General features: G+C 45.6%; 6 protein-coding genes across 11 annotated transcripts; 3 read left to right on the forward strand and 3 right to left on the reverse strand.

The window, feature by feature from the left end:
- Positions 1 to 2,970: 2,970 nt before the first annotated feature.
- LOC127299635 (histone deacetylase 10, chloroplastic) lies at positions 2,971 to 8,210 on the reverse strand. Its single transcript, XM_051329630.2, has 8 exons — positions 7,795 to 8,210; positions 6,833 to 6,907; positions 6,337 to 6,438; positions 6,103 to 6,174; positions 4,206 to 4,262; positions 3,837 to 4,088; positions 3,578 to 3,759; positions 2,971 to 3,404 (listed from the first exon to the last, which is right to left on the reverse strand). The coding sequence occupies exons 1-8, from the start codon at positions 8,026 to 8,028 to the stop codon at positions 3,104 to 3,106; spliced, it is 1,275 nt and encodes a 424-aa protein (XP_051185590.2). The 5' UTR covers positions 8,029 to 8,210; the 3' UTR covers positions 2,971 to 3,103.
- Positions 8,211 to 9,625: 1,415 nt separating this feature from the next.
- LOC127299639 (heat stress transcription factor A-5) lies at positions 9,626 to 11,232 on the forward strand. Its single transcript, XM_051329638.2, has one exon. The coding sequence runs from the start codon at positions 9,641 to 9,643 to the stop codon at positions 11,036 to 11,038; it is 1,398 nt and encodes a 465-aa protein (XP_051185598.1). The 5' UTR covers positions 9,626 to 9,640; the 3' UTR covers positions 11,039 to 11,232.
- Positions 11,233 to 11,768: 536 nt separating this feature from the next.
- Positions 11,769 to 14,769, reverse strand: LOC127299638 (putative pentatricopeptide repeat-containing protein At5g52630). Its single transcript, XM_051329637.2, has 2 exons — positions 14,530 to 14,769; positions 11,769 to 14,251 (listed from the first exon to the last, which is right to left on the reverse strand). Exons 1-2 carry the CDS (start codon positions 14,635 to 14,637, stop codon positions 12,050 to 12,052), a joined length of 2,310 nt encoding a protein of 769 aa, XP_051185597.1. The 5' UTR covers positions 14,638 to 14,769; the 3' UTR covers positions 11,769 to 12,049.
- Positions 14,770 to 14,872: 103 nt separating this feature from the next.
- Positions 14,873 to 17,702, forward strand: LOC127299640 (uncharacterized). 6 transcript variants are annotated; one of them, XR_011744881.1, is made up of 4 exons: positions 14,873 to 15,043; positions 16,328 to 16,475; positions 17,264 to 17,328; positions 17,483 to 17,527. XR_011744881.1 is itself a non-coding variant. In XM_051329641.2 (3 exons), the coding sequence occupies exons 1-2, from the start codon at positions 14,958 to 14,960 to the stop codon at positions 16,431 to 16,433; spliced, it is 192 nt and encodes a 63-aa protein (XP_051185601.1). In that variant the 5' UTR covers positions 14,873 to 14,957; the 3' UTR covers positions 16,434 to 16,475; positions 17,264 to 17,569. The 6 variants fall into 6 exon arrangements, 3 of the variants coding, with proteins under 3 accessions (XP_051185601.1, XP_051185600.1, XP_051185599.1); XR_007850521.2 differs by having other exon boundaries at positions 14,874 to 15,043; positions 17,283 to 17,328; positions 17,483 to 17,559; XR_011744880.1 differs by having other exon boundaries at positions 14,874 to 15,043; positions 17,283 to 17,328; positions 17,426 to 17,491.
- Positions 17,703 to 18,746: 1,044 nt separating this feature from the next.
- Positions 18,747 to 19,684, reverse strand: LOC139831015 (uncharacterized). Its single transcript, XM_071819936.1, has one exon. The coding sequence runs from the start codon at positions 19,518 to 19,520 to the stop codon at positions 19,035 to 19,037; it is 486 nt and encodes a 161-aa protein (XP_071676037.1). The 5' UTR covers positions 19,521 to 19,684; the 3' UTR covers positions 18,747 to 19,034.
- A 44,499-nt stretch (positions 19,685 to 64,183) lies between these two features.
- On the forward strand, positions 64,184 to 65,299 carry LOC127303490 (F-box protein KIB4-like). Its single transcript, XM_051334216.1, has one exon. It carries the CDS (start codon positions 64,184 to 64,186, stop codon positions 65,297 to 65,299), a length of 1,116 nt encoding a protein of 371 aa, XP_051190176.1.
- Positions 65,300 to 71,225: the final 5,926 nt, after the last annotated feature.

Below are 71,225 nucleotides of genomic sequence, written 5' to 3' on the forward strand. Positions count from 1 at the left end.
CGCAAAAGAATTGCAAAATACATACGTTTCTGAGCATGTCAGAACCGTAGACTAAAACCTCTCCCGTAAGCAAAACATGATAAAGCACCGGAACGCCAAGGTGTTATATCTTTACAAATGTAAACTAGATTATTGACTCTAGTGCAAGTGGGAGACTGTTGGAGATATGCCCAAGAGGCAATAATAAAATGGTTATTATAATATATCTTTGTGTTTATGATAATGTTTGCATACCATGCTATAATTGTATTAACCGAAACATTGATACATGTGTGTTATGTAAACAACAAGGAGTCCCTAGTAAGCCTCTTGTATAACTAGCTTGTTGATTAATAGATGATCATAGTTTCATGATCATGAACATTGGATGTTATTAATAACAAGGTTATGTCATTGTGTGAATGATGTAATGGACACACCCAATTAAGCGTAGCATAAGATCACGTCATTAAGTTCATTTGCTATAAGCTTTCGATACATAGTTACCTAGTCATTCGACCATGAGATCATATAAATCACTTATGCCGGAAGGGTACTTTGATTACATCAAACGCCACTACGTAAATGGGTGGTTATAAAGGTGGGATTAGGTATTCGGAAAGTATGAGTTGAGGCATATGGATCAACAGTGGGATTTGTCCATCCCGATGACGGATAGATATACTCTGGGCCCTCTCGGTGGAATGTCGTCTAATTAGCTTGCAAGCATATGAATGGTTCATAAGAGATGACATATCACGGTACGAGTAAAGAGTACTTGTCAGGAGACGAGGTTGAACGAGGTATAGAGATACCGATGATCAAACCTCGGACAAGTAAAATATCGCGTGACAAAGGGAATCGGTATCGTATGTAAATGGTTCAATCGATCACTAAGTCATCGTTGAATATGTGGGAGCTATTATGGATCTCCAGGTCCCGCTATTAGTTATTGATCGGAGAGGAGTCTCGATCATGTCCGCATAGTTCTCGAACCGTAGGGTGACACACTTAAGGTTTGATGTCGTTTTAAGTAGATATGGAATATGGAATGGAGCTCGAATGTTGTTCGGAGTCACATCACGAGGAGGTTCGGAATGGTCCGGAGAATAAGATTCATATATGGGAAGTCATTTTCCGGGGTTCGGAAAAAGTCCGGTGTTTTGACCGGAGCTTCTAGAAGGTTCTGGAAGGACCGGAATAGTCCGGAATATTATGGAAGGTTCCGGAAGTGTCCGGGACGACCCGGGATGTCTAAGGAAGTCCGGAGGGTTCCATAATAGGTGCAACCACGTTGCCTTAAGGGAAAAGGAGTCTTTCCTTAATGCAATTTCGGAATTGGCAAAAGAGTCCGAGTAGGACTAGGTTTTCGGAACCGGAAACCTATCGGAACTCAGTCAAACTTGGGGGCAGGTTTTTGGACGACCCAAGGGGCTTGGCCACCTATTTAAAGAGGCCAAGGGGCACCCCAAGGGCACCACAAGTCGCAGCCCTAGCTCCCCAAGTCGCAGCACCACCCTGCGCCCAAACCCTAGCTACTCCCTCCTCTAACTTCTTCTCCCGCGGCGCTTGCGGCGAAGCCCTGCCGGAGATCTCCACCACCACCGTCACCACGCCGTCGTGATGGCGGGATTCCGAGGAGGATCTACTACATCCGCTGCCCGCTGGAACGGGGAGGAGGACGTCGTCTTCATCAACACCGTACGTGTGACCGAGTATGGAGGTGCTGCCCGATTGTGGCACCGTCAAGTTCTTCTACGCGCTTTTGCAAGCGGTCAAGATCTTCTACGCGCTTTTGCAAGCGGCAAGTGATCGACTACATCCACCACGAGATCTAATCTCGTTAGGCTTTGGAAATCTTCGAGGGTTAGTCTCATGATCTTCTCGTTGCTACCGTCTACTAGATTAGATCTTGGCTTGTGTTTTCGTTCTTGCGGTAGGAAATTTTTTTGTTTTCTATGCTACGAATCCCTTCACATTTTCCATATATTAATACTGAGAGATACCAATTATACGCGGTCTCTAGAAGAATACAATAACCGAATAGCAATACGGATGCACACAACAAAAAATAGAACAAAAAGAGAAAAAAAAAGACCGTAGCGGGAAACAGTGCACAATTGTTGTCACTGCCTGATCAAAGATCTTATGTTTTCACCATAAAGATAGTCTCCGCTCTCAAAACAATTTCTTCAACACCCAAAACACAAAGAAAGTCTCTCAACAACGCAGCCAGGGACGACGAGCTGCAGAACCATCCCCCCGAGGCCGCTGCCCCGAATCCCACTCTGAATCCCCCGAGACCGCTGTAATTCTTTTTCTTGAAGGCAGCCAACCGGCCGAAGATTGCCGCCGCCGATCCGGTGCCTCCTCCACGCGCGCAGCACGAGAGGAGAGCCTGCCACCGCACACAGCTTCACCGGCTATGTCCGCACACACGCGCCAGCGGCGGCAGGGAGGAGGGAGGATGGGGGAAGGGGAGGTCGGGAGGCGGCAGCTAGGTTTGCTGCCCAAGTTGCCCGACCTCCAACATGTAATTCTAAAGTTAATGGGTAAAATTTACAGAGTTCAAGGCTAAATAATAAACTTGAGCAATACTTTTGACCGTTAAGGAATGGACTTGTTTCCTGATAAAACGAATATTTTTAAGGTGCCATGTGAATCATAAGAAAATTTGGCCATGTGCATAGACAATCACAAATAGTGGCCTGACCGTTCTTTAAACTGCCATAGAACCTCATTGCTTCAATAACAAATAAATATACTGCCTAACCTCACGTAATTGAGTATATGATCATAATAAATTAATTATTACACACATATGCACACTTTACACACACAACTCTATCTAGGATCCGCAGAAATACATACAGATGTATGCCTAGAATACAGAGTTCTGTCTTCTGTGTGTGTATGATCAGGTCAAAACATGCATTCCACAACAATTAGCCAAGTCTAAATGACTGAAATTTATTTAAACCTGTGATCTAAAAACAAATGACCAGAAAGCAGAACTTCCAAATATATATACACACTACACCAGGAGACGCAGTACGTAAGCAGCTAGCGGTGGCGTCTTCAGTCTTCACTTCTTCAGCTCATCCCCCGATCTCCGACGCATACTCTAGAGCGAATGGAGATGCCTGACTTTCTCAATCGCCTCCTTGATCCTCCGCGTTGGCTCCTCATACAGTACTGCTGGGTCATCGAACTGTGCCGCCAGGCTGGGCTCATCGAGAAACGCTCGGAAGGTGTCGGCGACAGAGCTCGAGAGAGACTGCAGGTTGTACCCGCCTTCCAGGAAGAAGACACAACGGCCACCACAGAGCTCCCTGGCTAGCTCCTTGATGCTCGACGCCAGCATGTAGAAAGTGCCCGTCGTGAATTGCAGCCCAGCTAGAGGGTCCAGCACGTGTGCGTCGTAGCTGAAAAAGGGATGGACGAACTTTGTGTATTTGTTGAACTTCAATGTAGATAATAATACTATGAAGCATATTCAGATTGATAAGCTACCAGTTATTTGCAGAACTCTGAAGAATTTTAACTTTTCCTTTTCAGCATGTTTCAGTTCTATGAGTAATGAGGTTTGTGAACTCACCCAGCTGAAACGAGGATGATATCGGGCTTGAACCGCTGCGCTGATGGAGCAATGACCTCATCAAACGCACACCTCATCGAATAATCACCTGAACCACCGGGCAGTGGCAGGTTCAGTGTTGTCCCTTCACCACTGCCCTGACCAATTAGGTTCATCTTGCCAGTACCGGGATAGCTTCCTAGCTGCACACACCAAATTTAGATGATTATATGGTAGGATAAATTTAGCAACAAGTACGTAAGATGATAGTATTATAGACCTGATGTGTTGAGAGGAAGAAAATGTCTGGATCGTCATAAAAGGCATCACACGTACCATTGCCATGGTGAACGTCAAAATCTATAATCATTACTCGCTTTAATCCATGTTGATGCTGAGCATACCTTGCAGCAACCGCAATGTTCCCAAAGACACAAAAGCCCATGGGACCTTCAGGAACAGCATGATGTCCTGGTGGCCTTACTAGTGCAAATCCAAGGGGTGGACTTGGACCCAGCTTTGATGCTGCAACCTAGGAAAACATACAACATTCTCGGGAAACGAGCACTGCAAAGGAAAATTTACTAAATCGTGAAATAACAAACATGCCAAAACCACCAAGGAAATCAATTGGAAGAAAATTAGTTACCACTGAATCAACCAATGTAATTCCAGCACCAGCTGAAAGAAGTGATTCTTGGAAAGTCTACATAAATAGAACAAAATTATTTTGAGAAAGAACAGGGAGTATCTAAATTTTGATGATTATAATTGTACACAACAACAGTTAAAGTAAAGTACGAACCATCCTCCGGGTCAAAGAAAAGTATGAACTACGCCCCAGTCAAATAAAAGTATGAACTAACCTTGAGTAGTAGTTCAAACAATCCTATCACAAGAAGTCATTCTCTTATTAAGATTGCACTCAACAATATCTTTTTTTTTTCCGAGAAAACGCAAAGGACCTTTGCGTTTCATTTCATTGAAAAGATAGGAAATCGTTTACATCCTCCTAGGAGGCAGTTTACAGGTTGGGAAACCAGAAAATCAGTGCACATCCCAACTGGGAGGGAGGACAACACGTAAACCCTGGGCACCTGCCCTAGCCCAGATGCATAGCTCCTCCTTGATGTTCTGCAGCAGTAGCGGCATGGAGGGCTGGGCTCCTTCGAAGACGCTGGCGTTTCTGTGCTTCCAAACCATCCACGGGATGAGCAGGGCCGTCGATGCCAGGCCTTTGCGAAGTGGCATTGGCGTTTCCTGACGAGCCCGGCGCCACCAATCCATCAGGGTGGGTTCATGTTCTGGAGCCCTGGTGGTCATCCTGACCCAAGCAAGCACCTTGTGCCAAAACCTGCCGGGCGAAGGGGCAGTGGAGCATGAGGTGTTGCATGGATTCGGGTGCCTGGTCGCAGAGGAGGCATCGGGGGTGATGGGGCAGACCGTGTCGTGCCAGGCGCTCCCCAGTCCAACATCTGTCGAGGTTTGCAAGCCAGTGGAAGAACTTAACCTTCGGCGGCGCCCATGTCTTCCAAACTAACTTCCAGGAGCAACAAGATGTGGATCCGTGGAAGGTTGCGAGGTAGCATGAGCTGGCTGTGTAGGTGCCAGAGGCGTTCCACTTCCAAAGGAGCTGGTCTGGCATGGCGCTGAGTGTGGTGCCTTGGATCGCTTGCCAAATTAGCAGGTACTGCCCGATCTCATGGATGCCGAGCAGCCCTTGAATGTCCCTGGCCCAGCAGTTCTCGAGCAGGCCGTCGGCCACTGTCCTGGTTTTGCGACGTCGCTTGGGGACGCAAGCATAGAGGTGCGGCGCAAGCTCTTTGACAGCCTTGCCAGATATCCATCGGTCCTCCCAGAATAAAGCGCGCTGCCCGTCCCCAATGCACATGGTGGTGGAGGCGAAGAACAGCGCGTGCACTCAACAATATCACCAATCATAACTTTATTATCTGATCCATTTTGTTTACAAAACAGGGGGCAGAAACCAGGCTCCATTGCATAAACTCAACTCCGTTCATTGTAATACATAATATGGCAATATATGTTATAGCGGTTGAACTTTGTTCATCCTAAATCCTACAGTTTGTTTCAAAAGGCAACGAAAGGTGTCTGAGCTGCTAGGCATCACTCTTAGGGTCAGCATGCAAATTTAGCTTTTTCTTACATCATAAGCACGAATTCCTCAAGACTTCAACTAATCACCAGGTCACCAAATAAATACTCCCTCCGATCCAAATTAATTGACTCAACTTTGTCTAGATATAAATGTACCTAGACATGTTTGTTGTCTAGATGCATCTATATCAAGACAAACTTGAGTCAATTAATATGAACTAGAGGCAATACCAAACTTTCCTTAATTTAATAAGAAATGAATCACGCATCAATTAGCCAAACCATTGTTATAAGAGAACTGGAAATAGAAGGTTTATAATGCAATTCGTAAGTAAATCGTTCTGCAGTGCATTCATGAAACAGTGAAGTGCACAAAAGACTGACTCTGAAGGTATTAGGAAAAAGAGTACAGAGGCACAGAGCATTACAGTGTGCGTAGCATATGTTGGTCCAGTTCCTTCGATGAATATCAAACCTTCATCCGAAGCCCTACTCATAGCCTGCAATAATGACCCTTTACTGATGTACTTTTAAAAGCTGATTTGGTACATCCATTTAAAAGACTTTCAATCTTTTAGTTGGAAGAAGGTAATGCAGATCAGAAGATGTGTTCTTCATCCCTTCAAAGTATGACCACAAAAAAAGAGCTTGATGAAAACTACCTTTTCTAGTCCAGTAATGTATGTTCTTGAATGAACTCTCGCAACATCATCAAGTGAAGCAGGGTAGAAATTTTGAATTTCAAGAACCTGCGAACCGCGATGCTGGATAGAAAACAAATAAGATGTCATATACTCCTAGTTATGAAATACTGTTAGAACATTGATCTTTTCAGTGAGATGTGATACAGATGAGACTATTAGCAAGAGATATCCAAAGTGTATTCAGATTTTATCGAAAAAACTTAAATTACACGTTGTTATTTTCGTTTATCTATCTATTAATTCCAGTTTTGAAATGCAAGAACATGCCATTACATGTTCCAGAAAAAGAACATGCCACTTTTAACTGAAGTGTACTCAGAGAAGTTAGAAGTTAAGGGCAAAAAATAAACTAGTTAAAACCTTAAATACAATAATATAAAAAAGTATAAGAGGGGTTGTTTGAGGAAAAAAAAATTAAGAGGGCAAAAGTGTTCCTGCAATTCTCCTTACTTACCTTGGGCGTAAGCTCCAATTTTTCAAGAGCATCAACTATTGCCGGCACTCTTTTGTTTGATTCTGGATGTGATTCCTAAATATCATTTTACATGATGTATTAGAATATAAATCCGAAAATACAACTATCATGGCTTTGCTATGCTACATCCTTTCATTTACAGGACTTACACTTTGCACACAGAACTAATACAGTAAGACTAGATAGCATGATATCTGTATAATATAGTTCAACAGTAACTCATTTCTGTAATAGAGTGAAGTTGCAAGTAAATACTTGGATCAGGATCTACAAACAAAAGATAAATATCTATTCTATTTGAAGTCTATAATCATTATTCTCCCTCAATTTGATCAAAATTTACTATTTTCTATTACCATGCATTTATATATTCGATGGCTTGATCACATAAAGGCATAGTAGAACTAATTTAATAACTGAGTGTTTTTCAGCAATTTGTAATCAAGTTTTTGTGCCCTGAAATCCTGATCCACCTCTCAAAAAAAATCCTGATCCACAGGCGGTAGACCACATGAAGATGACAAAGGATAAAACATGTTGCTTTACCTACATATTATTCACACTTATTTCTCTGAACAAAGTAAAACATACTCTTAAATGTCATTAGGATACATGCAAAAAAGATTCAAGTGAACTGTATGTTGTTTTTTCGATCAGTAGTAAGCTTTTAGTTACAAACATGTATGCTAAATTTCACTATTTGATTGCTGAATACATGAGAAGATCATCATACTTGTGAACTGTTTAGACAGAAGGCACAACGTGCCCGGCTTTAAATTAATAAAGCCCACGGCAAGACGGTAACAAGGCTATGATGCTAAACTAGGCTTACAACAACAAAACACAGGCAAACGCTGCTCTAGAGAAGTAACAAGGTCATACTTGTGAACTGGATGCAAAAGCTGCTCTAGAGAAGATACAGAGGATTGGAAGTAGCATACCTTGTTATGACCCATTGCAGGAGATGCACAGTAGAGAACACGGGCATCGCGAAGCAAACTATCCGGCAAAGCAAAATCCTTCCGAGCACCAACTCCATCAGAGACGGAGGTTCCACTGCCATTTGCTGCGCACTGCGCAGAGCAACCCCCATTCAGGTTCTGGTTTCTCCCAGCTGTTTGCATTAAAGGGCGATGAGTTCCGAAGACACGGTAGTGCCTGAGAAAAGGAACCATCCTTCCTGAAAAAGAAGTAGCAGGCCCCTACACATGTCAAATTTATTACTGCTATTGCATTCTCTGGGCTAACTGGTGAAGGGGTTGATCAGCAACAGAAGCATGCAAAAAAACTCCGGTAAAGTGGAGGTCAAAGTACACGTGGGCATTTTCACAAGCAGGTGGTAGGAAAACGAGGATTTGAGGAAGGAATGGCTGTAGCAACATGACAGGCGATGAAGGCAAGTGGGTTTACTGACCTACCTCCAAGAATCGGAACGGGTGGTATCCGCAGCCGCTCCATCACATGCCTCGAAGCCCTCTCTCCTCTTATCCTCCCCTGAACAAGCGAAGGGAGCCGGAAAACCACAAGTTTTCACCCAAATCTTCTTCTTCTCGCTGTCCGTTTTTTTTTTTTTGAGAAACCTCTCGCTGTCTTCTGAAGCCTCGTCTCTGCTGCGCAAAGTCCAAGCGCGTAACGGGCCAGGTATAGCCCAAGCCCACTATGGCTAGGTGAAGTTTGCCCAGCTGATCGTCACCTACCTTCTCTCGTCTCCTACCTTTGTCTCTTTGAGCTCTCCTCCACCTGCTGCCTCCTTCCCCCCCCCCCCAAATCTCGATCTAGTCTAGTCCTTTGATCCAGTCTCGCGCCCGGAGTTATCCGTGGCAGGGGGAGTCTTACAAACCGGTCACCGCCGCCGGTAGCAGTCTTTTCGCGGTCCGTGTCGAAACCCCAACACCGGGCAAGGAGCCGTTCAAGGAGGCGTGCGGCACCCAGACCTGCCACTCCAAGAACCTCTTCGATTCCAAGAAGTAGGAGCCTTATTCTCTTTCTTGGTTCTTGTAATTGATTCGAGGAATTTATGGATAATCCTGGATTGCAACTGGACTGGGGATGGGTGGGGGGTTTGGAGAATTCGTTTGCGATGCTTGAGCATGTCCCAGTTGGGTAGACCTAGGGAAGCATTTGAGATAGACCTAGCAGTTAGTGGGACTTAGAATGATAAGATTCCATGTATCACTTCTGAATAGACAGCATCTCCATCCTATACCTTCAGCAAAAAGTGGATATTGATGCTTCACATCTTGCAGGTGCCCAGATGGCCACCATAAATTTTGCAGCATTTTCTCTTGCTTACATATTCTTAGGAGCCACCGCATGTACGCGAGTGAAACTATTAATGATGTATTCTCAGAGAACTGTTAGTCTAGGCTGCGTAGTAAAATAGTGGCATGGTATGTCATTGTGGTCAACTGTGCTGCTCTTCTATGGTATACTCTTATATGCTTAGCATATTTGGAATAAACTCTCCCATGTACATTTTGACTGTCCCCGAGGTTTCTTTTATTATTGTATTCACTGCATATGTAGATAATGCATTAAACTCTGCCATGCTTCTCTTGAGTCTTGACTTTCAAGCATTACACGAATACAATATATATAATGCTAATCTGTTGCTAGGATACTAGGTGTGAATTCTGTTTTTATTGGTTACATTGGTTATTCTTGCATGATATTAATAGCTAACATGGCTTGATGACACTTTTGGTAGGGAACAAGCAACACCTTGAGCCCCAAGCTGCGAAACCAAAAAGTTGGCAGTGAAGTCTGCGACACTCTCCATCGCATTGCATGGAAGTCTCTGGTGGGGCCGGCGGCGGAGGAGGAGGTGGTGGAGGCGGCGGACCGGCGCCGTTCCTGTTGAAGACGTACGAGATGGTGGACGACCCATCGACGGACGTGGTGGTGTCGTGGAGCGATACGTCGGACGCGAGCTTCGTGGTCTGGAATTCACCGGAGTTTGCTGCACGGCTGCTGCCTACCTACTTCAAGCACAGCAATTTCTCCAGCTTCATCCGCCAGCTCAACACCTACGGATTCCGTAAAGTAGACCCTGAGCGATGGGAGTTCGCTAACGAATACTTTGTCAAGGGGCAGAAGCACCTGCTGAAGAATATCTACAGGCGAAAGCCAATCCACAGCCACAGCCATCAACCCGGTGCGCTGCCTGATAATGAGCGTGCATTCTTTGAGGATGAGATTGATCGGCTTGCACGGGAGAAAGCAAACCTCCAGGCTGAACTCTGGAAATTCAAGCAGCAGCAGTCTGGAACAATGTTCCAGATTGAAGATCTTGAGCAACGAGTGCTTGATATGGAGCAGCGGCAGGGCAGGATGATTGCCTTCCTGCAGCAGGCTAGCAAGAACCCTCACTTTGTTCAGAAGCTTGTTAAGATGGCAGAGGCATCCTCAATCTTCTCAGATGCTTTCCACAAGAAAAGAAGGTTATCTGGCTTAGATCACGCCACTGGGGCCACCGAAGCTACTAGTTTTTATGATGACCATAGCACCACTTCCAAGCAAGAAATGGGCAACCTGTTGAATCAGCACTTCTCCGATAAGCTTAAGTTGGGGCTTTGTCCCACAATGACAGAGAATAATCTCATTACTCTCAGTGCTCAAAGTTCGCACGAAGATAACGGTAGCCCTCATGGCAAGCATTCAGGGTGCAATAGAATGGGGACAGAAGACCTTCCGCTGGTGCCACAAACGATGGAACTCTCTGATACTGGGACTTCCATCTGTCCCACCAAGGATGCTTGCTTTACGCCAGCTGTGAACGACGAAGGGCTCTTCCCGTGCCACCTGAGTCTTACTCTCGCATCATGCTCGATGGGTGTCGACAGAAGCCAAGTATCCAATGCAGGTGTGAGCACCACCGCTGATGAAGGAAGTGAAAACCCACTGGAGGCCACCAAGGATGGTAATCAGAACTCATCAGCTGATGTTGGTACAGCGGACCCGATGACGCCACGAGGGGATGCGCAAGTTGCCACTGAGCTGGCTCCTGCAGCTCCCCCTGTCGTGGTGAATGACAAGTTCTGGGAACAGTTCCTGACCGAGAGGCCGGGCTGCTGTGAGACAGAAGACGCAAGCTCTGGCCCAAGGAGTGATCCTCCAATGGACAAGGGGCAAACAGAGGGCAACAGGAAGGATGGCAGAGAAGACCTGGAACAGCTGAAACTCTGATTTTACTTCTAGCGCTACCAATTCCGCAGCAGTGATATATTATACACATACAGGCATACTATTGTAAGATGTTAGGATCAGGAAGGTGCTGTGTAATCAGAATTAAGTGAATTATTGGGTGTGTGTGTGATTACACACAACATGGAACGTCTGTACATATTTATAAGGAAAATGTAATAGTGTGGTTGATGGTATGATGCCCTCTGGTTGTACACATTATGCTGATCATATTGGTGAGTATGTGCAATACTACCTTTATAATGCATAGTGTAGTCGCATAAAACAAAGGTCTGCAGTGGCAAAAGTATTGTCAAACTAAAGGACTAAATCATTGCATATCTCAAGGCTCGCTAGCTTCATTACCAAATAATAGTGTTATTCCTGCTTGCTATTTTTCTTCAGGTGTTCGAAAATTCCTCAGTCACTTCTGTCTTGTTGTGAGCAACGTGAGTACAAATCAACACATTCTGGTTCTTTGTCTTGGTTACTGAAGAACATTTCAAAGTGATGTGGTCAGGCCACTATGTTTTCCTGTAACCGTTTTAATAAGGGTAAGATCTATTTTATGAGTTACCATGCTTATTTTACAGTGACCAAACTTTATTTTAAACTTATATGGGTGTGTAGAAACTGAATGTGTGGATTAAATGTTCGAAGCATATTATATGGCAGCCATTTGTTATTTCAAACTTTTACTGTAGTATCTGGAAAATGTGTTACAAAAACGGAGGGAGTATGACAGGTGCTACCATTTACAAGTTACACATATATTCAGTCTCCTACTTTTGAAAGTATGTGAGCATATCTCGAAAATCTGATCGAGTTTATGGTCATACTCATATGTCACCCATGCCGACTGAACAAGACTTGATTTGATACAAAAATCTACAAAAGTCACAAAATATTGATCAACTTGGTACCTTGCATCAAGCAAGTCCTGTGTAAGTTGATCCTGTTTCCAGAGCAAAAAATTTGAGTTCTTGGAGTAGGGTGGGTGTGAGATCTCTGACATCACAAGAGTGCACCAAAATCCCCACATGAGCACCGACCATCCTTAAACTTGTGGAGCCGTTTACTGTCCCGGACAACAATCTCTCTGTTTGCAAGCAATGAGAAGAATTTAATAGAGCTGTGGCAGTCCCTACACATTGTTATGTTCTTTGTGACACGGACTGTCGCACCAGGAGGAGTTTCGAGCAGCCCCAGTGCAACAGCTAACCTCTCACTATGGTGCTTTAGTGAAGAACCTGCAGCAGGCTTGTCATCATCCTGGCTGTCAGATAACTCAGCATTCTGGTATGGTTCATACCCAACAGCCTGTGCTTTTTCCAGCAAATTCTCCAATAGTTGATACAGCTCGGTAGCTCGAGGGTGAGTTCTGTCCTCAGCTCTGAAGAAATGCACCTTGTCTCTGATTGTAATCCAGCTACGATCTCTAAGAACCCCGACATCTTCGTGTTTGATCAGTTTCCGCACTCTTGCCACATCCCGCCATCTACTTGTCGAAATGTACATGTTCAAAAGCAATACATAGGTTTCAATTACTTTTGGCTTGAGCTCAAGGAGCCTATCAGCAGCGTAGAAAGCAAGTTCCATGTTCCCATGACTCCGACATCCAGCTACCAAACTGGACCAGATGGCTTCGTTCGGCTCGAAACCTGTTCTTTCAATGAATGAAAATGCATCATCCAACCGGCCCAACCGCACAAACATGTCAACCATGCATCCATAATGGTCCACAAGAGGCTCTATATGATACACATTCTGCATCATGTCGAAGTAGCGCTCAGCTTCCTTGACTAAACCCGCATAACTACAGGCTGATAGTACACTTACAAATGTGATTTCATTTGGTTTAGCGCCAGCTAATATCATGTCCTCAAAGAGTTGTAACGCATCTTGCGATCGTCCATGCTGCGAGTAGCCAGAAATCATAGAGGTCCATGTGACAAGTGTGCGTGTCGGCATTTCGACAAAGGCTTTGGTTGCATATTCGATGCATCCACACTTGCTATACATGTTTACCAGTGCGCTGTTTACAACAACATCTGACAAAGAGCCAGTCTTTATCGTGTGTGCATGGATTTGCTCACCCTGCTCCAAGGCCATCATGGCACTGCAGACTGATAGGATACTTGAGAAGGTGAACAAATCTGGCTTCGTTGCAGACCTCACGAGATCACGGAAAAGTTTGAGTGCCAGGAACCCTCTTGAGCGAGCATGGAGATCATCCTTTGCTGAGTCCATGATTTGCGCATATCCCGCTATCATAGCGTTCCATGTGATAATACTGCTGTCCTCCATCTCCTTAAACAACCGCATAGCCTCATCCGTTTCACCCTTCCTGAGATAGAGGTACATTGTGGAGTTCTTCACTGGAAGATTCGCTTCACATCCAATCTTAACGCAGAAAGCTTGGACTTGCTTGCCCAGGTTCATATCTAGCTTTGCACCGCACAGGCTCATGACACTCGTTAACGTATACTCATTTGGCATCACTCCTTCCTCGAGCATGTCGAGAAACAAACGGAATCCAAGCTCTATGCGGTTCTCATCTTCGGCGCAGGCAGATATCATCGTCGTCCATGTGATCACATTCTTATCCGGGATCCTCTTGAAGGCCTTCATGCCAGATTCTAAGTCTCCAGACTTGGTATACAATCTACAAAGTGAATTTCCCATGCTTGTGATCGTATCAGTCTCATACTTGATGGCGTAGCCATGAACCTGCTTGCCCACATCAATGTCGTGTGCGGCAGAGCACGCGTTCAGCATGCCGCCTAGCGTGTAATGCGACGGGTACCTTCCCAGCTCAAGCATCTCAACAAACACATGCAGCGCCAGTACCGGTTCAGAATTCAGAGTGTAGCCTGTTATAAGTGCTGTCCACGTGACGACATTCTTCTCGGGCATTTCATCGAACAGGCTGCGCGCATCCTGGCTCGCCCCGCATCGCATGTACACATTCACCAGGGATGTTGCCACGAACATATCCGCATTAGTTCCACTCTTCACCATGTGCGCGTGGAGCGCCTTGGCGGTGCTGAGGCTGCCAGTTTTGATGCAGTGGTGCAACAGAGGCACGTACATCGCTGACTGCACCGTCTGGGCGTCTTTCAGCATGCTCATTGCTTCCTCGGCATCTAGAGGCCGAGGGGGACTCTCCGATCTGCCATTGTCCAGCCCCTGGGTGCTCCTTTGGTAAGAACTGCCCTGGGAATATGCAATTTTGAAAAGAAGATGGTAAGATAATCATCGTTCACTTACATTCCCTGATTACAGAGCTATAATTTTTTTTTGGGTAGAAAGACCCTGGGGTTGAATCTTTTAGTACTGAAAAAGCAATAAAAAAAAATATCGATTCTTGATAAGGTATTACGACCTGAGCAGGTGCGGAGCTAACAAGAATGCAAGAAAGAAGCTACGAAGAGCCCTGCTGAAGCAGACAGCCATTTTTCATAGTGGAGAGAAAACAGAGACGAGTTAGTCACCTTGTCTAAGCCGACAGAGCTCGGCAGTGGCTTGCGGGAGGCCACAGCGACGACGGCCGGGATTGCAGTGGCGGCGCCGGAGACGGCGACGAAGGGGATGGATGTCATTGGCGGGCCGGGGGTGGGTCAGAAAGGTGCAAGGGGGAACGGGAGAGGGCCACCACCATCACTCCCAGAGCTAGCTTAGCCTGCGGAGCGGATAAGTTTTCAGCCGACCTTCTTCCTCTCGACCTCCGATTTCTCGGTCGTCTCTGCTGCGCCGCGTGATGGGCCGGATATAGCCCAAGCCCACTATGGCCGGGTAAGTGGGCCGACCTAAACCGACAGAATCGCCCGTCTTCTAGAAAGCGCTCACCGCCGCCGTGTCAAAACCCCAACGCCGGCGTCTCTCTCTTGGCCCTGATCCGACCAGCCGCGGGGGGTAGGAGATGGCGCAGCCGAGCAAGGAGCCGTGCAAGAAGGAGGCGTGCGACATCCAGGCCTGCCTCTCCAAGAATCTCTTCGATTCCAAGAAGTACGGCTTCGGTTTCCTTTTCTTGGTTCCTGTAATTGCTTCTACGAATTCGTGGATAGTTCTGAACTGCAGCTGGGGGATGGGGGATTCGGAGCGAGGCCGATGCTTGAACATGTCCTAGGATTGGGGACACCTAGGCTAGCGTTTCAGATAGACCTAGCTTTTGTGGGATTTAGGGGCCATTGTGACCTCATGGTATGGTGGTACTTGATGGATTCGCTCTGCGGCGTCGTTGTTGCCAGCAGCTATGCTCGGCTGCAGTGTCGAAGCTAAGGTCTCATCGATGATCATGGCAGCAAGGTGTTGCTTCCTTCCCACGAATGTTTTAGTTGGGATGTGGACTTCAAGGAAGCTGTATTTATGTTCCTTGTTTTGTGTGGTTGTTCTGATTGCATCACTTGTTAATTGACCATAACCAAAAATTGGGATGATAAGAGTCCATGTAGTACTGCTTCTGAATAGCCAGCATCTGCATCCTGTACCTTCAGAAAAATGTGGGTATTGATGAGGTGCCCGGATGGCCTAGCCCTTTACTTCTAGTCAATGAGCTATTCAACCATGAATTGCAGTCTTTTCTCCTGGCTAGCATTGATGTATTATCAGGGAACCTTTAGTATATGGGCTGCATAATAAATAGTGGTATATTATGCCATTGTGGTGAACCCTGTTGCTATTCTATGGTATATGCATAAGTGCGTAACATTGATTTTTTTTCCTCCAATGTACATTTGGACTGCCCATGAGGTTTCTTTCATTAATGTCTTCACTGTATTACCTAGATCATGCATCAAAATCTGAGAATGTTTTTTTGTTTGCCAGATTTCCAAAGGAATACATTCGTATCACATTGCCTCTCTTAAGTATTGACTTTCAAGCATTACACAAGTACAACGTTTAACATATCAATCTGTTGCTAGGACAATTAAGTGGCACTGAATTCTGTTTTTATTGGTTACATCGGTTAGTCTTGCATGACTACCATGGCTTGCCAACAGTTTGTTACGGAAGCAATGCAAAAAGTAGCTTGTTTGCAACAAAGTTATTGGTTCTGACAACTCCCATTTGGGGCATACTCTCAATTTGCCAGGAAAAAAAGATGTTTGTGCTTTGTTTGTTGCCACATACCAACTTTTAGCATTTTGGGGAACTTTGCTTACGGATTGGGAAAGTTAATCATGTCAAGTAGTATTGTTAAACTAAAGGAGTAAATCATTATGTATATTAAGGCTCTTCGGCTTCATTACTGAATAATAGTGATATTCATGCTTGCTATTTTTTCTTCAGGTGTTTGAAAGTTATTCAGTCACTTCAGTCTTGTTGTGACCAGTGCGAGTACAAATCAACACATTGTGGTTCTTTGACTGGGTTACTGAAGAACATAACAAAGTGATGTAACATGACCGCCATGTTTTTCTGTAGCCATTTAATCAAGGTAAGATTATTTCTACAAGTTACATACCAAAGTTTTTGTACAGTTACCAAACTTCATTGATGTTCTGTAGTTCCCTGTTCCATTTAAGGTCGATTGTTGTAATTAAGGCTTTCTATCTGAATAAATTATCCTTATTCCCCTTGCACCAAAAATCCAGGTGTTAAGAAAGCTTGTTAGTAGTTGCATAATAGATGGTACTGCACTTTGATTGTATATTTTGGTTATTCAGCTTTCTTTTCTACAGTGTACATTTCTGTTTTCTGTCACTGTGTACTAGCCTACTAGGTATATTGTAAATATATTAGATCGACTATAATAAACTAAGAATAATATTTTTTCATCTGTCCATATCCAAATGTAAAATGCATTAGTTGTCGTCTTTGGCATCCAAAATTCCAAATACAGGCCAGTACTGTATGTGTTCTTGAGAAACCTCTTTGGCATCCAAATACAGGCCAGTACTGTATGTGTTCTTGAGAAACCAAAGATTATTGATGCATGTATGGATGAACTATAAACATGCACCAGAAAAGAAATATAACCATGACGGAAAATGTGGCACTGTCGGCATAAATTAAATTGTTGCATGAATACAGTACATGATCATAAGTACTTGGTCAGATTCACAAGTAGAATAAGACTCTTACCAGGTCTATTCTGATACTGTAGATAAGCATTACACCTACTTGCACTGGGCTAACTGTTATGTACAACATTTTGTGCTGATTGTGCTGCTGCCATAGAGTTCTGTTTCAGTTAAACGCTGAATAAGTTTTTTTTTTTGACAGATGATCTTTGCATTTACAGGTCATTGTAGGTTACTAGGTTTGCTCAGTTTCTCTTATTCATCATGGTACAGTACAATCTGGATGCTTCAATTTACTTTGCTTAGTGGATCATGTTGACCACAGCATACCATATTGAGTTTTTGATGTTGGTGCTATTATGAGAGGAAGTCACATGGGACTGGTTGATTGGCTGAATTATTATGTTATTCCTACTTGCAGCATCACTGAGGGAGAAAAAAATACTGCAACCATTCTCAACCTGCAGAATGATGCTCTGGTTGCTGAGTTGTTCGGTACTGAGATTTGTCAACAGATAGACATTTCTATAAGATGGATACTGATACACCATATGCCTGTAATACCCTTCATAGTTATTATGCTCATGTTCACATGTAATCCCATGTTTCCTTTCAGAAAAATAATTAGCCACTGGTGTTCATGTACATTTGTCTACATGTGTGATACAGGGAAAATGTTCAGAGTGTAATTGTAATTTTCACACTGCATGTTCTAGGTAACAAGGAATAACAAGCTTGGTAAAAAAAATATGTACCTCTTCCTAATATATTATGCAGTTAGGAACTTAGGATGTAGATATGCTTTTAAACAGAAAATAACGTGTCAGATCATATAATGTCATTGTTCCATTGCTTAGCATTTGTGGCTAGTCTCCGCTTATTGGTTAGTATATTCTCGTTAAGGAATTCAGAACTTTGCCATGACTATCTACTACCAATATTCAACAACCTTAGTGGGTCTTATCTTCTGTGATGCGATACCTACCAAGCAAGTGTAGATCGGTACGCTATGCAATGACACCTCAAGCTGACATGTACATTACATTCTGTACAACTATTTTTTGCTGTCCAACTGGGAGCTGGACCGACCAGTTCGTTGGTGTGTCATCTCCATGGGCATGTCTTAATTCTCTGCTTATCTTCCATAGATGCCATAATTCGATTAGCATTAATATCTGCAGAAGAGGGGTCGGTTTATATGCGGCCAAACCTTTGTAATGATAATAAGATCACAATATTGTATTTCCATTATTCTTCAAAAAATAAATATCATATTTCCGTTAAATCTGGATTTTGTTCTTTACAATGAACTTGTACATCTATTAAACTACTAGCAGGCTGAAGGTGCTGCACTTTGAATTTGTTGAAGGAAATTCCCTGACATAATATACTCATTAGTTCTGTGAGTTCTTTCTTAGTTTAGTCACCATGTCAAGTCAGAGAGATCACTTGATTCTGTCACGATGATTCCACTGAGGCACTAAGCTGTTAGTGGGTAATCATGACCGTCATTTGAGCTTGAGGACCGATATCCGCATGATGGTTGCTGCACGATGGTTGCTGCACTAAAGAGGAGACAATAAACTATATGGGCAACCTTTCGAAGGAACTTTCTAATTGTTCTGAATCTTGAAATGATTATGAATTTAGCCTAAGTATTTAATCTGAAAAAGAACTAGCAAAAGTACAGAACCATAATAATTTCAGTATGCTCTGAACTTCTGATGTGGCTGCTCAGGCAGACCCCAAGTACAATTATCCATAATAACCAGAATTGAGCTGAATGGAGCAGAACAAGTTTCTGAAGAGCCACATAGAAAGGAAAAAGGAAAATCAAGTGAGAGAAACAAGAAGATCCATTCATCACACAAAAAAACATAGTGAGAGAAAGATGTATTGATCGACCGATATATACACCTGATATCGATTTATCAAGCATGCACCCTATATAATTCTTGCATCCAAGATGTTGATCAGATCCTTGAGGTGGTGGCGCTGGACTTGCGGCGCCCCAAGAAGAGCTTCTTGAGCAGCTTGAGCATCATCAGCAGGCTCAGCCTCCTGCGCCGGACCACGCTGCATCCGGAGGCAGCCACCACATGCCGGGATAGTGTGCCGTCGCCGGCGAGCCACGCCTCACTCGCCCACTCCTTGCTCAGCGGGCATGGCGGCGCCGCGCGGGAGAGCTCCTCGTTGAAGTCCTCCCACAGCATGTCCATCTTGTGCTCCTCCACGACGGTGAACCTCTCCGAGCGTGCTCCCAGGTATTCGCCGTTGCTGGCTTTTCCGACGTGCTCGACGGCCGAGAAGCACCTACGGTGGTGGTCGTGCGCCGTTACTGCATCCCCAGCGATCGGGAGGACGAACCACGGCGGTGTGGAGGCGAAGTGAGGGAAAGGGAGCTTCTTGGAGCCGCACTGCTCTGGTGGGATGCTAGGGAATGTGAAGTCTTCCACCATGGCGTATTTGTTTGTGTATGATGAAGTCTCTCTGTGTCTAAGTCTGTATGATGTATATGTGGAATTGCTAATGGAGGTTGCAACTTCTTATCTACCTCTTCCAATGCCTAGAGAGAGAAACACGGGAGAGAGAGAGTATGGTCTATGGTGGTTTCTTTATCTCTGAAGCTCAAGTGATGGTTGGCGAATGGGACTATGGGAGTACTATAGTTTGGTGGTTGGCTTGATTCGAATTGGCTTGATTAGCTTGGCCTATCAGGAAACGCCAATCAGTCAGGAAGCACTAAGACAAAAGGACCTACCAATTAATTGTTAATGTTTAGTTGCAACATTCCAAGGTCATGACATACAGCTAGAGTTCAAGAGCTCAAGATCACATTGAAAATTATTGGGCCCTGGAGAATGTCCAATTCAGACATGAACAGCGCCTAAACATAATAATCTTAGCCGAAAACTCGTAGTTAACCAATCAGGCATGTGTAGGTGTGCTTCTCTTTTGCTGTTAAAGTAAATCAAGTGGAGTGTTGGTTAGGGTAATGGGTGATTATGTGGGAAACAGAGCCACGTAAGCTGGAGTCCATAGAGCATAAACTGGAGTAGTGATGTCGGGAATAGTGATGTTTTTTTGAATGGTATTGGAGGGAGCGAGCATAGAAGTATTTAGAAGGGGACATACAGGACAGTGTTTCGCGGCTCGTGCTATGTGGCTTTCTGCTAAAAGTCTCGTCTATTTGGATTTGACAACGACGATGCTCATCGTCGATTTTGTGCAGACAATATGCGATCGCCTGCCGTGCTCACTTTTCGTGCCATTAGAGCATCGGTCCTCTAAATAGGCGTCGGCAGGGTATCGGCATTGCCGTATAAAGGGCGTCGGCAAAGCATTCTCTATTCGGAGATATTGTTTCCACTCCGGCGCCTCCATACGGCAGCCCCAATAGAAATTTAAATTTGAAATGACATTTAAAAACCGAAAATCATACAAATATTGATTAGTTTTATACAAAAGTGATTCGAATTTAAACTAAAAACTTAAAAAAAAACTAACGGTGGCGTGCGTCGAAGGCGCTGAAGTCGAGTTTGTTGGGGTCGTTGCCGTCGTCGTCGCTGGACGAGCTGAAGGACCATTCGTCGTCGTCCTCCTCCTCCTTTGGCGCTGGCGGCTCGGAAGGTCCGTCGAGGTCAACGAAGTTGGCGCCGTGGTCCCTGGCGAACCACACCGCCGCCTGCCGCGGTCAATCATCATTTGTCGGTAGTCCTCCTCGACGGAGCGGCCGACGATGAAGTTTTGCCCGGGGAATTCCTCCGGGTCATCGCCGCCACGGAGGGCCGCTTGCGCCTCCGCCTCCATCTCCCACCATTGCCTCTTCGCCGGCGGAAGTGGTGTGGGGGTGTCCTCCTCCTTGATGCGGCGGCGTTGGGCCGACCCCGTCGTTCGACGGGCCGGAGCCAAAGACGCGCGCCTCGCCCCGTCGTCGATGACGACCCCACCCGAAGGAGGCGCGTGTGCGGCCGAGCGCGCGCGGTCGCCGGTGATAGACGACCCGGTGCGCGAGCTCCTAGACGCCGTCATCCATGCCGGCAGCCTCTGTAGAGGCGGCGCCACCGGCGCCATGCACCCCGCCTGCGGGTAGTACAGCGGGATGCGTGGTGGGTCACCGTGGACGCACTGGCGGTAGCCGTACTGCCGCAGCGTGGCGTCGACGTCGCGGCCGATCCACCGGGCACGGCGGCCAACATTGTTGAAGCGGCCGTTCGCGCGGCCGCCCGCCCGCGCGAGCTCGATGGCGCGCTCCTCTTCGAATCGCCGCGGCCACGCTGGGTTGTTGAGCGCGTTCGACGGCAGGCTCCTCTGCGCCGACGTCATATGCGTCCGCCGCTCGGTGATGAGGGCGCACAGCTCCGGTCCTGCCGGTAGCGGCGGTGGCACAACGAGCTGGCGTTGGAGATGTGCCACCCGTGCGGCAGCTTTGTACTGTACTGGCACGGGGATGCGCTACCAGTACAGTACATCCGCTGACATAGGCATCCCCAATGGGCCTGCCAAAGATGGTACCCGGGGTTTACTGAAGGCCCAGGACTCGAAGAATAAGAAGATTCGGAAGCCCATTTAGTGTTAAGGAAAGATAGATTGTATTAGGAAACATAGAGACTTGTAATCTTACGGGTTGGATATGAAACCTTCTCGAACTTTGTAACTTGTGTATTACGAAACCCTCGGCTCCACCCTCTATATAAGGGGGAGTCGAGGGACAAAGAAAGGATCGAATCTATTGTCAACAGAACCCTAGTTTTTTACAATCAGCGAGTACTTTTCGGCTGAAACCTTCGAGATCTACTTGCCCTCTACTTCCAGCAAAACCCTAGTCTACAACCTGTAGGCATTGACAAATTAATCCTTTGTCAATTGGCGCCGTCTGTGGGAATTAGAGGTTGCAAGGAACTGATCTCGATGGCACGTCCAGAATCGTCGACTTCGTCGGTGGCTAGCAATGCGATGGATCGAGGTAAACGGGAAAAAACTGATCTAGTCGATTTTATTCCTCACCCGCCCTCCCGTGTGGATGCATGTGCCTATCTGGAGGAGCCCATCGTCATGACGTTCGGAGAATTCCGATTTGGCGTCAACAAAGAAGGATCCTATCGTCTCGAAGTTCCGATCTCGTCGGAATTTTCAGCGATCGATTTTGGCTTTTCATCGAGTGATGAGGAGTTTTCGTCGCCACGCTTCATCGACACCAAGGCAAGCGGAAAGCTCGCCAAGATCTTCAGCGACACATCTTTCGAGTCGTCTGCGGACTCCTTTATAAGCAGCGATTCCGACAGCGTCGACAGCTTCAACTTCATCGACAAATCTGCTGCCATCGGAAAGGTGTTCACCAATCTCTATGATGGTGTCACCAATCCTGACAAAAATCAATACTCAAAATATCATCAAATATGTGCAATTGAAGAGGCAAGTCGAGCAGAACCAGAGACGTCAGAGGCTTTCGATGATTTGGGAAATCCATACGTCGATCCCGCTGATCTCAGAAGAGGCCTTGGCACTAAATATGTTGGGTCTTCACCTCGCGACAGAGTTCAACTCCCGCAAGCAGCGTGGGATAGGGCCGCAAGAGCCATGGATGGTTCAGAACCAATGACTACCACTGCTACTGCACAAGAATTATAAGCCTATCAATATAGACTTGCTCGTGTGAGTAGGGAGCTGGAAAAAGAGACATCATCCCTGAATAGAAGAAAAGAGGCAGCCTCCGCGTCAAGCAGGCGTCGAGCAGAGCTCAGTCGACAATCAGGAACTTCGGCAGACAGTCACAGAGAAGCTAGGAGGAGGGCCATATCTCGGCTGCAAAATATACCTGAAACAGAGAGAGGCAACATAATTCAAAACCTCGACATGTCCTTCATGTCAATTGATACAAGGGGGAATATCATCCCAAAAACACCAGAAGCTGGATACATGGCAATGCAAGCTTATATCCTTGCGTCTAGACCACCCCCTGGGGATCCGAGAGAAGCATTGTTTAATATGGCAATGGTTGGAGTTGGAGTTATGGGAACAGCGTTTGCGGCTACACCTCCCGAAGAAACTCCAAGAAAAAATAGTCCACGACCCACGACAGCAGTGGAAGATCCCCCAAGGACAAGTGGAGCAAGAGATACGACAGCACAAGCAAGGGTGGACAGAGCGCGACAAGAAAGAAGAGAACATCGGCAGTCACCAGAAGTCGCCGATGAAGATATGTGCGGGTTACCATGCTTTATGAGAAGAGTTCGAAAAACTTGAGTCCCGAAAGGGTTTAAGTTACCCGAAAATTTCAAGAAATTCGACGGTTTACAAGATCCCGAGGATTGGCTCGTTGATTACCTTGAGATGGTAAAGTTGGTAGGCGGAACCAGAGCAACAGCCATGCAAAGCATACAAGTACACTTGAGCGGTGCCGTGCGATCTTGGATAAAGAAGCTTCCCCCAGGTTCCATCGACAGCTGGGATAGTTTCGAGGATATCTTCGTAAAGAACTTTCGATCCACCTGCAAAAAACCCACGTCATTGGAAGAGCTAAGAGCGTGCAGGCAGACACACGAAGAATCGATGAGAAAATATATACAGAGGTGGAACATTATTAAAAACTCGGCAGAGGATATATCTGACGAGAGAGCAATAGACGCGTTCGTGGCAGGAATTCGACGAGGAGATTTCGTCGAGGACTTAGGGAGAACCAACCCTAAGACAATATCAGCACTGATGGAGATAGCAAACAAGTGGGCAGATGGAGAAGACGCGATATACAACAAGCGACATAGGTCGCAGAGGAGGACCGCGGTCGAAATTTTCAAAATAGAAGGCGATTTTTTCGCCAGTCTTACAATAATGATGCTCCTGGCCACATATCGGCTGGTTTCCGAGGAAATCCTGCGGGAAATAGTCGAGATGATTACCAAAGGAGTAATGAGCAGCAAAGCGACTCGAGAGGTGATTTCCGTGGAAACAGGCAAAATAGCGGACCAAGGTTCCAAAGACCTTATGTGTCTCCCGAAGAAATGATGAACGGGCCCTGTCAGATGCATTTCTATCTCGACAATAATGGAAAGAGACAGTCAGGTCATCTCCAGAAAGATTTTCGCAATTTCCAAGCAATGTTGCGAGCCGCAGGGATAGCCAATGCACAAGCAATGAATAGAAACCCCCAGGGGCCAAGGAGTGAGATTCACCTCCCGCCTCCTCCCGCAATTACGGACGAAAATCGGCACCAGCTCAGAATAGCGGCAGCACCACATCCACCTCCATATGTCGACCCCAACTCCAATGGTGCGGTCTCGATGATTCAGAAAGCTAGGCCATCTAACAGGGCGCAGAAGGTAATCTCGCGGCAAGTGTTCATGGCAGAAAAGATGCCTCCACCAACAGTTGAGTACCTAAATTGGTCGGGGCAAGACATTGGCTTCACAATTGCGGATCATCCACAGCAAGTTCCTCAACCAGGACAATCTGCACTCATCTTACCCGCAGTAATTGCTGGCTTTGACGTGTCGAGAGTTTTTATAGATGGTGGCAGCAGTTTAAACCTTATGTATGCAGATACATTGAGGAAGATGAACATATCCCTGGCAAACCTAAAACCAACTGATACACGTTTCCATGGGATCACACCAGAAAAGCCAAGTTATCCGCTGGGCAAGATCAATCTCGACGTTCAGTTTGGGACCCGAGAGAACTACAGGATAGAGAATCTGGGGTTTGAAGTTGTGGATTTCCCGTCGCAATATCACGCTTTGTTAGGACGTCCAGCATATGTCAGGTTTATGGCGGTACCTCATTACACGTATTTGTTATGGAGGTTGCCTGGACCCAAGGGACCAATCACAATAATGGGAAGTTTTGCACTAGCTGATAAGTGCGACAAGGATTTTCATCGACTGTCAGAAACTTTTGGGATGCAAGCAGAATATATGGCGCCAAGGCTCACTGATTATGATGTGCTGCCAGATGCAGGGAGGTCACTCAAGGAACCAACCTTCAATACTGCCAAGGATTCAAAAGAGGTGCAGATCCACCCGACAGACCCAAAGAAAACGACATCCATTGCAGCAAACATGGATCTCGCATAGGAAAGCGCGCTCGTCGAGTTCCTCCGTGAGCACTGGAAAATCTTCGCATGGTGTCCAGCTGACATGCCAGGAGTACCCAGGGAACTTGCCGAGCACCACCTCAACTTGGATCCTCTCGCGAGACCAATCAAACAACCTTTGCGGCGTTTTTCGGAACCAAACCACAAAGCTAGAGAATCGAATCCAAGGCAAAGGCGAGAACAATAAAAGGATTTCTTCCTTTTCAGAGGAATTGCAGGTCTTATTAATCCTCTATTCGGCACAAGAAAAAGGCTTGCTATCAGAAATAGATCGACTCAAAGATGCTGGTTTTATTAAAGAGATATCTACAGAAGCCACGTGGGTAGCTAACCCAGTGATGGTGCCGAAGAAAAACACGAAAGTCCTTCGCATGTGTGTCGACTTTACGTGTCTCAATAAACACTGTCCTAAGGATCACTTTCCCCTCCCAAGGATCGATCAAATCATTGACTCCACGGCAGGATGTGAACGTCTTTCCTTCTTGGACGCGTACTCTGTTCTAACCAGATCAGATTAAAAGAAGATGATGAAGCAAAGACAGCGTTCATAACACCTTACGGCGTGTTCTGTTATAGAACAATGCCCTTTGGTTTGAAAAACGCGGGAGCAACATATCAGCGGATGATGCAGAAGTGCCTCGCGACACAGATTGGAAAAAACGTACAAGTTTATATTGATGATGTCGTGATAACATCGAAAAAGGGGACAACACTGATCGAAGATTTGAAAGAAACCTTCGACAACCTCGACAAGTTCTGCCTTAAACTAAACCCGACAAAGTGCTCTTTTGGTGTTCCTGCGGGAGAACTTCTCGGGTTCCTAGTATCAGCAAGAGGGATTGAAGCCAATCCGGAAAAAATACAGGCCATCGTAACAATGAGGAAGCCGACAAAGTTGAAAGAAATACAACAGCTGACAGGGCGAGTTGCAGCTTTAAGCAGATTCGTCACCAGGCTAGGAGAAAAAGCGCTGCCGTTCTATGCGTTGATCAAACAAGGAGAGAAATTTCAATGGAACGAGGAAGCAGATAGGGCTTTCGAGAATCTCAAGCGCACAATTTCGACACCACCAATCTTGGTGGCGCCTAAAGAGAAGGAACCCCTCCTGTTATACATTGCAGCCACGCCTCAAGTGGTTAGCACGGCCCTGGTAGTAGAAAGGGAGGAAGAAGGAAAGCTCCACGGAGTACAGCGGCCAGTATATTTTATCAGTGAAGTATTGTCGCCCTCAAAACAGCGGTACCCCCAATACCAGAAGTTGGCATATGGAGTATTTACGACAGCAAGAAAATTGCGACACTATTTTTCGGCGCACCCGATAATAGTGGTCAATGAAGCTCCTCTGTCAAATATACTAAACAATCCAGAAGCTACGGGCCGTGTCTCCCTTTGGGGAATCGAGCTTTCCCCTCGGGACATCACGTATGAAAAAAGAAAAGAAATAAAGTCACAAATCCTACCAGATTTCATTGCAGAGTGGATGGAGCTACAAAACACGGGGCCTCCAGATTTATCGAGAACCTGGACTATGAACTTTGATGGGTCCAAAAGGTTAGAAGGCGCTGGAGCAGGCGTGATACTAGTATCACCTGAAGGCGACAAATTGAAGTATGTTTTACGGATGACGTTCCCAAACGCGTCCAACAATGAAGCAAAATATGAGGCTCTCATACACGGGATGAAGATGGCGAAAGCCTGCGGTGCAACTCGACTAAAAATCTTTGGTGACTCACAGTTGGTAGCACAGCAGGTCATGAATCAATGTGATGCAGTCAACGAGAGTATGATAGCATACAAGGAGATGTATAATGAGCTAGAAAAACTGTTTGATGGATGCGACGTAAACCACATCAGCAGATTGAGCAATGATGAAGCCGATGTTCTTGCAAACACCGGGTCGCAATGTCTCGCCATCCCTCTAGGCGTGTTTTGGGAAGAAATAAGCGAGAGATCAACAAAGCCAATGAAAACAAAGAAGAAGGAGAAGGAAGAAAAACCTTCGAGTATCACCAAAGAATCATTGGAAGAAGAAGAAGAGGAACAGGAGCTAGTCATGATGGTGCAAATTCCATGGATGCATGCGTACATATCATACATCTTAAGGAAAACAATACCCGACGATCCAGTTGAAGCAAGGCGAGTAATCAGACGATCTAAAGCTTTTACTGTGATAAAAGGGGAGTTGTACAAGCGAAGTATTTCGGGTGTACTACAAAGATGTGTCACACCCGAAGAAGGAAGGATCATCCTGAAAGATGTACACGAAGGAATATGTGGGCATCACGCAAGCAGCCGAGCTATCGCAGCTAAAGTCTTTAGGGCAGGATTTTATTGGTTAACAACAATTGAGGACGCGAAGGAAATAGTGCGAACTTACGACGCGTGCCAAAGATTCGCCGCCAAACCCCACTCTCCGGCATCACAACTGATGCCAATCCCATTATCTTGGCCCTTTGCTCAATGGGGTCTCGATATGGTGGGAAAACTGCACAAAGCTTCGCCAGGAGGATATGAGTATATGCTCGTTGCTATCGACAAATTTACCAAGTGGATAGAAGCAAAGCCGATAAATTCACCGGACGGAGCGTCGGCAATCAAGTTTGTGAAAAGCATCGTTTTTCGATTTGGAGTTCCCCATAGCATTGTCACAGACAATGGCAGCAATTTCACATCCAAGGAGTTCAAAGCGTATTGCGAAGAAGTGAGCATCAAATTGAGTTTTGCGTCCGTTGCACATCCACAGATCAACGGTCAAGTCGAGAAAGCAAATGGCATCATCTGCAATGGTATCAAGAAGCGCCTATTAGGACGATTGGAAAAAGCTCGGCATACTTGGCCAGAGGAGCTGCCAAGCGTGTTGTGGAGTATTCGAACAACACCAAACACGGCGACGTAGGAGACGCCGTTTTTCCTGGTCCATGGAGCTGAAGCAGTACTGTCGATAGAAATAGAGCATGACTCTCCAAGAGCTTTGGAGGATGATGTCGACGCACTTGACGAAGCTTGAGAAGAGCTTTGGAGGATGATGTCGACGCACTTGACGAAGCTTGAGACGAAGTATTGTCACGAGTCGCCAAATACCAACAGGACCTGAAAAACTACCACAGTCAACGATTGCGACCAAGATCTTTCCAAGTTGGGGACTTGGTCTTACGACTAAATCAAAAAAGCCATGAAAAACTTGAGTCACCGTGGCTTGGACCTTACATCGTCACAGAGGTAATCGAAGGAGGAGCATACAGAATCAAGGACAAGAAGACGGGGATTGCTGAGCCAAACCCTTGGAACGTGGCGCAGCTCCGGCGTTTCTACGCTTAGATGCCGAAATATAGTCTCCTCTGTAAACATACAATGTACTGAAATGCCCGCGAGTTTTCAGACGCACTCTTTTCCTTTTTCGGGGCACCGAGTGGGGCCAGGAAAGGTTTTAATGAGGCGGGCTCGCGGTGCTGCAATATAATAAAGATAGTGGAATTATACATCTTTTCGACAGGCTCGGGGGCTTCTACCCAGAAGATACAATATATATATACACAATGTCGACAAATACAATCTGCAAAATATCTCGCCTTGGTATAAAATACCTCGCCAAACAAAAATACGTCGCCAAATAGCTCGGGATTTCGTACCCGCAAAAATAGTGCACAAATATAATTTATCTTGCCTTGGGACAGCCTCGCATTATAAAAAGAAAAACATCGCCATCAAAATGTTTGGGGGCTTGGCATTGAACAACAGAAATATAGTGACTTTACAATATAGATTATGTCTACTATACACAAGATACAATCCTTGGAGCAACAAATCTTCAAGGGTTACCTAGTATATTATCTATCGTCAGACGTTCATTATTTATCGCGCGAGTGCTATGTTCAGCATAGCTGCCCTTCACGAAGAATTCGGCGTCCATCCGAAGAAGTTCATCCATCATATCTTCGGCAACACGGGTCACAACGTCGTCATATTTGCTGAAGTTCTTCCTCCTCTTCGCCATCTTGGCCAGGCACTTTGGAACAACCTGGCCCACATCCAACTTTGGGTAGCAGATTTTTATCATGATCATAGCAAACCTTGCGCCAGCAGCTAATTGGGCCCGCACAAAGCCGTGGATTCGAGGAGCATCCCGAAATTTGTCCATTAAAGCAGGAAGAGTCTCTGGCATCTTATTGCAAGGAAACATGGTGCCGTAGACCAGAGACAATGTCCTTGTACAAAAGTCGAGATAATCGCGAACCTGAAGCGCGCGATCCTAAAACCTGACAATCTGGCGAGTCCGTTCAGGCATGCCCCAAAAATTTGAACCATGATCATGCGCAAGCCGGAGAAGTACATTGGATCGAGCTTCGACACGTTCATCTTCGGTAGTAGCATCCAAGAAGGAACCTGTTTTTGAAAGAATCAGCGGGCAACGAGGAGACAAGCAAAAAAGAAAAATAAAGCATGACAAAGATAATGAAGCACACCTGCCATATCCAAGCTAGCATCTGTCAGCAGTTGAAGCATAAAATTCTCTCGAGATGTAGCTGCAGCAGCCTCAGCAACCGCGGAATCCCTTTCAGTTATGGCATCTTGAGCCTGTTGGAGTGCAACTTTTTCCCTCTCGGAGGATTTCCGAGATTGTTCCATGAGCATAAGCGACTGCTTCTTCGTAGATTGGAGTTGCTGTCGAAGTTCTTCCAAATCTTGCGCTGAGTCTTTACCCGACGAATCTTCAACAAATTCGATAGCAACAGGTTTTTCTTCGAAAGGGATGAAGGAAAAACCTTGGAAGGACCAGGAGTTGCAGTATAGTTGTCAAAAATCAACTGAAAACAAAATTTTCGACATCAATCTGATAAGGCAAAGGTGTCCGATCTTTCGATGAGATGTGATAACGTCGATTTGTTGGTGGAGTTCGTGCTTGACGATCCGACTACACGTGCAAAGCTCGTGCGCCAATGCAATCGCTAGGACAATCTCCGGGAGTTACTGATCTTGCGGATGCACGATCAGCCTGACCAGCGAGGGTCTTAATTCCTACCTGAAATCGAGAACAAGTAAGAACTAATATTGCAATCAGAATATTGCGAATAGAGATGAAAGCTTGATTGATAATGGTGGGATTCTGAATAGTCGGTCTTGTTCTGGGCGTTGGCCTCAAAAGAAGTACACGTAGTTGCAGCAATTGGCTAACTTTTAATCTAATCAAAATCCAAGTTCTAATGACGGCTATGGAGGGATATATATATGGGGGAAGTGAAGGGATTTTCGTCCAACCAGCTAGGGTTGGCCAAAAACACCCCTAAATGGGCCTTCCTCCACTTATATGGCCTCCTAAAATCCCCTAAAATATCTAATCCGAAAATACATGGGCCTGGCCCATTAAATAAGGTGACGCATCACCAATAATAACTCTTGGACGAATTTTATGATGGGGAAACTTGTAGAATTCGTCCAAGCATCATTGCTCCATTATGGTGGCTTCAATGTTCTGAAATCCTCGCTTGCAACGCCATCCTGAATCCTTGCAGGTCTGCTGCCATCTCCATGCACGTTCCTAATCCAATGCTTGGCGTCCATGCTAGATCCATTCCTAAATAATATAAATACATTTGATTCAGGCAGCATCATATTCTCATATATATCAGGAAGGATTCCTAGTAACGAAGGTACCTGAGATGTGGTTGTAGGAGTATTGGTTGTATCTATCATAGCGATGTCCTCATCATCCTCCCCTACTTTAATTGAAGTCGTCCTCGACGTAGTCTCATCTTTTTCACCAAAATATGCCTTGAAATCGCAGGTAATCATGTCCTCATCATCCTCCCTTTCTTGAAAGAAAAGCCGTCCTCGGCGATGTTTATTCTGTAAACATGCTAACAAAAGAGACAAGGTATATGCATGGTATATGTATATGTCATCCGTTTTAACAGATCTCTCATGTTTCCCATTTAAGTTTGTACATATTCCAGTATTGTAGTAGCGTAGAAGCTTATTAGTCCCCATTAAACATTTATCACAACTCAATTTGCAGATATAAGTGAAGCACATATTAACTCCTTTCAAATTATAATGCTCATCATTAAACCATCCCAAAGTTGGTAAACCAAAATGTAAGGTCCCAAATTTATAGCCACACAATGTTGAATTAAACAATTTTGCAGCAAGTTATTTGGCATAGAATGAATACCAACATTGGAGGTCATATCAAAATGAGAAAGCATATACACAAATCCAGTTTTATTGGAACTATAAGAATCATCACACATGATGCAAATCCTATGTACCATAAAAACATTGGTGCTGACATACTCCCCAACCAAATTAAATGTAACATCGGGGGCGTAGACACTCTTTAAACAAGGGAGTTCATCAATTTTATGTCTAGCATGTGACAAAGATATAGGTGGATCCATCACAACAGAAAACAAGGAATTAGCATGAGAAATCTGAGCCAACACTTCATTGTTCATAACCAGTTTTATATGATCCATACTAGAGTCAACTTGCAAATCACAAGGTGCATTATCAGGAGCAAGAATTTCAGTTTGTGCACTCATAGACATGGAAGAATTAGCTTGTACAGTAGGTGTACTCAACATAGTTGGTATATCATTTACACAAGTTCCTAACACATGGTCATCATCAGAAACAAAATTCTCCGTCGGTACACTCATATCAATAGAGGAACGAAAAACAGCACATGGTACACACAAATCTGTAGGTTTGTCATAACTACAGTCAACCAAAATATTACGAGTCATATCAATGATAATTTCAGTGGGTGCACTAATATTCCAAGACAGATTAAAGTGATTAATTGGTACACCCAACCCAAAATCTCTCTTAGCATGTAACTCATTTGGGGCACTCGAATTGACAGATGCATGAATGTCCGCAAAAGAAGCACCCAAAACATTTGGTATTGTAGCATGCAATTCAGTGGGTGTACTTAAATGCAATAGAAGAATCCATTTCAGCATTAACAATTTCAGTGGACGCACACATAGTCAAAGAAGAACTGAAAACATGACTAGTTGCGCTCACAACAACATCAATCTCAGTGGTATGATCACATGGTACTTGCAACTCAGTAGTATGATCCTCTAATATAGGTGGTGTGACCAAATTATTTTCTACCTCATCACATGGTATATTAATATCAACATTGCATTCATCAATTTGAAGTTCATGAACAAAACTAGGAAGCATCTCCAATGGTTGATCATGAGATTGTTTCAAAGCGACAACTCTATCCTCAATCAACTCAATAGACAAATCATCACATGACATATGTAGATCAGCATGGTGTTCATCAGTCACATGTGGAAGGACAAAATCAGTACCTTCATTTTTACCTTGTGACTCCAACGTAGAAAATGTTCGCAGCGACGTGTCACAAGTCTGTGGCTGGACAACTCGCACAACAATATTCATGTGTGGAACGTTCGATGAAACAACCGGTGCTAGTGTGCATGACTTGAAGGAGTTGGAATGGTCCAACGTTTTCTCCTGTATGTGCTTCTCAAAAGAACAAGCTCGAACATATATACCAATAGTAGAATGAGGAATATACGTAAACAAAACCTTAATATCAGGGTTCAAGCCATTGAAAAACATGTTTCTAGTACTTTCCTCAAATTCCTTTATATCACAACGGTACATGTAAAATTTAAATTCCTGATAGTAAACATGCACAGTATTACTACCTTGTTCTAATCGTTCAAGTTTGCGGAGCAGTTCACGTTGATGAGAAAGAGGCACAAATTTACGTCTCAAAACAGATTTTAAATGTACCCAAGTAGTAGGTGTATTATCAATATTTTCTTTATAATTCCAGTCCCACCAAACGGAAGCAAGATCAATAAAAGTTTGGGCGGCAATTCTTACTTTCTCATGTTCATTAAAATCATGGCATCCAAAAATATTGTCAACCTCAAACTCCCAATTAAAATAAGCATCTGTATTATATCTACCCTCATAAACTGGTAAGGATATAACCTGATCATGATCTCCTGTAAATGGTTGCACATGCAGCTCTGTAGTCGTCATGGTACTCGGGTCGATGGCTTGCTCCTCAATTCCTGTCATGGTTAGTACCCAAAAAGCACAAATGTATATGCCTACAAACTACGGAATATGGTGGTTCACGCGCAATTCGTCAAGCAAAATACAAAGCTCTTACAAGTTCTTACCAAACAGGAGGAAGGCGATATGGCAACCAGCAAAGATCAGCTTCTCCAAAGATTGCCAAAGCGATTACCAGGGGTCGACACAGTGCACGTGGAGATATCTGTGGAGCTCTAGGAAGGCAAAGTATAGTGATATGGTGGCACAGTAATCAAATCAGCGATGCAAATTGAGTAAACGCTCAACGAAGGTACTGTGCTGGTCCTAGGCTAGATCGTATTAGAGACGCGAGCCTAAATCACCAAAGAGATCACGACGCGGCACAAGATACAAGAGGCAGCGAAACTGGCACTGGAGGATAGAGGCACCTAAGGTAAGGCGCGCAGGGTTTTTTTTTTTTTTGGACTCAATCTTGGCGCTTGACCCTAGAGGTCTCTATGGTAGGGCGCCCAAATTTTTTTTTTTTTCGGAATTTTTTTTTATTTTTTTTTAGGATCTACCTTGGCGCATGACCATAGAGGTCTCTATGGTAGGGTGCCCAGAATTTTTATTTTTTATTTTTTATTATATATTTTTTTTAGGATCTACCTTGGCGCATGACCATAGAGGTCTCTATGGTAGGGCGCCCAGATTTTTTTTTTTTTTTTTTGCAGCTAGACTGCTATCAGGATTCCGACGGAAGACGCGAAATTGACTAAGAAAACGGATCTAAAACCCGGAAAAACTCAGAAACAAAGATCAAGAAAGACCCTACGATGATGGGAATCAAAGGGGAACAACAAAGAGTTGATGGCAGTGTTGGAGATATGCCCAAGAGGCAATAATAAAAGTGGTTATTATATATCTTTATGTTTATGATAAATGTTTATATACCATGCTATAATTGTATTAACCGAAACATTGATACATGTGTGATATGTAAACAAACAAAGAGTCCCTAGTAAGCCTCTTAACTAGCTTGTTGATTAATAGATGATTAGTTTCATAATCATGAACATTGGATGTTATTAATAACAAGGTTATATCATTGTATGAATGATGTAATGGACACACCCAATTAAGCGTAGCATTAGATCACGTCATTAAGTTATTTGCTATAAGCTTTCGATACATAGTTACCTAGTCCTTATGACCATGAGATCATATAAATCACTTATACCGGAAAGGTACTTTGATTACATCAAACGCCACTGCGTAAATGGGTGGTTATAAAGATGGGATTAAGTATCCGGAAAGTATGAGTTGAGGCATATGGATCAATAGTGGGATTTGTCCATCCCGATGACGGATAGATATACTCTGGGCCCTCTCGGTGGAATGTCGTCTAATGTCTTGCAAGCATATGAATAAGTTCATAAGAGACCACATACCACGGTACGAGTAAAGAGTACTTGTCAGGAGACGAGGTTGAACAAGGTATAGTGTGATACCGATGATCAAACCTCGGACAAGTAAAATATCGTGTGACAAAGGGAATTGGTATCATATGTGTATGGTTCATTCGATCACTAAAGTCATCGTTGAATATGTGGGAGCCATTATGGATCTCCAGATCCCGCTATTGGTTATTGGTCGGAGTGAGTACTCAACTATGTCCGCATAGTTCGCGAACCGTAGGGTGACACACTTAAAGTTGGATGTTGAAATGGTAGTACTTGAATATGGAATGAAGTTGGAATATTTGTTCGGAGTCCCGGATGTGATCCCGGACATCACGAGGAGTTCCGGAATGGTCCGGAGAATAAGATTCATATATAGAATGTCATTTTATGTGAATAAAATGTCGCGGAAGGTTCTATGGAAGGTTCTAGAAGGTTCTAGAAAAGTCCGGAAGAAACCACCAAGGAAGGTGGAGTCCACATGGGACTCCACCTCCATGGCCGGCCAACCCTAGTGGGGGAGGAGTCCCAAGTGGACTCCCCCTTAGGGGCCGGCCACCCCCCCTATGGAAGGTGGAAATCCCACCTTTGGGTGGGAGTCCTAGTTGGGCTAGGTTTCACCACCATATGGAAGGTTTTTGGTTCGGGTCTTATTCGAAGACTTGGAGACCAACTCTTGGGGATCCACCTATATAATGAGGGGCCAAGGGAGGGGGCCGGCCACCCCAAGACCACAAGCTGGCCGCCCCCCCCCCCATAGTGGCCGGCCACCCCCTCCCAAACCCTAGCCAAGCTCCTCTCCTCCATATTGCCCGCATAGCTTAGCGAAGCTCCGCCGGACTTCTTCACCGCCACCGACACCACGCCGTCGTGCTGTCGGATTCAAGAGGAGCTACTACTTCCGCTGCCCGCTGGAACGGGGAGGTGGACGTCGTCTTCATCAACAACCGAACGTGTGACCGAGTACGGAGGTGCTGCCCGTTCGTGGCGCCGGAACCGATCGTGATCAAGATCTTCTACGCGCTTTTGCAAGCGGCAAGTGAACGTCTACCGCAGCAACAAGAGCCTCCTCTTGTAGGCTTTGGAATCTCTTCAAGGGTGAGTCTCGATAATCCCCTCGTTGCTACCGTCTTCTAGATTGCATCTTGGCTTGGATTGCGTGTTCGCCGTAGGAAAATTTTTGTTTTCTATGCTACGTTATCCTACAGTGGTATCAGAGCCGTGTCTATGCATAGATGGTTGCACGAGTAGAACACAATGGTTTGTGGGCGTTGATGCTCTTGTTATCTTTAGTTGAGTACTTTGCATCTTTGTGGCATAGTGGGATGAAGCGGCTCGGGCTAACTTTACATGACCGCGTTCATGGGATTTGCTCCACGCTCGACATGCAACTTGTATTGCATAAGTGGCTTTGCGGGTGTCTGTCTCTCCTACTATAGTGAAGATTCAATTTACTCTTCTATTGAAAACACTAGTATCACCGTTGTGGTTCATGTTCGTAGGTAGATTGGATCTTACTCGAAAACCCTAAACCACGTAAAATATGCAAACCAAATTAGAGAACGTCTAACTTGTTTTTGCAGGGTTTGGTGATGTGATATGGCCATAATGTGATGATGAATATGTATGAGATGATCATTATTGTATTGTGGCAACCGGCAGGAGCCTTATGGTTGTCTTTAAATTTCATGTTGAGTAGTATTTCAAAGTAGTTGTAATAGTTGCTACATGGAGGACGATCATGAAGACGGCGCCATTGACCTTGGTGCTTCGCCGACGATGATGGAGATCATGCCCGAAGATGATGGAGATCATGTCCGTGCTTTGGAGATGAAGATCAAAGGCGCTAAGACAAAAAGGGCCATATCATATCACATATGAACTGCATGTGATGTTAATCCTTTTATGCATCTTATTTTGCTTAGATCGCGACGGTAGCATTATAAGATGATCCCTCTCACTAAAATCTCAAGATAATAAAGTGTTCATCCTTAGTAGCACCATTATCAAGTCTTGTCGTTTCGAAGCATCTCGTGATGATCGGGTGTGATAGATTCAATAAGTACATACAACGGGTGCAAGACAGTTTTGCACATGCGGATACTAAGGTGGCCTTGACGAGCCTAGCATGTACAGACATGGTCTCGGAACACGTGATACCGAAAGGTAGAGCATGAATCATATGATTGATATGATGAACACTTTGAGTGTTCGCCATTGAAATTACATCTTGTCTCGTGATGATCGGGCATAGGTGTGATGGATTTGGTTCGTGTGATCACTAAGACAATGCGAGGGATATTGTTTTGAGTGGGAGTTCACCTAGATTTTTAATTATGTAGAATTAAAATTTGAACTCAATTTGTCATAAACTTAGTCTAAACTATTGCAAATATGTTGTAGATATGGCGTCCCCAATCAATTTTTATCAGTTCCTAGAGAAAGAAAAGCTTAAGAGCAACGGTAGCAACTTCACCGACTGGTTCCGTCATGTGAGGATTTTCCTCAATGGCGGAAATCTGCAATATGTGCTTGATGCACCGCTAGGTGACCCTCCAGCAGAAACTGAAACCGATGAAGTAAAGAATGTTTACGCGACTCGGAAAACTCGGTACTCTCAAGTTCAGTGTGCCATCTTATGCGATGCTGGAATCCGATCTTCAAAAACGTTTTGAGCACCACGATCCTCATGAGTTGATGAAAGAGTTGAAGACTATTTTTGAGACTCATGCGGCCGTGGAATGCTATGAAGCATCGAAACACTTTTTCAGCTGTATGATGGAAGAAGGCAGCTCCATTAGTGAGCACATGCTCGTCATGACCGGGCATGCGAAGAAACTCAGTGACTTGGGAATAGTGATTCCTAACAGACTGGGGATTAATCGTGTCCTTCAATCACTGCCACCAAGTTATAAGAACTTTGTGATGAACTACAATATGCAGAACATGAACAAGGAGTTTCCTGAACTCTTTGGCATGCTAAAAGCTGCTGAGATTGAGATCAAGAAAGAGCACCAAGTGTTGATGGTCAACAAGACCACCAGTTTCAAGAAACAGGGCAAGTCTAAGGGAAAATTCAAGAAGGGTGGCAAGAAAGCTGCCACGCCTCCTATGAAACCTAAGAACGGCCCTAAGCCTGATGCTGAGTGCTATTACTGCAAAGAGAAGGGACACTGGAAGCGTAATTGCTCCAAGTATTTGGCAGATCTGAAGAGCGGCCTTGTCAAGAAGAAGAAAGAAGGTATATCTGATATACATGTTATAGATGTTCATTTCACTGGTTCTCGTTCTAGTACCTGGGTATTTGATACTGGTTCGGTTGCTCATATTTGTAACTCGAAACAGGAACTAAAGAATAAACGACAAGCTGAAAGATGAAGTGACGATGCGCGTTGGAAACGGATCCAAGGTCAATGTGATCGCAATGACACTTCCTCTACATCTACCTTCGGGATTAGTTTTAAGCCTAAATAATTGTTATTATGTACCCGCGTTGAGCATGAACATTATATCAGGATCTTGTTTAATGCAAGACGGTTATTCATTCAAGTCTGAGAATAATGGTTGTTCTATCTTTATGAATAATATCTTTTATGGTCGAGCACCTGAAAAGAATGGCTTATTTCTGTTAGATCTCGATAGTAGTGATACACATATACATAACATTGATGATAAGCGAATTAAATTGAATGATAATTCTACTTATATGTGGCACTGTCGTCTTGGTCATATTGGAGTGAAACGCATGAAGAAACTCCATACCGATGGATTACTTGAATCACTTGACTTTGAGTCACTTGATAGATGCGAAGCATGTCTGATGGGAAAAATGACTAAGACTCAATTCTCGGGTATGATGGAGCGAGCTACTGACTTATTGGAAATCATACATACAGATGTGTGTGGACCAATGAGTGTAGCATCGCGCGGTGGTTATCGTTATGTTCTAACCTTCACAGATGATTTGAGTAGATATGGGTATATCTATTTAATGAAACATAAATCCGAAACTTTCGAGAAGTTTAAGGAATTCCAAAGTGAAGTAGAAAATCAACGTAACAAGAAGATTAAATTTCTACGATCTGATCGCGGAGGTGAATATCTGAGTTATGAGTTTGGCATGCATTTAAAGAAATGCGGAATACTTTCACAATTGACACCGCCGGGAACACCACAACGAAACGGTGTGTCCGAACGTCGTAATCGAACTCTCTTAGATATGGTTCGTTCTATGATGTCTCTTACTGATTTGCCGTTATCATTTTGGAGTTATGCATTAGAGACAGCCGCATTCACTTTAAATAGAGCACCATCAAAATCCGTTGAAACGACGCCGTATGAATTATGGTTTAATAAGAAACCTAAGCTGTCGTTCCTAAAAGTTTGGGGTTGCGAAGCCTATGTAAAAAAGTTACAACCGGACAAGCTATAACCCAAAGCGGAGAAATGCGTCTTCATAGGATACCCTAAGGAAACTATAGGGTACACTTTCTATCACAGATCCGAAGGCAAGATCTTTGTTGCTAAGAACGGAACCTTTCTTGAGAAAGAATTTCTCTCTAAAGAAGTGACTGGAAGAAAAGTAGAACTCGATGAGATTGAAGAATCTCTACTCGTTGATCAGAGTAGCGCAGTACCGGAAAATGTTCCTGTACCACCTACACCGGCAACAGAGGAAGCTAATGATAATGATCATGAAACTTCAAATGAGACAGCTACTGAACCTCGCAAATCGACAAGGGATCGTGCCACTCCAGATTGGTATGATCCTTGTCTAAATGTCATGATTGTGGATAACAATGATGAAGACCCTGCGACGTATGAAGAAGCGATGATGAGCCCAGATTCCAACAAATGGCAAGAAGCCATGAAATCCGAAATGGGATCCATGTATGATAACAAAGTATGGACTTTGGTAGAATTACCTGATAGCCGCAAGGCTGTCGAGAATAAATGGATCTTCAAAAGAAAAACAGATGCTGATGGTAATATTACTGTCTATAAAGCTCGACTTGTCGCAAAGGGTTTCCGACAAATTCAAGGTGTTGACTATGATGAGACTTTCTCACCAGTAGCGAAGCTAAAATCTGTGAGGATTTTGTTAGCAATAGCTGCATTTTTCGATTATGAGATTTGGCAGATGGATGTCAAAACGGCGTTCCTTAATGGAGACATTGAGGAAGAGTTGTATATGGTACAACCCAAAGGTTTTGTCGATCCTAAAAATGCTGACAAAGTATGCAAACTTCAGCGTTCAATCTATGGACTGAAGCAAGCATCGAGAAGTTGGAACCGACGTTTTGATAAGGTGATCAAAGACTTCGGGTTTATACAGTGTCATGGAGAGGCCTGTATTTACAAGAAAGTGAGTGGGAGCTCTGTAGCATTCCTGATATTATATGTAGATGACATATTATTAATTGGGAATGATATAGAACTATTAAGCAGTGTAAAGGGTTATTTGAATAATAGTTTTTCAATGAAAGACCTTGGTGAAGCATCATACATATTAGGCATCAAGATTTATAGAGATAGATCAAGACGTCTAATAGGGCTATCACAGAGTACATACCTGGACAAGATTCTGAAGAAGTTTAGAATGGACGAAAGTAAGAAAGGATTCTTACCTATGTTACCAGGCAAGGTCTTGAGTAAGACTCAAGGACCGGCTACGGCAGAAGAAAGAGAAAGGATGAGTCAGATCCCCTATGCCTCGGCAGTAGGCTCTATCATGTATGCCATGCTATGTACAAGACCGGATATAGCACATGCTGTTAGTTTGACTAGCAGATATCAAAGTGATCCAGGAATGGAACACTGGACAGCGGTCAAGAATATCCTGAAGTACTTGAAAAGAACTAAGGATATGTTTCTTTGTTATGGAGGTGACCAAGAGCTCGTTGTAACAAGTTACACCGATGCAAGTTGGAACACTGATCCTGATGACTCTAAGTCACAATCTGGGTACGTGTTTATATTGAATGGTGCTGCAGTAAGCTGGGCAAGCTCGAAGCAGTGCACGGTGGCGAAATCCTCAACAGAATCGGAGTACATAGCGGCTTCAGAGGCTTCATCAGAAGCGGTATGGATGAAGAGGTTCATTATAGAGCTCGGTGTGGTTCCTAGTGCATTGGACCCACTAGTCATCTACTGTGACAACATGGGTGCCATCGCCAATGCACAAGAACCAAGGTCACACAAGAGGCTGAAGCATATCAAGCTGCGTTACCACTCGATTCGCGAGTACATCGAAGATGGAGAAGTAAAGATTTGCAAAGTACACTGATCTGAATGTAGCAGATCCGTTGACTAAAGCTCTCCCTAGGGCAAAGCATGACCAACACCAGAATGCCATGGGTGTTAGGTACTTGACAATGTAATCTAGATTATTGACTCTAGTGCAAGTGGGAGACTGTTGGAGATATGCCCAAGAGGCAATAATAAAAGTGGTTATTATATATCTTTATGTTTATGATAAATGTTTATATACCATGCTATAATTGTATTAACCGAAACATTGATACATGTGTGATATGTAAACAAACAAAGAGTCCCTAGTAAGCCTCTTAACTAGCTTGTTGATTAATAGATGATTAGTTTCATAATCATGAACATTGGATGTTATTAATAACAAGGTTATATCATTGTATGAATGATGTAATGGACACACCCAATTAAGCGTAGCATTAGATCACGTCATTAAGTTATTTGCTATAAGCTTTCGATACATAGTTACCTAGTCCTTATGACCATGAGATCATATAAATCACTTATACCGGAAAGGTACTTTGATTACATCAAACGCCACTGCGTAAATGGGTGGTTATAAAGATGGGATTAAGTATCCGGAAAGTATGAGTTGAGGCATATGGATCAATAGTGGGATTTGTCCATCCCGATGACGGATAGATATACTCTGGGCCCTCTCGGTGGAATGTCGTCTAATGTCTTGCAAGCATATGAATAAGTTCATAAGAGACCACATACCACGGTACGAGTAAAGAGTACTTGTCAGGAGACGAGGTTGAACAAGGTATAGTGTGATACCGATGATCAAACCTCGGACAAGTAAAATATCGTGTGACAAAGGGAATTGGTATCATATGTGTATGGTTCATTCGATCACTAAAGTCATCGTTGAATATGTGGGAGCCATTATGGATCTCCAGATCCCGCTATTGGTTATTGGTCGGAGTGAGTACTCAACCATGTCCGCATAGTTCGCGAACCGTAGGGTGACACACTTAAAGTTGGATGTTGAAATGGTAGTACTTGAATATGGAATGAAGTTGGAATATTTGTTCGGAGTCCCGGATGTGATCCCGGACATCACGAGGAGTTCCGGAATGGTCCGGAGAATAAGATTCATATATAGAATGTCATTTTATGTGAATAAAATGTCGCGGAAGGTTCTATGGAAGGTTCTAGAAGGTTCTAGAAAAGTCCGGAAGAAACCACCAAGGAAGGTGGAGTCCACATGGGACTCCACCTCCATGGCCGGCCAACCCTAGTGGGGGAGGAGTCCCAAGTGGACTCCCCCTTAGGGGCCGGCCACCCCCCTATGGAAGGTGGAAATCCCACCTTTGGGTGGGAATCCTAGTTGGGCTAGGTTTCACCACCATATGGAAGGTTTTTGGTTCGGGTCTTATTCGAAGACTTGGAGACCAACTCTTGGGGATCCACCTATATAATGAGGGGCCAAGGGAGGGGGCCGGCCACCCCAAGACCACAAGCTGGCCCCCCCCCCCCCCATAGTGGCCGGCCACCCCCTCCCAAACCCTAGCCAAGCTCCTCTCCTCCATATTGCCCGCATAGCTTAGCGAAGCTCCGCCGGACTTCTTCACCGCCACCGACACCACGCCGTCGTGCTGTCGGATTCAAGAGGAGCTACTACTTCTGCTGCCCGCTGGAACGGGGAGGTGGACGTCGTCTTCATCAACAACCGAACGTGTGACCGAGTACGGAGGTGCTGCCCGTTCGTGGCGCCGGAACCGATCGTGATCAAGATCTTCTACGCGCTTTTGCAAGCGGCAAGTGAACGTCTACCGCAGCAACAAGAGCCTCCTCTTGTAGGCTTTGGAATCTCTTCAAGGGTGAGTCTCGATAATCCCCTCGTTGCTACCGTCTTCTAGATTGCATCTTGGCTTGGATTGCGTGTTCGCCGTAGGAAATTTTTTGTTTTCTATGCTACGTTATCCTACAGGCAGATGTGGCGGAAGTGTATGGTGGCGGTGTTATGGTGAGGACTGCAAGCGGAGATGGTGCGGCGGCGACGTGACTACTATGACCAGAACTCGAAACTCTAACGACTCTAGACGCTAAGACCAGCACGCGACACGACGATTGCAGACGAAGACTCAAAAAGCAAAAACTAAAAAGATCATGCAATGGCTTGGCAGGGGCTATGGGACGGATGATCTAATCTAACTTCTTTTTGTGGGGCTTTTTCTGGGTTATAGGTAAAACAAATCTACACTAGGAAAACTGTAAATCTCACCGATCAACCTGAAATCTGATACCACTTGATAAGGCAAAGGTGTCCGATCTTTCGATGAGATGTGATAACGTCGATTTGTTGGTGGAGTTCGTGCTTGACGATCCGACTACACGTGCAAAGCTCGTGCGCCAATGCAATCGCTAGGACATTCTCCGGGAGTTACTGATCTTGCGGATGCACGATCAGCCTGACCAGCGAGGGTCTTAATTCCTATCTGAAATCGAGAACAAGTAAGAACTAATATTGCAATCAGAATATTGCGAATAGAGATGAAAGCTTGATTGATAATGGTGGGATTCTGAATAGTCGGTCTTGTTCTGGGCGTTGGCCTCAAAAGAAGTACACGTAGTTGCAGCAATTGGCTAACTTTTAATCTAATCAAAATCCAAGTTCTAATGACGGCTATGGAGGGATATATATGGGGGAAGTGAAGGGATTTTCGTCCAACCAGCTAGGGTTGGCCAAAAACACCCCTAAATGGGCCTTCCTCCACTTATATGGCCTCCTAAAATCCCCTAAAATATCTAATCCGAAAATACATGGGCCTGGCCCATTAAATAAGGTGACGCAGCACCAATAATAACTCTTGGACGAATTTTATGATGGGGAAACTTGTAGAATTCGTCCAAGCATCGTTGCTCCATTATGGTGGCTTCAATGTTCTGAAATCCTCGCTTGCAACGCCATCCTGAATCCTTGCAGGTCTGCTGCCATCTCCATGCACGTTCCTAATCCAATGCTTGGCGTCCATGCTAGATCCATTCCTAAATAATATAAATACATTTGATTTAGGCAGCATCATATTCTCATATATATCAGGAAGGATTCCTAGTAACGAAGGTACCTGAGATGTGGTTGTAGGAGTATTGGTTGTATCTATCATAGCGATGTCCTCATCATCCTCCCCTACTTGAATTGAAGTCGTCCTCGACGTAGTCTCATCTTTTTCTCCAAAATATGCCTTGAAATCGCAGGTAATCATGTCCTCATCACAATCATTAAGCAAAGACAGATTTCCATTCATTCTGAAGGTATGTACATGTCTATTACAAAAGAAGGACCTATAGACAACTACTGAAGCAGCCACCTCCAAGAACACTATGGCGACAGTGCCAAAAGGGGAGAGAAACTAAAAGGAAAAAAGCAAAAGTGGTCTACTTGACCTCCGGCTTTGAAGAACTCGGAGCAGGCGCCGGCTTATATCCAAGAGTGGCGAGGATCTTCTTCGAACTGGGCTTCGCCGCTTTAATTAGCGACTGCCACTTCTTTGTCTCGATCTCCCCCGTGTTGCCAACTTTCGACCAGTCGACTTGCTGTTGACTCTCCGCAATTAAGGCCATCGTACCTTCGACACCAACTTTTAATCCCTCTTGACGAAGTTGGAGTCCAAGGTCTTCTGGGGAAGTGAAGCACTTGGCGAGAGCAACAAAAGTTGCGGGTTCCTCCTTTTTCTTGAAAAAATATGGGAAAAGCCGCGACAAGCCAATCTTAGCTTCAGAAAGGCCGTCGCGGGCCTCATCGCCATGAATTTCAAGAAGAGAAAGAGCGTTGAGGAGTTGATCACCCTCAGGGCTCTCCAGCTCATACTCTTGGTTTGTTCTCCCTGAAGAAAAATAAAAGAGAGTTGGTCAAGCAAAAAGAGGGAACAAAGACGACGCAAGAAAGCAACAAGGGTGTGGACACTTACTAACAAAACGTCGAATCTACGACTCTAGTCGACCAAGGATTTCTTCCTCGCGAGCAGAATGCTGAGCTACATTTTCTTCTAGAGCCTTTTTTGCGTCGTCGAGTCTCTTTTGAAGATCCTCGACGGTAGCAGCATCAGCTTCGGCTTTCATGCGTGCCGTTTCGCTTTGCTCTAACTCAGTAGCAAGAGCGTCAGCACGTTTGTTGGCCTCCGCAAGTTTTTCTACCAGTGTAAAGCAGGCGAGTAAAAGAACTGCAGCAAAAAATAGCGACGGAATATGTTCGACAAGGAAAAAGAAGGTACCCTCAAGCTTGGCATCATAATCGCGGTACCCGATAAATTGGGTACCAAAGCGGATGAGTTCTTTCATAAAAGGCTGAAGAAATCATCGTGTCAAAAGATCAATATAGGAAGAAGAAAAACTTGACATCAAGAAGCAAAAAGAGAGGAAAGTTCAAAGCAGAACAAAAGAAAACAACTTACCTCTTCCATCAAAGGAGTCGAGGAACAACCAGATAGTGTGGTTGGTTCCTTGGTTGATTCCACCCTGGCTCTCTTCGGGGAAGAGGCCCGGGGGCTCGCAGCTGGAAGTTGGATGCTCCAGGTTCTGTTGAGGAGGCGAAGTTTCATCGCCATCAGGATGAGCTTCCGAAACAACCAAAGTACGGGACGTGCTCGTTCGAGCAGTCGCGTCAATGGGTACATCTTCTTCTTCATCGCTAATATAACAAATTTAGTGACAAGATGAGAAAACAGTTCGGAAAAGTATCGAGAAGGGACAATTGCAGTGCATTAAAAAACTTACGAGCTGATGAGAGAGGCATCATAAAGATCCAAAGGCTTCTCCTCGGCATCGGGTGCAGTCTTTTCGGCACGAGAAGTATCAGCTTTGGAGGCACCAGAGTCAATAATTTCATCTCTTTTCCTCTTGCCTTTTGGAGAAGCAGCATGGAGAGATGAGCGTGTCGACGAAGTAACCTCTGTTTCATTCTCTTTTTCAAGTGAAGCCGCGGATTTTTGGGAACCCCCGACTCCACTTTCAGGGCGAGAAGTACCCTGGTTGTCGTCGGTGACAACAGCCCGTTCTTCGACTTCCCCACCTTCGCGAAGGGGAGGAAGAGAAGATAAAACAAGATGACCCTGTGGAATATAAAGAATATCGACAAAACAGATATATTTCATCATCAATAAAGTAGTCGACAGAAAAAATCTGGGAAGACAGCATAATAGTCGCAAAGATCAATTACCTCAGGAAGAGGATTGGCGCTACAAAATGGCTTAACTTTGCAAGAAGATGGAACGGTGTCCTTCTTGTTAAGCTTGGAGATTCTTCGGATCAGCTTCTCCAAGTCCTTTGCAGGAAGATCTGTGGAGAGCCTCTCATCGTCTTCATCACCAGCATACATCCAAAGGGGATTTTTTCGAGCTTGCAGAGGCTGCACTCTAATCCTAAGGAAGTAGGCTGTGATTTGGATACCCGATAGCTCCTTACCATGGGTACTCTGAAGTTCACGGATGCGAGTCATCAGCGCCTCTGTCACCAATTTCTCTTCTTCGGTAGCTTCAGCATCCCAGGAGCGGCGGCGAAGAATTTTGGTTTTTCCGTCGAAGGGGGCGATATTGTACTCCACTGAATCAGAGCTTTCTTCGTGCACATACAACCACCTCTCGCGCCACCCTTGTACGGAATCATGGAATTTGACGTCGAAGTAATCGACGTCAGAGCGAACAGAGATAACGACGCCACCAATATTATAGGTGACGCCATGGGAGCCATTGCGGCGGAGGCAGAAGATGCGTTTCCACAAAGCTCAATTAGGTTGGACTCCGAGGAAGCATTCGCACAATGTGATAAAAATCGACACGTGCAAGATAGAATTGGGCGTCAGCTGGTGAAGCTGAAGCCCATAAACAAAGAGAAGACCGCGCAGAAACTCATGGATAGGAGGGGAAAGACCGCGGATGAGATGATCAACGAAACTAACCCGATACTCCATTGGAGGAGATGGGTAGCTCTCCTCGTGGGGGAAGCGCAGCGCGTCCTTCTTCTTGGCGAACCCCAGCTTCTTCAGCAGGTTCATGTCCTGGTTGGAGATCTTGGATCTCTCCCACTCCAAATCTTCGGTGGCCATTGGGGATTTTTGGAGCGCTATGATGGGTGTGTCGCGAGGGTGATGATTTTTACTAGGATGGAGCAGAACAGCACGAGCTCGGAGGAGCGCACAAAGCGATGAGAGCACTGGAGGATTTTTTGCAGAGGAACAGAAGTGCGGCGCGAGTGGAAGTATTGATTGAGGAAGACGATGACCTTATATGCAGGTGCGGTGAAACGACGCACCGTTGGATGAAGAAATTGTGGACAGATGCTGTACACGTAGTCAAGGGGTAAAAGGTAATTTCATTATGACGAGAAATTACAGAACCTGCAGTACATGTGCCAGTAAAAGCGGGAGACGTGTGTCCCCCACTTGCACGACGTGTCCATTGGAGAGGGGATTTGGACCCACGAGGCAGTGAGAGGAGCGATTTTCGCATGTTTCCAATACAGTAATCGTGGCTATCATCAGCAATGATGTCACTGAGGTAAAAGATAAACTCGACTAAGGAGTCTGGTGAAAATATCGACAACGCAAGATTATTTCGAGAGCCTTTGATCAAATACAAGTTTTTTGCCCAAATGCTCGGGGGCTACTTTGGAAAACTTCGAGTATGACAAAATAAAAATGGCGAGAGCCTATGACCAAATGCAAGCATTTGTTCATAGCCTCGGGGGCTACTCCCATCAGGAGCACTGGTCGCGCACCCGATAGATATGAAAAAACTCGGGAAGGATTACTAATATAGTGGCAGAAAATATTAATCTGTGGAGCCTACAACCAAGCACAAGTCCTTGCCTGTAGCCTCGGGGGCTACTCCCATCGGGAACGCTGTTCGCGTGCCCGATGAATTTAGACCAAAAGAAAGAAAAAGAAGTGAGTATATTTCGAGTTATACAGATAACTCTACATATACTCCCATCGGGAAGACAAAATAAGTCATCAAATATGACTCGTTAAAATATGCTATTCCAATAGCCGAAAAGCACTCGACAATATATTCTCAGAGCGCTAGAAGTCGCGAATAAATCTCTGAATGTCGCAAAACTTTGCGAAGGTAAGACCCCAGATCCGTTCTGAGCGGCGTGGCACCGTCTCTGACGGCGGATTGCTACTTTTTTCCCGTATCAACAGATACGAAGAAAATCCTAACGGACGCGTTAGGTACCCGATAAAATATGACTGGGACTCGACAGAATGGTAAGACCTTAAGCGGCACCTGTCGAAGTTTACACCAGTATCCCGTGATCATGTCCAGGGACGTGATCTTGAAGTAGGTTTTTGTGGATTGCCACTAGAGCAGTTAACTAGTACCTGATCCGTCAGATGAACTAGCCTCAACTACCGTTATCCCTGTACAAAATAATATTTGCATATCGAAAGGTTATGCATTAAAATTCGACAAGATTATTGAATGATTAAAGTTGGAGATTTTCCCTGATTCTTCGATTCAAGAAAAATCTCGGGGGCTACTGACATAGGCATCCCCAATGGGCCTGCCAAAGATGGTACCCGGGGTTTACTGAAGGCCCAGGACTCGAAGAATAAGAAGATTCGGAAGCCCATTTAGTGTTAAGGAAAGATAGATTGTATTAGGAGACATAGAGACTTGTAATCTTACGGGTTGGATATGAAACCTTCCCGAACTTTGTAACTTGTGTATTACGAAACCCTCGGCTCCACCCTCTATATAAGGGGGAGTCGAGGGACAAAGAAAGGATCGAATCTATTGTCAACAGAACCCTAGTTTTTACAATCAGCGAGTACTTTTCGGCTGAAACCTTCGAGATCTACTTGCCCTCTACTTCCAGCAAAACCCTAGTCTACAACCTGTAGGCATTGACAAATTAATCCTTTGTCATCCGCCTCGTCGTACGTTAGTTGCAGCGAGCGGAGCACGCCGCCGTCGCTGTCGCCGGCCTCATCGTTGTGTGCCATCGCGTCGGTGGGGTGCTTGGGGGAGGTGGGTATTTCGTGCGGCGTCTGCGACAATGGTGGTGGTGGTGGCTAGGGATAGAAGACGGGAAAGAAGAGAGGTGCCTGCCAGTGGGGTTTTAAGGGAGGCGGCAGACGCACATTGAAGGCGCGTGGAGGAGGTGGGGGACGCCGTGTGGCCAGTCGCCGTCCTCATCGCTGCTTCGTTTTTCGCGCGGGAGGCCATTAATGCCGACGACCAACCTTCCCGCGTTGTTTCCAACGCGAACCGTCGTGTGCTCTCGCTGCCAAGGCGGCTCCAACCGCGAAAACCGACGTGCCGCAAGGCGCCGGAGCGCCCGATTCGCGCTCTTCGCGAAAGAGCCGGCCCGGGGTTGTCGGTGATTCTATTGGGCTCGAAAAAGTGTCGACGCTTTTTGGGACGCGTCGGTGCGAGCCCTTTTTTTTATGCCGGCCTCCAAAATGCTATTTGGGGCCGTCGGTGGAGATGCTCTTAGAGCATCTCCAGTCGCGTCCCCCAAAGCGTCCCCCAAAGCAATTTGGGCGCGCCGGACAAAAAATGGTTCCAGCCGCGTCCCCCAAAGCCGAATTTTGTCTGGCGCGGCCCGATACGGTGTCCGGCGCCCCGAGCCCGTCCCCGTCCCACAGGGGACGCACCGGGCACGCCGGACACTACGAAAAGTAAGGCGGGGAGTGGCGGGGCCGACCCGTCAGCGACTCATTCAAGTTTGGACCTAACCGTCGCCTACCTCGCGGCGGAAGTTATTCGCGCGCAGTGACACACGACGGCATCTTTGCCTTAACGGCGACGGAGGAGCAGGCGAGACGTCTCGTCGGTGCTGCGCAGCCTCCACGCGTCGCCGGCGTTCGCACACCACCGCGCGTTCCCGCGCGATCTTCTCGCCTCTTCTCGCCTCTTCCCGCGCCTTCTTCCCGACACCGACGTCTATAAAAGGCCTCCCGTCTCAATGGTAGCCACCACAGCCGCCGGCACCCCTTTCTCCGCAACAAACACAACCCTCGTCGGTCCACCGCCGTCTCCTCCACCACCAGTGGCAATGGCGAACCGCCCCGGTGCTGGGCAGTTCCCTCCACCGCCGTCTCCTCCACTTCTAGCCCCGGATTCGCAGGTCGATATCGACCCTGCTGCCCGGGAAGAGCGGCGGCGGCGAGGGATGCAGAACTGGCATGCACATCGTCAGCAGCGGCAGGAGGCACTCGAGCAGCAGGCCCACTTGCAGCGTGAGGCGGCGCACGCGGCGGATCTAGCGGCGTTCTGCGCCCCTGGCCCCGCAGCTAACGAGGCCGCGGCGGCAGCAGCGTGGAACGAGGAGGCGATGGCGGACACCATTGCGGTGTATGACGCCTTGATGTCTACGGGTGCTTCTATTCTTGTAGACAGTGTTGGGCCTCCAAGAGTAGAGGTTTGTAGAACAGCAACAAGTTTCCCTTAAGTGGATCACCCAAGGTTTATCGAACTCAGGGAGGAAGAGGTCAAAGATATCCCTCTCAAGCAACCCTGTAATCACAAAGCAAGAAGTCTCTTGTGTCCCCAACACACCAAATACACTTGTCAGGTGTATAGGTGCACTAGTTCGGCGAAGAGATAGTGAAATACAAGTAATATGGATGTATATGAGTGGTAATGGCAATCTGAATAAAATATGGCAGCGAGTAAACATGGAACAGAACAGTAAGTAAACGGTGTTTTCAGTTTTGGAAACAAGGCCTAGGGATCATACTTTCACTAGTGGACACTCTCAACATTGATCGCATAATAAATACTTCTTCTCATATGTGCTACATACACTCTTCTTTGATAATGAACACATTGCGTAGGATTACACGAACCCTCAATGCCGGAGTTAACAAGCTCCACAATTCCATGTTCATATTTAAGTAACCTTAGAGCATAATAGATCATTGCAAAATAAACCAAGAACTAACATAGGGCACGCATTACACTATGAAGGAGGAATAGATCACATCAATACTATCATAATGATAATTAACTCCACAATCTACAAGAGATCGTGATCATAGCCTACGACAAGAACCACAGGGTGCACACACTAATCACCTTTACACCAAGTAGGAGGAATAGAACTACTTTAATAACATCACATGAGTAGCACACAACTAGTAGCGATACAAAGCTCATCATATGGATCTCAATCATGTAAGGCAGCTCATGAGATCATTGTATTGGAGTACAGAGAGAGAGATTAACCACATAGCTACGGTAGAGCCCTCAGCCCCAGGGGTGAATTACTCCCTCCTCATCATGGAGGCAGCGATGGCGGTGAAGATGGCGGTGGAGACGGCGGTGGAGACGACTCCGGGGGCAATTCCCCGTCCGGCAGGGTGCCAGAACAGAGAGTTCTGTCCCCCGAATCTTGATTTCGCGATGGCGGCGGCTCTGGAAGGTTTTCTCCGTATCGTGGGTCTCCGTCGGGGTTTTTAGGTCAGAGAGGCCTAAATAGGCGAAGAGAGGGAGTCGGAGGGGCCACGGGGTGCCCACACCCTAGGGGGGCGCGCCCCCCCTGGCCCGCGCCGGGGTGTGGTGTGGGCCCCCCTGGCTCCCCTCTCATCCTCCTCCGGTGCTCTGGAAGCTTCCGGGAAAAATAGGAACTTGGGCGGTGATTTCGTCCGATTCCGAGAATATTTTGTTACTAGGATTTCTGAAACCAAAAACAGCAGAAAACAGCAACTGGCCTTTCGGCATCTCGTCAATAGGTTAGTTCCGGAAAACGCATAATAATGACATATAATGTGTATAAAACATGTAGATATCATCAATAAAGTGGCATGGAACATAAGAAATTATAGATACGTTTGAGACGTATCAAGCATCCCCAAGCTTAGTTCTGCTCGTCCCGAGCAGGTAAAACGATAACAATGATAATTTCTTAAGTGACATGCCATCATAACCTTGATCATACTATTGTAAAGCACATGAGATGAATGCAGAGATTTGAAGCAATGATGAAGATAATGAGTAAACAAATGAATCATATAACAAAGACTTTTCATGAATAATACTTTCAAGACAAGCATCAATGAGTCTTGCATAAGAGTTAACTCATAAGCAATAAGTTCTTAGTAGAAAGCTTTGAAACAACACAAAGGAAGATATAAGTTTCAGCGGTTGCTTTCAACTTTAACATGTATATCTCGTGGATAATTGTCAACACAAAGTAATATAACAAGTGCAATAGGTAAACATGTAAGAATCAATGCACACAGTTCACACAAGTGTTTGCTTCTAAGATAGAAAGAATAGGTAAACTGACTCAACAATAAAGTAAAAGAATGGTCCTTCAAAGAGGAAAGCATCGATTGCTATATTTGTGCTAGAGCTTTGATTTTGAAAACATATAGAGAGCATAAAAGTAAAGTTTTGAGGAGTGTTTGTTGTTGTCAACGAATGGTAGCGGGTACTCTAACCCCCTTGCCAAACAAACCTTCAAAGAGCGGCTCCCATTTTATTTTGTTTTTGGGTGGCACTCCTTCCAACCTTTCTTTCACAAACCATGGTTAACCGAATCCTCGGGTGCCTGCCAACAATCTCATACCATGAAGGAGTGCCTTTTTATTTTAGTTTTATTATGATGACACTCCTCCCCACCTTTGCTTTCTCAAGCCATGGCTAACCGAATCCTTCGGGTGCCGTCCAACAATCACATACCATGGAGGAGTGTCTATTTTTGTTAATTAATTTGGGACTGGGAATCCCATTGCCAGCTCTTTTTGCAAAATTATTGGATAAGCGGATGAAGCCACTAGTCCATTGGTGAAAGTTGCCCAACAAGATTGAAAGATAAACACCACATACTTCCTCATGAGCTATAAAACATTGACACAAATCAGAGGTGATAAATTTTGAATGGTTTAAAGGTAGCACTCAAGCAATTTACTTTGGAATGGCGGAGAAATACCATGTAGTAGGTAGGTATGGTGGACACAAATGGCATGAATATTGGCTCAAGTATTTGGATGCATGAGAAGTATTCCCTCTCGATACAAGGTTTAGGCTAGCAAGGTTATTTGAAGCAAACTCAAGTATGAAATGGTGCAGCAAGACTCACATATAAACATATTGTAAGCATTATAAGACTTTACATCGTCTCCTTGTTGTTCAAGCACCTCAACCAGAAAATATCTAGACTTAGAGAGACCAATCATGCAAACCAAATTTTAACAAGCTCTATGTAATTATTCATTAATGGGTACAAGGTACATGATGCAAGAGCTTAAACAAGATCTATATGAGCACAACAATTGCCAAGTATCACATTATTCAAGACATTACACAAATTACTACATGTAGCATTTCCCGTTTCCAACCATATAACAATTAACGAAGCAGTTTCAACCTTCGCCATGAAAATTAAAAGCTACGAACACATGTGTTCATACGAACCAGCGGAGCGTGTCTCTCTCCCACACAAGGATGAACTTATTCAGAGAACTAAGATAACAAAACAAAAACAGAAATAAAAGCACACAGACGCCCCAAGTAAAGTACACAAGATGTGACCGAATAAAAATATAGTTTCAAGAGAAGGAACCTGATACTTTGTCGATGAAGAAGGGGATGCCTTGGGCATCCCCAAGCTTAGATGCTTGGGTCTTCTTGAAATATGCAGGGATGAACCACCGGGGCATCCCCAAGCTTAGACTTTTCATTCTTCTTGATCGTAGTATATCATCCTCCTCTCTTGACCCTTGAAAACTTCCTTCACACCAAACTTCAAGCAAACTCATTAGAGGGTTAGTGCATAATCAAAAATTCACATGTTCAGAGGTGACACAAACATTCTTTTCACTTCTGGACATTGCATAAAGCTACTGGACATTAATGGATCAAAGAAATTCATCCAACATAGCAAAAGAGGCAATGCGAAATAAAAGACAGAATCTGTCAAAAACAGAACAGTCCGTAAAGACGAATTTAAAGATGGCACCAGACTTGCTCAAATGGAAAAACTCAAAACTAATGAAAGTTGCGTACATATCTGAGGATCACGCTCGTAAATTGGCAGATTTTTTCGAATTTTCTACAGAGAACTGTGCCCAGATTCGTGATAGACAGCAATGCTGTTTCTGCGCAGCGATCCCAAATATAACATCAACTTTGACATACAAACTTTACTTGGCACAAAAACATGATAAGGAGAGGTTGCTACAGTAGTAAACAACTTCCAAGACACAAATATAAAACAAAGTACTGTAGCAAAATAACACATGGGTTATCTCCCAAGAAGTTCTTTCTTTATAGCCATTAAGATGGGCTCAGCAATTTTGGTGATGCACCCGCAAGAAATAGTATTTGAAGCAAAAGAGAGCTTCAAGAGGCAATTCAAAACACATTTGAGCCTAACATGCTTCCTATGCAAAAGAATCTTATACACAAATGAATTCATGAAGAGCAAAGTGGCAAGCATAAGAGGATAAAACACGAGTAACTTAAAGATTCTCAACATAAAGAGGGGAAACTTAATATTATTAAGATGCATATAACCATATTTCCCTCTCTCATAATAACTTTCAGTAGCATCATTGATGAAATCCACAATATACCCTTCACTTAAAACATTCTTATCATGGTTCATATGCATAGAAGTATCATTAATTTTGGCATAAGAAGAGTTATTCTCATTAATAGTAATTGGAGCAAGATTATTATCAAGAATTTGAACATGGTAAACAAGTTGCATATTAAAAGAATTGTTTTTGGCAAGCCCATCATAACTATGACAAGTTTCATAAGGATAATTGTAACATGTGTCATATACATCTCTATAGCAATCATCTAAACCTGAATATGTAATATCATCATTTTCACTAAAAGTAGAGGTCTCAAATACAGGATCTTCAAGCACAACATCCCCAAGCTTAGAGCTTTCAATATCATCGTTTAAGGGGACATGAATAATGCTATCATCATTACTTTCATAATCAGTACCAAAGAGATTTCCAATATCAAAGGTAGTGTGCTCATTCAAATCATGATCGCTAATGTATGTAAAGGGCATAGGAAGATCATCGTATTCAGATTCATTATCACAATAATCATTAGGAGCAACATACTTACGGTTACCTAGCGTTATCTCGTTCACGCGGGGATACGCCGTTACCTCTTTCTTTTTATTCTCCTTCTTCTTCTTCTTCTTCTTCTTCTTCGTTCCCTTCTTCTTCTTCTTCTTCTCCTTCTCCTCGTTCCCTTCTTTAGGAGGAAGAGGCTTGAATGGTGGCTTGTCCGCATAACCTGATTTTCTTTTAGAAACAATAGAAGAAACTTGGGAGGATCCCTCCTTTTCATTAATTAATTGAAAACACGCAGCGGTCCTATCATATTTTGGCAAGGTGTCATCTTCTAAAATATTTTGTATGTAAGTATTTGTATGGCTATTATCAATGCAATAAGAAAGACAACCATGCAGGACATCATCAATATCAAGATCGTTAATATTTAATAAAGAAATTTTTCTTGATAACTCTTCACACTTCAAAAATAAGGTAAGTTCATCATGCTGATTAGGAATAATTTCATCATCACAATACAAATTTGCAGCACTCATGGGGTTTGAATTATCATTGGAGGAACATTGAAAATTAAAATGACCAACTCTATGGCAAAGTTCACAAATAAAAGGATAGAGGGCACACACTTTTTCTCCAAGATCATCTAGAGCTCTAGACCACTTTCTAGTTTTTTCATTTCTGTGATGGATACAATATTCATCTTTTATTTGATTAATTCCACAAGGTCTATGTATTCCACAAAAATTAACATGCTTATAGGAAATAGCATTCTTAGGAGTTTGAGCATGCTTATTGCAATCATTAACAACAATGTCATTCTTCATGCAAGCCTCTTTAAAAGGTTCATGATACTTATCAAAATTCTTTTTAGGCAATTCTAAATGAGAAGCAAAGGCTTTATAAAGATTTGCAGCAACTTGAGAGTCAAGACCATAAGTAGCACTCACATTTCGAAATTTATCAGTATTCATAAAAGTTTCAATGCATTCATAATCATAATTTATACCTGACTCTTTACCTTTGTCGTTCTCCCAATCTTCAGCATTCTCCTTAATCCGATCAAGAAGGTCCCTTTTAAACTCTTCTTTATTGCTCGTGAATGATCCAGAACAAGTAGTATCCAGCAAGGTCTTATCTTGAAAAGAAAGTCTTGCATAGAAATTATCAATGATGATATTACCTGGAAGCTCATGATTGGGGCATTTGAGCATTAAAGTCTTCAATCTCTCCCATGCTTGGGCAATACTCTCTCCATCATGAGGCCAAAAATTATATATATGGTTTCGATCTTTGTGAATTTCACTTGGAGGATAGAACTTGGAATAAAATAGAGGCACAATATCCTTCCAATCAAGAGAGCGCCCGTCCTTCAATAGTTTATACCAATGCGCCGCTTCACCAGATAGCGACATAACAAATAATTTCTTTCTAACTTCATCCATTGAAATACCTGCACACTTGAATAACCCGCATAATTCATGCAAAAACAGTAAATGATCTCCAGGATGGACAGTTCCATCCCCTTCATAGCGGTTATCCATAACACGTTCAATAATTTTCATAGGTATTTTATACGGAATACTTTCAGCAGGTGGATTTAAAATATCAGAAGCATCATTAAAGTTATCGCATATGGGAGATAAAGCATTATCAGAACAAAATATTTCTTCCAAAGCGGAGGAGCTAAAAAGATTATTTTTATGTAAACCAGCTTCCCCAAGCTTAGACTTCTTCATAGCATTAGCAGTAATTGCATTCATACTAATAACATTGCTACTATCATGTAAATAAGGTTCCATAGGTTTTTTAATTTTCGCATCAAACCATCCATGTCTTAAATCAGGAAATAGAATAAAAAGCTCTTTGTTGTCCATTATGCCTAACTAGTGAAAATAAAAACAAGAAACAAAAAGATGCAATTGCAGAGTCTAAAGGAAATAGCTTCGAGCACACACACAATGGCGCCAGAAAAGTACTGTTACCTGGAACTGAAGTATGAGTGCCTTTTACCTTTCCTCCCCGGCAACGGCGCCAGAAAAGTGCTTGATGTCTACGGGTGCTTCTATTCTTGTAGACAGTGTTGGGCCTCCAAGAGTAGAGGTTTGTAGAACAGCAACAAGTTTCCCTTAAGTGGATCACCCAAGGTTTATCGAACTCAGGGAGGAAGAGGTCAAAGATATCCCTCTCAAGCAACCCTGTAATCACAAAGCAAGAAGTCTCTTGTGTCCCCAACACACCAAATACACTTGTCAGGTGTATAGGTGCACTAGTTCGGCGAAGAGATAGTGAAATACAAGTAATATGGATGTATATGAGTGGTAATGGCAATCTGAATAAAATATGGCAGCGAGTAAACATGCAACAGAACAGTAAGTAAACGGTGTTTTCAGTTTTGGAAACAAGGCCTAGGGATCATACTTTCACTAGTGGACACTCTCAACATTGATCGCATAATAAATACTTCTTCTCATATGTGCTACATACACTCTTGTTTGATAATGAACACATTGCGTAGGATTACACGAACCCTCAATGCCGGAGTTAACAAGCTCCACAATTCCATGTTCATATTTAAGTAACCTTAGAGCATAATAGATCATTGCAAAATAAACCAAGAACTAACATAGGGCACGCATTACACTATGAAGGAGGAATAGATCACATCAATACTATCATAATGATAATTAACTCCACAATCTACAAGAGATCATGATCATAGCCTACGACAAGAACCACAGGGTGCACACACTAATCACCTTTACACCAAGTAGGAGGAATAGAACTACTTTAATAACATCACATGAGTAGCACACAACTAGTAGCGATACAAAGCTCATCATATGGATCTCAATCATGTAAGGCAGCTCATGAGATCATTGTATTGGAGTACAGAGAGAGAGATTAACCACATAGCTACGGTAGAGCCCTCAGCCCCAGGGGTGAATTACTCCCTCCTCATCATGGAGGCAGCGATGGCGGTGAAGATGGCGGTGGAGACGGCGGTGGAGACGACTCCGGGGGCAATTCCCCGTCCGGCAGGGTGCCGGAACAGAGAGTTCTGTCCCCCGAATCTTGATTTCGCGATGGCGGCGGCTCTGGAAGGTTTTCTCCGTATCGTGGGTCTCCGTCGGGGTTTTTAGGTCAGAGAGGCCTAAATAGGCGAAGAGAGGGAGTCGGAGGGGCCACGGGGTGCCCACACCCTAGGGGGGCGCGCCCCCCCCCTGGCCCGCGCTGGGGTGTGGTGTGGGGCCCCCCTGGCTCCCCTCTCATCCTCCTCCGGTGCTCTGGAAGCTTCCGGGAAAAATAGGAACTTGGGCGGTGATTTCGTCCGATTCCGAGAATATTTCGTTACTAGGATTTCTGAAACCAAAAACAAAGAAACAAAGAATCGGCCTTTCGGCATCTCGTCAATAGGTTAGTTCCGGAAAACGCATAATAATGACATATAATGTGTATAAAACATGTAGATATCATCAATAAAGTGGCATGGAACATAAGAAATTATAGATACGTTTGAGACGTATCACGCCTCGACGGCAGAAGAGGCGCGACGGCGCCGGACGGAGGAGATGGAGCAGCAGTGTGCTGATGAGCGTTGACGCCAGCAAGAGGAGCGGGACACGCTGTACCGTGAACGACGGGAGGCGATCGAGCGCCGGCGGAGGGACTCGATCGAGCGCCAGCAGCAGCTGGCGACGGAGGAGTGTCAGCAGCGGGAGGCGGCGCTGGCGGCAACGAAGGCGGCCTGGGGGAGGCGGCGGACAAGTTGGCGGCGGAGGCCGACGCGTTGGCGGCGGCGATGATGGAGGCGCCAACGGATGTGGAGGAGGAGGAGGCCGAGGCGGAGGAGGAGGAGACCGAGGTGGAGGAGGAGGACGACGACGACGACGACGACGACGAGTTCGAGTGGTCCGACGACGACGGGCCGCACCTGGACGAGACGGCCGATCAGCAAAGCGCGCTCGTCGAGTCCTTCGAGTCGGAGAAGAAGCTCCAGGATGACGCCCGTGCCCGCGAAGAGGCGCAGATTCATCGCGCCGTCGACCTCTCCCTCCAGGCGGCGCAGCAGGGGAGGGTGGACGTCGACGCGCTGCTGGAGCAGCGGCGTCTGGCCACGGCCCTACGCACGGAGAGGCGGCGTGTGCAGCAAGAGCTGCGGCGGAGGGCAGGCGACGCCGGGGCGGGGCCGTCGAATGCACCGCCGGGTGGTCAGTAGGCTAGGTTTAGATGAAAGCTAGCCGTTTTCATTCAAACTTTGTAATATATAATCAAAATTGAACGAAAACCTTTATTTACGTGCACCAGTATTCATTTGGGGGCGGCGTTTGGGGGACGCGGCTGGGAAACAACGTCCCCCGACAAAACATTTCCCCCAAACGCTCGATCCGACGCGGTTTGGGGGACACTTTGGCGGACGCGATTGGAGATGCTCTTAGCGTGAGGAATATGTTCTCAAGGGCTAGTGTTGTCGATTTCCTTGTATTCGCTCTTTCATTTATTTTTAAGCTACACTTTGAGGCCGACGTCCGCAGCTTCTCCCTCGCCGTGGCCCCATTCAAGGTTGTCAACTTCATTGGCGTCGGAAGTACCACTATTTTCTTTTCTTTTTTTTAATGTAAAAAATATATAATCCAGTCAGCAAGCCGCCTCATTAAAAATCTTTTAGTCCCCTTAGGTACCCTGGTGAGGAAAAGAGTGCGTTAAAAACTTGCTGGCTCAAAATTAGAGTATCGTTACATCGTTCAGGATAGACGGTAAGAAGAAGCTAGGGGGTTCATCGACCCAATTACATGAAGATTTACTAGAAAAATCGTAACTAGCTAACTCATGGGCAACCCTATTAGCTTCTCTAGGACAGTGCTTGAAATGAACCTGGCCTATAAGGACAGCTAAATCCACACAGTCTGCAAAGACTGCAGAAGATTCATCAAACCAAGTCATCTCCCTAGTACACGCTTCAACAATCTCCGTCGAATCTGATTCCGCCACAATGTTAGAGCATCCCATCCTATTAGCCAGATCAAGTCCCTCCTTCATTGCCATGGCTTCAGCTGCCCTCGCCGAAGAAACATGAGGAAGGAAGTAAGATAGCGCCGATATAAACTTCGCCGAGTGATCTCTTAAGATAGCTCCAACCGAACCACTATTTTGTTTCTTAATCAAACATTGATCGTCTTATTTTTCACAATTTCGACTTCCCTTTGAACTTGCTTTGGTGGAGCCATTTAATTCAGTGTTGATGTTAGGTTCGGCTTCCCACTAGGGTTGAATACGATATAGACAACATTATAATTAGCCCAATGGCAATGACAGCCAGAAAGCCCAGTGATAAAAGAAATTAGGGCCAACAAGATATTTTAGGAGTGGGCCTTTGCTGGGCTCCCACATTAAACACGGATAATTACATTGTCCTTTACCAACATAGTTGGCGACGGTTTAAATATCCAACCATTTTCTGATTAAGTGCCTGACTTTTCCTACATATTGTGGCCCAAAGGCCCACCTTTCGGCCTATAAAAGCTTCCTATTCATGTATTACATCTGGTCGCAATAAACTAACGCACCTACCCACATAACAATAGGCATGCACAGGCCTCCCTCCGCGTCAGTTAAAATCCGACCGGAGGGAGTAGCTCTTAGTCACTTCCAATCCTAGCCACACACACTCTCTTCCCTCACACTCCTCAATCTCTTCGACAGTGACCCGGCCGATTCTTCTAGATGTGACACCCACGGCCGCACATCTAGTGATGGTAGTGGCGCAGTTGGATAGAAGATGCCACGTCTTTCGGATCATTTGCTCTTCTCTGATCTCAAGAGGAAAGATTCATTTTAGAGTACATGTGATAATTGTAAAGCATATCCATCACAAATGCAAGTGCAGAAGCCATCCGATACTTAATTAACAACCTTTAAGATCTTGAGGACAGTAGTCCACTAAACGACAGGTCCGTGAACAATATTTTCTAAAAATTCAAACACCTAAGGGCTTCTTTGATTCATAGTAGTTGTGAAGGAATTGTGTAGGCTTTGAATCCTATGAATTTTTTTTCTATACAAGTTGTTTGATTCATAGGAACACATCCTGTAGGGGAATTAATCCTATAGAAATCTTGTAGTGTAAATCCTATAGGAAAAAACATTAGGTCATATATCATGGAAAAATTTCTCTGCTACAATCAAACTCACTTCATCTTTCCATAGGATTCAAATGAGCATGACATCTCAATAATCCTATTCTTTTCCTATTTCTATATTTTCCATATCTTATGATTCAAAGGAGCCCTAAAGAATTTGGACAATGTAAATACGCAAATTGAGTGTGTTACTGAAAGTGTAGGACGGATAGCTTTGCCAATACTCGAGTTAGAGAAAATCCTGGTACCATTGAGTTTCCGAGGATGATGTAGTTATTAATTCTGAAGAGTTGCATTCATCTCAATTCCCTCCCTCAGTCTGTTGGCCGCCTAAATAACTTAGAGAAGCCATGACATCTAGGAGAGGGACTAAATTGTGTGCCATTCCAATTCTCCAAGATCAGAGAATTCAACTGTCTACACGGGTTTCTTGTAAGATAGAAGTGGTTGGAAGTTTCAAAAACTTAGCCCATTAAAGAAGATGAAAATCTTCCATGTATTGAAGCTAGAGAGCACTAAAGGTGGAAGATGCAAGACAATAAGCACGGGAGGGAAACTGTCTTTTCGAAGTTCTTCAGTTAAGTTGCAGCACTGATGACTGGACAATGGAAATTAGTAGAGCTGAGACTATTAAAGATGTTTTGAAGGGCTGAAGCCGGGGACTTTCCATTGTTTCTGTCAATCTAGTAAATTATTATGGCCATGGATTTTCTACTTGGTTCTCTGTTAGCTCCGCCACCATTGTTGCAACGGCCAACCCTTGATGGCTTGATGGATGTTTTATTGCAAATCTTTCTCACCCCTCGGCCAGATGAGAAAATTGAAGTTCTAAACGGAACTACTTTGCGCACGACAATTCTTGTCGATGCATGTCCGATGGAAAATCCAGCCCTAGGTTTTGCTTCCGTCGCATGCAGGTATGGCTGGATGGTTAAGGTTGTATGAAGATCGTGCATGTATGATCGTACGCATAGCAACACTCAGTTCTAAATGGCTCCAATTTTTAATCTACCATTGACCCCGAGTTTTCTGGAACACGAGACAATGGAGTGGCACTTCCAAAACTAGAGCAGTACAATGAGCAACTCGAAGTCATGACAGGGCCTCGAAGAAGGGGACATGCCTCCACTCATAAATATCAGGCTTGATGGATGTTCCAAGATGGATTCACAGCCCGTTGGCTCGAGCACACCGGTAGAGTAGAAGAAATTGTGAACTTATATGTACTTAAATGATTTACAAGAGTAATATACTAATATCGTACACTCAGCCCTGCGCCAACAAAATTTCTGAAAGACACCAGGGATGCACACAGCTAAAAAAAAGATCCGACCAATTAGAGATGACACAAAATGAGGTTACAAACTAGTCAGTCATGCAAGATGAGTTGTGAGCCAACAAAATGAGGTTACAAACTAGGCCGCTACGGCGCTACTACATACACCATTAGAGAAGACACACACACATGAACGGTTACAAACTAGATGTGTATCTCAACAATCAAATAATCTTGAAGATGAATACACAGATTATGCCAGGAACACCTCTTCATTAAATTTGCCCATGTCATCTTCAATTTCCGGCTGCAACTTATCTTGATCTTTCTTCTTACCCATGCCAATATGCCATGACCAGCTAATCTGCATCACCGATTTTTTTTTTGAGATAACAACTGATGGAATTCAATAATGGTGAAACCGATTACAAACGACTCCACAAAAAAAGGAAAATACAATATGGACCCAGAAGACCACACACCGTACTCCCAAACCGCAATCAAGCCCATCGTCCTCATCATCACCACCCAAGTACAGAGACCGAATCCGGAAGCCGCCCGTCTTCATACACCATCGAGTCACCGTCGCCACCTTCGCCACATTGGGCTTTGAACACCGCAGGAGTGCCCACCCCGAGGGGTGAGAGCTAATAATCTTTTTCAGACCATCGGGCATGCGGGAGCTGGTGGAGACCAAGCAGAACCTCCAATCCACGCACCCCGAGCAATAGGTCCCAACCATCGACGCCACGTCAAGCCACTTCCTCCCCTCGCCACCATGGCCGGCCGGAGGAAGCTTCACGACGCGACAATCGCATCTCAAAAAAAGACTCTAAAAACCCTAACGAGGAAGGCGATTGTACCGTCCCCTCGCACTCCCTCGCCACCACGGCCGGCCGAGGGGAAGATAGCAGTAACAACAGCCCTTCGACTCCCAAAGCTCCACGGCAGAGTCGACAGACAACCGTGCCCGGAGAGACCACCCTCCCTGGATCTGAGAGGAAACCAGGCCAGCAGCTCGCCGGCGCCGCCACACATGGCCTTGCCGAGATGGGGACTGAGCTCCAGCACCTTTATTCTGACGTGATGCCGCCTCCACCATCTCGGCAGCGCCTCCCGAGACCCTAGGGGCCCTCACCGCCGGCGATCCCATCGCGCAGGAAGCCGATCCACCACCGTGGAGACATCCACGCCGCCGCTCACCCGCGGCAGCTCGATGCCGAAGCCGCCGGAGACGCACGCCGCCGCCGCCAGGGAAGCCGCCACGACGCGAGGGATGAAGCCCCCGCCGCCGCTGTCGCCACCAGGGATTTGCCCTGCGGGTCTTCCGACGGCAGCGAGGAGGAGGGGGCGAGGAGGGAGGTGGCAGGCGGCCGGCGGCGGGGATCGCCCCCGAGTCGCCTAGGGTTAGGCGGCGCGTGGGGTTACGTATCTAGCAACTAGGTTGGCTGAAAAGCACTACCAAACCATCTGCATCACCGAATTAGGAAACACATGGTCTGTTCGCGAGGCCGGATTTTAATGCGAAACGTCCTTTTGTTTTGATCCACGGCTTGCCTACACAATATGTGACGTCACCGCTCGAGCCACGCAGCCTGAATTGGGATCAAAACCAAAGGACGTTTGGCATGAAAATCCACTGTGCGCATCCAACTTCTATGATTACTCTCCCGTTGGGGATGAATTGGGAAGGAGCTCCTGAGTCCCAATCGAGGACGAATTGGGGACGGCGCCGGATGCAACATCTATGAGTCCCAATCGGGGACGAGTCGGGACAGCGACGAGATCTCCTGCCATAATACTTATACTTATTAAGGGGTTACGTGGACTTCTTTCCTCCAATTGCAGAACTGCTTGATCTGTGGTGCAATGCGGCGACATCAAACGAAGCCCGCCGTCGACGGCCTCGCGCCGGACATGCTAGCCAACATCCACGGCCGCCTAACCCTCCTCGACCGCCTCGCCTTGGCCGCCGTGTTCCGCGGCGCGTTCAAGCCGGAGGCGCCGTGCCTCTTCCTGCCCGGCGAGACACCGGAGACCGCCACGCTCTACTCCCTCGCCGACCGCGGGCCCGTCGTCGTGCGCGCCACGGGCCTCGACCACGTCGTTCTCGGATCCTCCGACGGCGGCGGGTGGCTCGTCACCGCGGATGACCGGGCCCGGATGCACCTCGTCAACCCTGTCACCGGCGAGCGGCACGCCCTCCCAGACATCACCACCATCCCCCACCTCTTCACGCACGGGGGCGGCGCCAGCTTCACGCTCCACCTGGAACACTTCGCATGTGGCCCGCCCTACGGCTACGGCTACGGCTACGGCTACGGAGATCGCCGGCCGCAGGGCAGGTTGACGACGCGGGCCGAGTCGATACGTGAAATCTTCTACCACAAGGTCGTCCTCTCCGACTCCTCACCGCGCCCCACCGCCATGCTCATCACGGGCTCCAAGTTCGGCGTCGCAGCGTTCGCCATGGGTGATGGCGGCGCGTGGAGGCTGGCGGCGCCCTCGCCCAGCGGCATCGAGGACGCCATCTACTACAAGGGCCAGTTCTACTCCATCACCTACTCGGGCGACGTGGAGGTATGGGAGCATGCCGCGGATCTTCCCACGAGGTCGATGGTCGCGCCAACGCTGTTGAAATATGCAGAGCGCAAGTACCTCGTGGCGGCGCTGGACGGGCGGCTGATGGTCGTGCTCGAGAAGTACGAGGAGACCATGGACGAATACCGGTGGACGTGTTCCTTCAACGTGCACGTGCTCGACGCCGGTGGCGAGGAGTGGGAGGAGACGGACGACATCGGCGACGCCGCGCTGTTCGTCGGCCTGAACAGCTGTCTGTGCGTGTCAACGGGAGAACACCCGGAGCTCAGCGCCGGCTGCGTCTACTACACAGAGGACGGCGACCGGAGTCCGCTCAAGGACGCAACCACGCCGCGAGGGGCTGTTTATGTTCAGTCTCAAGGACGGCACGGTGGAGAAAGTTGAGGGCCTCTGGCATCACCGGAGATGGCCGCCGCCGACGTGGTTCACGCCTTCCATCCCACGATGATATGATGATTTTTCTAGACTGCGTTAGCATGCATGGTGGTGTTGCAGTAACATGCATGCTTCTCAGTTGAGATAACAGTTTGGTTTGCAGCTTTTCTTTTCATCTTTCAAATTGGAAAAAATTAAGGTAGCAACGTACTCCCTGCTAGGATACAGTTTAATCAGTCGCGTTGCCTACACTTAATTTCATCCTGTTATGATTGCCCTCTGATTAAACATGTTTCAAAACTAAACGTAACAGTATGGTTTGGAGTTCCTAGATTTTGCCTTGTAATCAGCAATTTTAAACTGTAACCAACCTCCAACCTAGCAAGCTGCTTTTCTGCAAAAAGGAATTGCTGTGTGCAGCAGGGCTTAGAGTATCTTCAGCCGCGTCCCCCAAAGCGTCCCCAAACGGTGTCGGCTCAAGCGTATGGGGAACGCGTTTTGTTCGTGTCGCGTTTGGGGGACGTCGCTCCCCAGTCGCGTCCCCCAAACGCCGCCCTCAAACTTTTTTATAGGGTTTTCGAAAACACAACCATTTATTAAATATAGCATACAAATAAATATGTTTGCCGAGATTGTTTTCAAATTAAAATACAACAAACAATTAAAAAAACTAAACAAATGTAATAAATGGGGCTAGATTAAGGTGCTGCGGCATTTGTGATCCACATATGCTCAACGAGATCATTTTGAAGTTGCTCGTGAACATTGTTGTCACGGATCTCTGCGTGCATGGCGAGGAAATCTGCAAAATCTGCAGGCAACTCATGATCAACCTCCGTAAGAGGGCCCTGACACTCATAGGGACCAACATGTGTCCTGACATGATTTTTGCGATCATTCTCGATGATCATGTTGTGCATGATCACACAAGTTTGCATCACCTCCCACATTTGATCGTGAGACTAGCTTAGAGCAGGGTACCGGACAATTGCAAATTGAGCTTGAAGCACACCAAATGCCCACTCGACATCCTTCCTGCAAGCCTCCTATCGCGAAGCAAAGTGACAATTCTTCTGACCTGATGGTGCCATGATTGTTTTGATAAAAGTGGCCCATTTGGAATATATACCATGGGCTAGATAATAGCCTTTGGTATATTGGTCGCCATTGATCTCATAGTTGCATGGTCGAGTATGACCTTCCACTAGTTTGTTGAACACCGGTGACTGCTGCAACACGTTGATGTCATTGTGTGATCCCGCCATGCCAAAGAAAGAATGCCAAATCCACATGTCATAATCTGTCACAGCTTCAAGAACCACACCGCAATATCCATGACGCCCTTTGTATATACATTGGCATGCAAACGGGCAGTTCTTCCATGACCAGTGCATGCAATCAATACTTCCAAGCATTCCAGGGAATCCTCTTGCAGCATTTTGTGTCATGATCCTTGCAGTCTCTTCTTCAGTTGGCCCTCTCAAGTAGTATTTGCCAACCTTCCACCACAACTCGGCAAAACTTGTACATGCACTCAATGGCAGTAGACTCACTCATGCGAACGTAGTCATCATGTGTATGAGCAGGTGCTCCTTATGTAAGCATTCCCATGGCGGTGGTGCACTTCGGAATCGACGAGAACCTGGCAACGCCTACAATGTTGTGCTTGAGCTTGAAGTAGCGGTCGAACTCTCGAACTCCGTGGAGGATATTCATAAACAAACCCTTGCTCATCCTATACCGGCGCCGAAAATTGTTGGCATGTGTTGCCTCATCTACGAAGTAGTCGTTGTGCAGCATGGTATGCCCCTCCATCCTTTGCCGGGGCTTCGACTTCTTTCTCCTCGGCTTTGATCCTCTGCGGTGCGGCCTCTTCCGCTTCTTAGCCTCGGCGTCAATCATGTCCTTGAGGGAAACGATGATCAGCAAATGCTCCTGAATGTCGTCGCCGAAGGCTTGCTTCTCCTCCAGCAGTCGGACAAGCATCTCGTCGTTGCTATCCATGTCTGAACCAAAATTAATGGTTAAAATTGCGCTATGGCAGACGAGGCAACGAACAACGGCCTATCGCGCCTACCTGACAAGTCGTTGAACACCTTATCTGTGCGGAGGTGGGCCGAATTTGACGCCATGTTCTGGGACGCGCTGGCGAAGCGGCGGAGGCGAAAAGGCTGGCGAGAGAGCCAGCCGCGACGACGGTGCCGACTCAGAAGAGATCGGCCTTTGAAACGGCCGGCAAATCCAGCGGCGGCGGAGGGGTGAGTGGCGTGGGAGGGAAGGCGCGACGAGAAATAAAAGGCGCGGACCAGCGGATATGGAAATAGTCACCGACAGGTGGAAGCCCGCCTCATGTTTTGTTGTGTCCGGCGTGCCCGGAGCGTCCCTTGTGTAGCGGGGACAGGCTCGGGACTCCGGACACCGTATGGGGCCGCGCCGGACAAAAGGAGTTTTTGGGGCACGCGGCTGGGAACGTTTTTTTTCCGGCGCGCCCCAAATCCCTCTGGGTATGCTTTGGGGGACGCGGCTGGAGACGCTCTTAGAGCATCTCTAGCAGAGCCCGTAAAAACGTGAAATGAAAACCCGGACTTCAGTTCACCGAACTCGTGTTTACGGGTCGAAAAATGACTGGCCCAGAACAGAGCCCGTAAACCAAAACTGTAAAACAGAATAGCAGTTCCTAACTCGTAAAGATAGGATTTTTTCATAGAATTCATATGCAAGACATACAACAATCGATCATAATTAATCAAATAATCGTCCAAATTATTACAACACATAAAACAGTTTTGGAAAAAATTGAACAAATGAAAAATGTCTCAACCAAATTACAACAATTCTCAGAAAATTGGACAAATGAACAAATGTCTCAACAATGATACATGTGACAAATAAATGAATGAAATGGTAGGATCAAAGGCGACGGCCGTGTCGCTGCCAGTGGTGCATTTTCAGATCATAAAGGAGCTGGGCATGGGTACTAGCATTCTCAATCTACCGATGAGTTTTAAGGAAAGCTTCAATGCGATCCGGATTGCGTTGGGGTTCCACTCGGGTACCAACGTTGTCATAGAAGCATGGCAAGCTCAACTCTCTTTCATCCTCGATGATCATGTTGTGAAGAATCACACAACATGTCATGATGTTGACAAGAGTTTTCTTCCCAAAATCAGGCTAGGCCACGAACAATGGCAAACCTTGCTTGCAAAATACCGAAAGCTCTCTCAATGTCCTTGCGAGCTGCTTCTTGAGCTTTGGCAAATTTATCTTCTATTCTATTTTGGGGATCCTTGACAGACTTAACAAAAGTTGCCCAATCCGGATAGATGCCATCGGCTAGGTAATATCCCATTTTGTACTCATTGTTCATGACCTTGTAGTTGCAAGTGGGTGCTTTCCCATTTGTTAATTTGGCAAATAGAGGGGATCTTTGCAGAACATTGATGGCATTGAGTGTTCTTGGCAAACCAAAAAAAATGCCAAATCCACAATCTTGGGAAGCAACGGCCTCAAGTACAATGGTTGCATCTTTGCTCTTGCCACAGTACTATCCATGTCATGCCTTGGGACAATTCTTTCATGTCCAATGCATACAATCAAGACTACCAAGCATGCATGGCCAACCTCTTTTCTCATTTATCTCCATCAATCTTTTGGTATCATCCTCATTGGGAGCTTGGAGATAGGTTGGCCCAAACAACTTGATAATCAGGCGAGCAAACCTACGCACCGACTCCTATGTAGTATCTTTGCCAATTCAAAGATACTCGTCGGTGTAATCCGTAGGGATGCCATACACAATCACCCTCATGGCAGCAGAGATTTTTTGGAACGGGCTGAAACCCATCACGCCGGCGGTATTTCTACGTTGCTTGAAGTAATTCGAATTGGCTTCGGTTCTTGACGATTTTGACGAACAAACTACGCCGGATGCGATACCTCCTACGGAATAGATGGGACGGATAGGTAGGTACCTCGGCAAAGTTGTCCTCCATCAGCTGCTCGTGGCCGAGGAGGCGATTTCGTTGGATGTGGTGCCGGCCCATCACCGACCCGCGCCTCCAATTCAGCAGCTTCGCGTGGTCCTCCATCTCCTTGACGGAGAGGAGGAGCATGGTGGCCTCCATCTCGTCATCCTAGAGCAGCTCGTCGAGATCGGAATCGTCCGAGCTCGACGAATCCGACATATCGACATCGACGAACTCGTCGCCCGAGCACATCCTTGATTCGGACGGCGCGGCGGCAGCACCCGGAGTTGGGCGAGGAACAGCAGGCGGGGTGCGGGGCGACCTGCGCTAGCTCCGGGGTGCGGGGCTTGGGCGAATCGGGCGGTGCGGCGGAGTGTGGTGGCGGCGCGGGGAGGGAGAGAGCGAGCAGTTGCATCAGCTGAAATTTCAGCGCGCCCTAGATATGGATCGAGCATTCGGTTCGCTCGAGCGACCCCAACAAATACAGGCCGATTTGGGTTTTCGGTCTCGGCCCGAATTTTTTTTTTCGGTTTTCTCTTTTTACGGTAACTGATCGGCGCCATTTTTTAGCCCGAACCCTTAAACAGGTTTTTGATTTTGGCCCATTTACGGGATCTGCTAGAGATGCTCTTAGAAGTAGTGGTGCTAGTGTTGGTGCTTGGGTGCATAGTGACCCTGACCGCAGTGCCTACTTTAATGCACAATTTTCAAAACATTCGTGGTTACAAACTAAGTGTCCATCTCAAAAATAACATAAACTCGAAGATGAATGCACGTATTATTCCAAGAACACATGAGGATATAAAGGAAAAGGCTATACACATCTCTAACAGCCAGGACCAGCTAATCTGCATCACCAAGACGGCAAGACGAAAACACGATCACATACTATATGTACTAGGATGCATCTAAATGTCAATTCAGGATATTAAAATCTCAGGTACCATGTTTCCATGGTTCCTTTCATCACGAACACATAATGTTGCAACGAATCCAAATTATAGATGAAATTTTCTCCAGTTTCTCACATTCCATGTACAGAGCATATACAATTCGAGGGTTGACAGGTACTCTAGTGTCGTCGTGGTGGAACAACAGATGCCATGGGTAGGCTTAAGTTGGGGCCGGATGTACGCTTGAGGATCCGGGTGAGAGGGAGGTTAAGAGTGAGAAAGAGATTGAACTCAAGATTGTATTGATGAACTTGGCCAAGGGTCAGAGGTTGAAAACGTACGGACTACAAGGTGAAAACCTCTACCCAAGTGTTCATCGTCCCGCACAGGGGTGCCCCTCTTCTCCTTATATAGGGGAGAGGTGGCTTAAAAGGAAAGAAACCCTAATGGCATCTTTGATGAGCTAAGCTACTGTATAAAGCCTCTTTGGCCCTAGTGACGACGCTTCTATCTTTAATCAGGGACTGATGACATCCTCCGGCTTCTTTATCGTCAGCAGCTCCTTTGGCGTCAGGGCTTCAATTAAAGCTGAAGTGTTTCGCTCACCTTGTCCTTTGGTCCTTGAAGGAATCTTTGACTGGAATACCGACATGCTACAGTTGAGCCTATGTCGGGTCTCCAGTATCTTTACCTTTGAGCTCCGGCATCTTTGCCTTTGTATCTCAATCTCTTATGTTTCTCGTACTCCGACATATCCCTCCTAGTATACCGGTTTGTTCTAACTTAACACAGTTTTCACTCAACTTTGAGCATCCGGATTAATCTTTAATCCGGTATACAAATGGTTTATCATGGCATATTTGCCATAGTCTTGGCCTACCGGGGGCCATCCCCCGACATTAGTCCCCGAAGCTGGTGTGGTCCGGCTGATTCTTCCGACGGACCACACCAGGTTCCTAGTCCAAACGTACCGGATTAATCATTCCAGTTTCAAGTTAAAGTTAGCCGGTGTTTTACCGAACTCATCAGAGCTTTTCTGGCTTCTCTTTGCCGATTTCTTTTGTTGGAGATATGCCT

The sequence above is a fragment of the Lolium perenne genome, chromosome 5 (assembly GCF_019359855.2).
Source record: "Lolium perenne isolate Kyuss_39 chromosome 5, Kyuss_2.0, whole genome shotgun sequence".
NCBI classification, from domain to species: domain Eukaryota; kingdom Viridiplantae; phylum Streptophyta; class Magnoliopsida; order Poales; family Poaceae; genus Lolium; species Lolium perenne.

Coding starts and splice junctions, on each gene's coding strand:
- LOC127299640 (XM_051329641.2), top strand. CDS start 14,958: ATGGCGCAGCCGAGCAAGGAGCCGTGCAAGAAGGAGGCGTGCGACATC. Junction 15,044..16,327: donor AATCTCTTCGATTCCAAGAA/GTACGGCTTCGG, acceptor TTTTTTCTTCAG/GTGTTTGAAAGTTATTCAGT.
- LOC127303490 (XM_051334216.1), top strand. CDS start 64,184: ATGCGGCGACATCAAACGAAGCCCGCCGTCGACGGCCTCGCGCCGGAC.
- LOC139831015 (XM_071819936.1), bottom strand. CDS start 19,520: ATGGTGGAAGACTTCACATTCCCTAGCATCCCACCAGAGCAGTGCGGC.
- LOC127299639 (XM_051329638.2), top strand. CDS start 9,641: ATGGAAGTCTCTGGTGGGGCCGGCGGCGGAGGAGGAGGTGGTGGAGGC.
- LOC127299635 (XM_051329630.2), bottom strand. CDS start 8,028: ATGGTTCCTTTTCTCAGGCACTACCGTGTCTTCGGAACTCATCGCCCT. Junction 6,908..7,794: donor CTGCAATGGGTCATAACAAG/GTATGCTACTTC, acceptor AATGATATTTAG/GAATCACATCCAGAATCAAA. Junction 4,263..6,102: donor CAACATATGCTACGCACACT/GTAATGCTCTGT, acceptor CTATTTATGTAG/ACTTTCCAAGAATCACTTCT.
- LOC127299638 (XM_051329637.2), bottom strand. CDS start 14,637: ATGACATCCATCCCCTTCGTCGCCGTCTCCGGCGCCGCCACTGCAATC. Junction 14,252..14,529: donor GCTCTGTCGGCTTAGACAAG/GTGACTAACTCG, acceptor GCATATTCCCAG/GGCAGTTCTTACCAAAGGAG.